The sequence below is a fragment of the Triturus cristatus genome, chromosome 9 (genome assembly GCF_964204655.1).
Source record: "Triturus cristatus chromosome 9, aTriCri1.1, whole genome shotgun sequence".
Lineage (NCBI taxonomy): Eukaryota > Metazoa > Chordata > Amphibia > Caudata > Salamandridae > Triturus > Triturus cristatus.
Window position 1 is genome coordinate 223,115,581 of NC_140592.1, and position 72,089 is coordinate 223,187,669.

The window sequence follows — 72,089 nt, forward strand, 5'->3', positions numbered from 1 at the left end:
CCTTTCTTGCATTCACATTCTTCTCTCCCTCCGGCACAGTGAAGAAGGCCCAAACCACACTTTCTTTTCTTGACTGGCTCCACCACATCATCTTCCTCTTCCAGTGGGTCTTGATCTGGATGACTGGATGCCATTATTTGAAAAAAGAAGTCAACAAACACACTACAATAGAAACTTGAAGGAAGATACAGCAAACAAGTCTTGCCTGGAAGACAGACACACAGTAAGAGGAATAAAACAGGTGTTGGATACTCCCTCTAAGAGAATGAAAATGTTTAAAACCAATCAGAAGCTTCCTTTTTAGGTCACACGGAGTCACGTAGGGTGCACGTACCTGTTGCGCACAAGTCACGCACCCGTAAAATTTCGTATACATAATTATAAAGTATAAATAGGTGTTAAATATTTTAACAAGTATATTAGGGAAAGTGTTTATACAAATCTGATATTTTAACTTTGTATAGTGATATTTCACACTTTGAAAATTACGCCGAGTCGTGACCCCTGTGCGACCCCTGAAATATGTACCGGTAAGGGTCGCGCACCCTACACGCATACGTTGCGCAATTGTGAAATTTCATACAGTTAATAGTAAAGTAAAAAATACTGTTTATAAATTATTTTCTAAATTATATTAGTGAAATTCTTTAACCAAAACTGATATTTATAATTTCTACAATGATATTTCATACTTTAGAAATTACACCGGAGTCGCGACTCCAGTGCGACTTCAGGAATGCGCGCCAGCAGGGTTCACACATCCTGAATCCGTGCACCCATGCGACTCCTTTGTAAAAAAATGTAAGAAAAGAAAAAAAGAAGCATAATAATACAATAAAACAACTGTCACAGTATTAAAAGCATTATTTCAAGAAAATATAAATGTAAGTTGTACATATGAAAACAGATTATATTTTTAGTAGTGTATGATATATATATTTTAAAAGAGTGATTTTACTTGTTGAAGAAAATGTTAGAAAAACTAAGTATATTTAAAAAAAAAAATTTCAAAAATATACTTCCAATCATTTTTAAATAAAAGGAATTCTATAAAACACTTACAACTATTGTCAAAAAGGTAAGGTTAAAATATTTTTATTCATAAGATTTGCAATTTAAAAAAACCTGAAAAATTCTCAGAAAAAACGATAGGTACGTTATAGTTAGAGATTAGAATTTAAAAAACCTTTGAAATTCCCTGAATAAACCATAGGTTTCAGGGATGTTATAGTTAGAAATTAGCATTTAAAAAACCTTTGAAATTCATTAAAAAACCATAGGTTTCAGGGACATTATAGTTAGGAATTAGCATTTGAAAAGCCTTAGAAATTCACTGAAAAAAACACAGGTTACAGGGATGTTATAGTTAGTTGGGCATTTCACTTGTACAAAACGAGAGAAGTTCAGCCGTTATAGTTAGTTGAGCTAACTATAACTCGCGTCCCGCAATACACTGCTGATGACATTACATATTACATCACTCATGACATGGTCAGTGACATCACTAATGACATCACTCATGACATCTCAAATGACATCACTCATCACATCATCCACGTGAAAATTTGATGCACCTCCTCACACCCTAATATAACCTTTCATACACCCTTTCTAAAATAGAGACTATAATTTTTGAAACCATAGACACACCAATACCAGTTACTACATACTCTCTCAGTGATTCCTAGATCTACAGATACATCCACTCAATCACTCATACAAGCAGTCACCCATCAATACCACCTTATCATATACATTGATACAGCTATATAGATACTCACACACTGTCACTCACCCATAGAGGTACTCAAATACCTACTCAGTCACCCAAAGTATCAATCACACTGCCATTTACTCACCTATACAGTTATACACACACTACATCACTTATTCATACAGATACTAACACATACTTACTCTCTTATACAATCACTGGCACAAGCACACACTCATTCATACAGCCACTGTCACAATGACTCACTCTCATATATAGTCATTTATGTAGTCAAACACTTGCATATACTGTCTTTCAGATATGTAGTTACTCACACATGTACCACTGAGACATCTAAAAACTCACCAACATGCCTATACACACACTCACCCACCAATACTGCCCTTCAGAGAAGCACTCTTGAACCCATATACTCAGTGAATCAGCCACTCACACATCTATGCATGGAGTCACACCCCCACCCACCCACAAACACTCAGACACCCATACAGATACTCAGACAACAAATCAATGATCCATTTAGACACTCATATGGCTACTCACTAACCCATGGAGTTGCTTATACACCAACTGACACACTGATACAGACATTCAGACAGTTTAGTCACTAACCCATGCATTAAATAGGAAATGTTTAATCATTCACTTATACATTCAGTCACACACCCACTAAATCATCCATTCAGACACTCATACACCCACTCATTCTTCAATAAACCTTGGCATATATATATATATATATATATATATATATATATATATATATATATATATATATATATATATATATATATAAAACATATTTAAACTTTACATAAACACACAGTCACTGGATGAAGTCATCAGTGATGTCATTTGAGATGTCATGAGTGATGTCACTGACCATGTCATGAGTGATGTAATATGTGTTGTCATCAGGAGTGCATTGCGGGGGCTCGAGTTATAGTTAGCTCAACTAACTTTAGAAGCCGAATTTCTCTGGTTTTGTACGAGTGAAATGTCCAACTAACTATAAAGTCCCTGAAACCTGTGTGTTTTTCAGTGAATATATATATATATATATAGATATATAGATTCACTTAAAAAACCAAAGGTTATAGTTAGGTGGATATTTCACTCGTAAAAAACCAATGAAATTCCACCGTTATAGTTAGTTCAGATAACTATAACTCTCGCGCCCCAAGCCTCTGCTCATGACGTCACATATTACATCACTCATGACATGGTCAGTGGCCATTAGTTTTGAAAATTTCACGAAGATTCGTCAACCGGCGCCAAAGTTATTCAAAATAGAATTTTTAGATTTCCTATGGAAACACGGTCCTAACTATAACTATCTACTGGCGACCGCCAGTAGATAATATATATATATATATTCACTGAAAAAACCATGGGTTTCACACACGTTATAGTTAGGAATTAGCATTTAAAAAACCTTAGAAATTCAATGGAAAAACCAAAGGTTTCACACATGTTATAGTTAGGTGGACATTTCACTCGTAAAAAACCAATGAAATTCCCCCGTTATAGTTAGTTCAGCTAACTATAACTCGCGCGCCCGCAATGCACTACTGATGACGTCACATATTACATCACTCATGACATGGTCAGTGACATCTCAAATGACATCACTGATGACATCATCCAGTGAATGTGTGTTTTTCTGAAAATTAAATATGTTTTATATATGTATATCTCAAGGTCGATGGAAGAATAAATGAGTATATAAGTGTCTAAATTGATGATTTGTTTCTGAAAAATTGATTGTATAACTGACTGATTAAGTGTATCTTTTTGAATACATGGCTTAGTGAGTAATGTTTAAATGTGTAAATACCTGTATCAGTCTCTCACTTTGTATATAAGTGGCTGCATGGGTTGGTGAGTAGCTACATGAGTGTCTATATAGGTTAATAGTTGGTTTTTTGAGTATCAGTATGAGTGTCTGAGTGTCTTCATGGTGCGGTGGGGGGTATTACGTAGTGCATAGATGCATGAATGAGTGACTCACTGTTTGTATGTGTTGAAGACAGCATGTGTGCAGGACTGTATGGGTGGATGAGTGTGTGCATGGGTGTGTTAGTGAGTGAATGACTGTCTCAATAGTGTCTTCATAAGTAACTACATATGTTTTAAACTAGTATATGTGACTATTGGTGTTTATAAGTGAGTATATGTGAGAGTGAGAGATTGGAAGAGTTCCTGTATGAATAAGTATGTGTTTCTATAAGTGATTGTTAAAAAGACTAAGTATGTGTAAGTTTCTGTAAAAGTAAGTGTGCTGGTGTGTGTATAACTGTATATGCAAGTAAATGGATGTTTGATTCTTTATTAGCATGAGTGACTATGTGTGTGAGTAACTCTATGGATGAGTGGGATTGTGTTACAGTATGTTTAGGTGTATGAGTACATCTGATGTGTGAGTACATGTATGAGTGACTGTATAGGATTGTTGGTGGATGAGTGGATGTGTATGTGGATCTTAGAATTACTGAATAGGTTGTTGTAACTGTTATTGGTATGTCCATTGTTTTGAAAATTTTAGTCTCTATTTTTGAATGTTTGTATCAAAGGTTATATTAGGGTGAGAGGAGGTCTACCACTCTGTCACAAGGATAATGTCATCAGTGATGTCATTTGAGATGTCATCAGTGATGTCATGAGTGATGTCACTGACCATGTCATGAGTGATGTAATATGTGACGTCATCAGTAGTGCATTGCGGGCGCGCGAGTTATAGTTAGCTGAACTAACTATAACGGGGGAATTTCATTGGTTTTTTACGAGTGAAATGTCCAGCTAACTATAACATGTGTGAAACCTTTGGTTTTTTCATTGAATTTCTAAGGTTTTTTAAATGCTAATTCCTAACTATAACGTGTGTGAAACCCATGGTTTTTTCAGTGAATTTCAAAGGTTTTTTAAATGCTAATTCCTAACTATAACGTGTGTGAAACCCATGGTTTTTTCAGTGAATTTGCAAGGTTTTTTAAATGCTAATTTTTTTTTTTTTCTTCTTTTTTTTTTACATATTTTTATTTTAATTTTCTATCCTTTTTTAAAGACTATGGTTAAATTTTTAAAATTCTACAATATGTTTTTTTTAACATATTTTATAAAATAAACAGGTAAAATTTATTAGCAATACATTTTTTCCTTTTTTTTAAATTTTTTTTTAGTACGCGTACCGTAAGCTTACGGTAAGCGTACGGTTTACGCAATGTCCGTAATTTATCTACGCTGTTTTTGTATAGTTACGCAATTTGCGTAGCCGCGCGTACTCCGCGTGGGGCGCGTACGCGTGTACGCTACACGCGCACGTTACGCGGAAGTGTCGGGGAGTGACTGTTATGCGCATGCGCGCAAGCGCGTGTCTTTTTTACGCGCATGCGTACTTTTGCCGTAAGTGTACCGTAAGCGTACGGTAGGTCATGTGATCATGAAACACAACTTTTGATTGGTTGAAACTACTTTCAGTTCTAGAACTCTCCTACACCACACCCATTCCTCTCATTTCTGCTTGTGATCCCTTAGGAGAAGGAGCTGGGTTGTCTTTGTGATACGATGGCAGAACAGCAGAGCTCTTCTGAGAGTGAGGCTAGCAGCACTACCTTGAGGCAGAGAGCGAGGAAACAAAAGACCTCTTACGTATGGGAGTATTTTACTTTTCCAGAAGGCCAGCAAAAGGTAAATGCACCCTTAGTGACTTGCAAGCTGTGTAAGCGTGTACTTTCAAGAGGTAATCCTGACAGGAAGTATTCCTTTGGGAATCACACCATGATGAGACACCTTAAGGATGTACACAGAAGGACACATGCTCGACTTACTGAAGGTAACCCTTCAGTAAGTCAACCAAGCACATCCACAGCAGCTCAGCCTGGACCATCATCTGCAGAGCCGAGTCCTTCTTCTGCAGGTCAGGTGAGCCCTTCATCTGTGGGGGGAGCATCTCCTTTTTCTGGTCCCCTGGAAATTAACCCTCGGTTTGCGAGGGTTGAAGTACGGTGCGCCAATTGTCACGATCTAATTACTTATAGGCAGACCAGTATGTCCCTAGTGAACAATAAAATAGATCAGCACACTTGTCGTACCGTCTAATATTCCCATTCTTTCTTTCCTCTGTCCCTGCATGAACACAACGGCTCTTTTAAGAGCCAACCTTACCTTTCATCTATTTTTTATATATTTTTTTAAAAACTTTTTTTTAAAAACACTAAAAATCAATTATCACATTACACGGTCCTTGAGAGACTACAATTAAAAACTGCAAATGTGATTGTAGAGAAGTGGAAAAAAGGGACCATGACATTATTGACTTACCATACCCACTCAAAAAAAGATTTATTCATTTAATTTATTTTTAATTGCTTTTAAAATGGTTCTAGTTTTCGAAAATTTTCTATCTCAATCTGAAAAAAAAGAAAAAAGTATTAATATTTAATAAAACATTTAATAATACAGTACACATATTTACATATTTTTCAAAAAATATTTTTGCCTTTTTTTTGCTGTTTTCAGAAAATATTGCATTTCACTATAAATTGTGAAAGCAATTGCATTCATCATTTAACAGCAGGCAAAAAAAAATTAACAATCTCAAAGATTGTTTTTAAAAAAGCCCACAATCTCTTTTTGCATAAACATAACTTTATAGAAATGCATAATATTCTTAAAAAATATCATCTAATATCAATACTTATTTCTTTAAAATACCGTCTGATATTTTTGTTTCAGAAGTATAATCACAATAATATATGTCAAATAACTCCACAATACATCTGGTTCCATTTCCTTTAGGCCAAATAGTAATTTTAAAATTCTTTTTTGTTTAATTTCCAATGGTAATCCAATAAAAAACAAAAGTTTAAATTGTACAGATGTCACCGATTCTCTGTAACATTTTGGTTTCCGAAAGATTAATTAATAATTAAATAAGTCCACAATAGAATTGTTTACTTTTCCGCATGGCCAAATAGTAATTTTAAAAATCTTTTTTGAAAAAATTTCCAATGGCAATCCAATAACATTCCAAAATTTAAATTGTGCAGATGTTACCGATTTTTTCTAAATTTTTGGTTTTCCAAAGTTTCCTTAAAAAATGGAAAAATTCCACATTACAATTGGTTACCTTTCCATTAGGCCAAATGATAATTTGTTAAATCTTTTTATTTGTAAATTCCAAATGGTAATCCAATAAAATGGTAAAATTGTTTTGTCCAGATGTTGTCAAATCTCTCTAAAATTTAGGTTTCAGGAAGATTAGATAGGAATTTGCTAAATCAAAAGGCAAACGTTGCTTAAAAATCAATTGGGAATCATTACACAGTGTCCAGCCTTTTTCACATTTAAGATAAACCGTGTAATGACCAGAAGTTACAGTAGGTCCATCATGGAAAATTATTGCAACTGTTACAAAAGTTTTTCCTGAAATTGATAATCGCTGTCCTGTATACTTCTTTATTAAAGTATCCAATTTTGAACCATCAGCTCTACATCGTTGCATCATTAAAATTACATACTGTCTGTATTCCTTTAAAATTAATGTTGAGGGGGGCGTGGCCAAGATGGCGGGGTGAGCGGACGCTTCCTCCCGTAGCTCCTCCGGCCCGGCCAAGCTAGAGCCCTTTTCTTATGCTTTTCTCCCCCCGCTGAGGCTCAGCGCGGGAGAGGAGCGTGGCGGAGCATCAGGGGTGCACATTGGTGCTGTTTCGGTTCGGATCGCCTCGGGGGAACCCCCCCAAAAGTTCGATCGAGACCAAGGAACGACGACGGCGAGCCCGAGGGGCGGAGCGCATTGGAGAGCTGTCCGGGCGCCTCGGCTGGGCCTGGTGCTGAAAGTTGCGATCTGGAGGGGATCTGGCCCGCCGTTCGACGTTGACTGAAGGAGCCTTGCGGGAAGGGACCCGACGGTGTGGAAGGCTTGGGACGGGTGCCCCAGCACTCAGACTGGTGACGGCGACGCCCCGCACTGCGGAGGCCCTAACCCCTAGCCGAGGTACAGCGGACTCCCTGATGAGGTTGGACCATCTAGGCCCCTGTGCGTGACAGACGGGGGCCGGTGGTGGAACTTATTTTACTGTGGGGTGCCTCGGGGGGCCCGGTGGTGTCGTCGGGCCTGGTTGTTTTGGCCTGCTCCGCCCGGCCGCCATTTTGTCCCCGAAGGAGCAGTGGTGGCAGCCTTCGCCGGTGTCCTGGCTGCTGGATGCAAGCGACCCCCGCTGCTGCTGGGCTGAGTACCGGAGGGATGTGCTGATGAGACCCCTCTGCTGCGGCCCCCTTGGTTGTCTCACACAAGCTCTTGCGGCTGACGGTGACCGGACTGGGCCGCCATTTTGTCACCTGTGACGCAGCGACCTCACTCGTGGGGGATACCCAGGTCGAGTGCTAGCCGGCGGCTGAGCATCCCTGGAGTGCCTGGCTCGGTGCCCGACTGCGGAGCTAGCGATGTCTGGACGAGGAGGCCCGAAGAAAGGGGACCGTACCCTGCCGGACATGCTTGGCAGGGCCCAGCACTTGCGGGACAGGACGCAGCCCTCACCGGGGCCCTCCCGGGCTCCGGCGGATGTGACTGGAGGGGAGCCACCCGTCACGAGGGCCTTTATGGAGGAACTGTTCAGCTCCCTCAGGGAGGACTTCCAGACACTGAAGCAGGAGGTGGCCAGCGAGGTCCGAGAAGTGCGCAGGGAGGTGGAGGGCCTTGGCGAGCGTGTGGAAGCGGCGGAGACGGAGGGCCAACAGCGAGCGGAGGAGATAGTCCACCTCCAGCAGGACGTTCTTCGCCTCCGGGAACAGTGTGTGGAGCTCCAGGCCCACTCCGAGGACCTTGAGACCAATCTCGGAGGAACAACATCCGAGTGCGTGGCGTGCCGACTGCGGACGAGGGGTCCGATCTGGGGAGCTACTTGCGGGCCCTGTTCCGAGAGATCCTGGGGGAAGCTGCGGACTTTCCCATCAGCATTGACAGGGCGCACAGGGTTGGCCGGCAGCGCCAGTCATCGGCACCTCCACCGGACATTCTGGCCTTCCTGCCCGACTTTCCACTAAAGGAACGCATCATGGCTGAAGCCCGCAGGAAACAGCCCCTGACTTTCCGGGATCGGCCGGTGGCGCTTTACCAGGACCTCTCCGCCATCACTCTGCAGAAACGCAGGTCCTTTAGGATTGCCACTGACTTTTTGCGCGAGCATGAGACGCCGTACTCTTGGGGTCACCCCTTCCGCCTGATTTTTCGGTGGAACGGAGTGCTACACCAGCTACGCTCCTTGCAAGACATTTGTGGTGTCCTGGGGCTCACGGCGGCGGAGGAGGAGGGAGCTACGCCGTCGTGGAGGTCCTCGGAGAGACGGAACCGGCGGAGGTCAACGAGGCGGCGCTCAGCGACCAGTGTGGGGCGCCCGGACTCCCCTACCATCAGAGCGGACATGGCCGACGCCCTGAGGGTGGCGGCCGGGGACTCGACCGGCTCCTCTAGCGTGGCCTTGACGGCCTAACACACACTCCGGGGGGAGATGTCTTTAGCTTCTTCATATGCTTGGTACGGGGCGGGGGGGTTGGGGGGGAACGGTTGGAGGTGAGTGGCTGGACGTCCACTTTGCTCTTTTCTACGGACTTGCCCGTTTTGGGGCTTGACTGAGACTATGGGGTGTTTGAGTTTGTGGGTGGCTAGTTGCCAGGGTTGGGTTTTGGGTGGGGGAGGGGGTTGTTCTGGGGTTGGGAAGGTCCCGTCCGATGTTGTCTATGCCCGCTTTGTTTTGGCTTGTCCTGCGCTGCGGCCCCGCGCGCCCCACCCGCTGATTCCCTGCCCATTGCATGGCGCTCCCGACCCCCGCGAGGAATGCCGGGCCTAAAGGTAGTGACCCTTAATGTTCAGGGTCTGAACAACCCGGTGAAGCGTAGAGCGATCCTGTCGTTGCTGGAGGGGACGCAGGCGGACATTTGCCTTTTGCAGGAGACACATTTATTGCCCCGAGATTGCCATAGGATGCGCTCTGCTAAGTTCCCTACCCGGTTCTTTTCCTCGGCAGCGAACAAGACGGCGGGGGTAGCCATTCTCCTAGCGAGCTCCTTTCGGGGGGAGGTGTTGCATAAGTGTGCTGAACAGAAGGGGAGGCTCCTTGCGTATCGCATGCGCCTGGGAGGCATAGCATTTACGGTCGGTTCCGTTTATAGCCCAAACGATCACCAAGAGCGCTTCCTAGATTCCGCGCTGGTGGATGTCACTGCTTCCCCCGACCGCCACATTATCTTGGGGGGAGACCTCAACATTGTCTTTGACTCTGCGATGGACAGATCGGCGCAGCGCTTCCCGCAGACGGGGGAACTGTCCCAGGCTGGGAGGGCCCGGATTGCGGAAATGGATCTGCACGACCTCTGGCGCTCCATGCACCCCACGGATAGGGACTACTCTTACTTCTCGCACGCACACCGAACCTACTCACGGCTGGACTACCTCCTGGTGAGTGGACCGATGCGTGCCGCTGCCACGGCGGCGGACATCGGGGTCCTGACCCTGTCTGACCACTCCCCAGTCACCGGCGTTTTCCAGTGGCCGGCGGCCTCCCCCTCTCGGGGGGTGTGGCGCCTCCGGGATATACTTCTACACAAAAAGTCGGTGGTGCAACGCATCGGGGAGGTCATACAGGACTATCTCACCCACAATAGCAACACTGACACCTCGCTGGCGACACAGTGGGCGGCATTGAAGGCCGTCCTCCGGGGGGAATTCATCTCTATCTCTGCAGCTGAGAATAGGGAGCGGCAACTGAAGAGGGATGAGCTGACAGCTCAAGTCCGGGAGCTTGAGCAGGTCCACCGCCGTACGGGGGCGCCGAGGGTGTGGAGGCAGTTGAAGGCAGCGAGGAAGCTCCTGTCGGCTCTGGATCTTGACAGGGCGGAGTATGCCGCCCTACGCTTGAAACATGCCTACTACACTGGGGGGGACAGATGTGGCAAGCTCCTAGCACACCGGCTCCGGGTCGCGCAACAGCGCAGCGTTGTGAAAGAATTGGTGGGCGCGGACGGGGGGGTTGTCTCCTGGGACGCGGAGGTAGCGGAGTCTTTCCGCGGCTTCTACGAGGCGCTGTATGCTGAGGAGCCCTCCTCGCCACGGGATGCCGACGGCTATTTGGAGTCGGTGACCCTCCCGGTACTGGATCCGGCTCAGGCTGACCACCTGGAGCGGGACATCCAGGTTGAGGAAGTGATTTCAGCTATCGCGCGGCTGAAACATGGCAAGGCCCCGGGCCCGGACGGGTACACGTCGCTATTTTACAAGACTTTTTGCACGGCCGTGGCCCCTGTCCTTACTCGGCTATTTAACTCTTTCTCCGAACCCGGAGCCATCCCTCCGGATCTCCTGAGGGCGACGGTCGCGGTAATCCCGAAACCTGGGAAGGACCGGGCCCTCTGCGGCTCGTACCGACCCATCTCGCTTTTAAATGTCGACCTCAAGCTGTACACGGGGATTCTCGCGTCCAGGCTGAGTCCACACCTCCCCGACCTGGTGGAGGCGGACCAGGCTGGTTTTGTGCCCTGCAGACAGACGGTTGACAACACCAAGAGGGTGACGCATGTTCTGGAGAAGGCCTCAAGGATCTCGGGGGAGCGGATGTTGCTGTCCGTTGATGCGGAGAAGGCCTTCGACAGAGTTCACTGGCCGTATCTTGAGCTGGTCCTCAAGAAACTGGGAATCGGCGATAAGTTCCGCACCATGGTCTTTAACTGCTACAAGCATCCTTCAGCGTCGGTGCGGGTCAACGGGTGTAGCTCCGGTGGCTTTGCCATCGAGCGCGGCACGCGGCAGGGCTGCCCTCTTTCGCCGCTCTTGTTTGCCCTCTACATGGAGCCGTTTGCTCAGAGGATTCGTAATAATCCGGATGCTGTCGGGGTCCGGATGGGCCAGTACGTCCACACCGTCAGTCTCTACGCGGATGATGTCCTGCTGACTTTGGACGACCCTAGGAGGTCTCTGCCTGCTTGCCTCCGAGAGCTGGACGCCTTTGCGGGGGTGGCCGGCTTCAAAATGAATATGAGCAAGTCGATGGCATTAGACGTGTCCCTGGCTGCGGAAACCAGGAGGGATCTTCAGCGGCTCTTCCCCATGCAGTGGTCCTCGTCCACGGTGCCGTATCTGGGGATTCTGCTGGCGCCTACATTATCGGGGATGGTTACGGCCAATTATGCCTCCCTCAGCAGGAAGATCAAGGACGAGCTTGGCCGCTGGAACAAAGGCCTGCTGTCCTGGCTGGGGCGAATCACGGCGGTCAAGATGACGGTGTTGCCCCAGATACTATATCTTTTCCGGGCCCTTCCGCTCCAACCCCCGGCGGGCTGGATACGACAAATGCAGGCTGACATCTCCCGCTTTGTCTGGCAGGGCCGCAGGCCACGCATGAAGAGGGTCCTCTCCACGCTTGCCCCGGAAGCGGGGGGGCTCGGCATTCCGGACCTCCGTAAGTACTTTCAGGCGGCACAGCTCCGCTATCTGGTGGAGTGGAGCAGGTGGGAGTCCGACAAACATTGGCTCTTCCAAGACCAGGCAGTGGCGGGCCGCACCTTACAAGAGGTTCCATTCCTGCGCCGCGCGCATCGCCCCCCTAATCTTTACGCTTCCTTTGTTAGGCGGGTCCCCCTGCGGGTGTGGGACGCGGTCTGTGAGGCCCGGGGCCTTACCACCTTCCCTTCGCCGCTCACGCCCATTGCGGGCAACCCGGACTTCTCCCCAGGGATGGAGCCGGGGGTTTTCTCCCACTGGGTGCGGGCGGGCTGCAGGGCTCTCTTCCAGATCTATGGCCCGGAAGGAGTGGTTCCTTTTCAGCAACTCCGCCAGGAGTTCGGCCTGACGGAGCTGGACAGATTGCGCTACATGCAAGTTCGGCATTGGGCCCTCCAGCCCCAGGTGCGTGCCACCGCCGCCCGTCCAATTACACCGTATGAGAGGTGGTTGGCTACTCGGACCTCCGACGCTAAACTGATCACCGATCTGTACAAATACCTACAACCCCCGCCGTTTCACTATTACAACCCGGGGAGGGAGCGTTGGCACAGGGAATTGGGTAGGACACTCAGCCACAAGGAATGGGACAAAATTGCGTATCGGGCGCGGCACTCTGCATATCACACGGGCCTTACGGAGACCTTTACTAAGGTATCCACATACTGGTACTACACCCCGGAGAGACTGTATGAAATGCATAAACACACTGACAGGGGGTGCTGGCGGAGCTGCGGGCAGGAAGGTACCCTTACACACATTCTTTGGGATTGCCCAGTGCTGACCGCCTACTGGACGGAAGTCTTGGACGAGGTGGATAAGCACTTTGGGATAGAGCTACCGCGACTCCCGGCCTATGTCCTGTTGGGCCTCCCCAATGACCTAATGTACCCACTGAAGTCCCGTAGGGGTAGGCAGATCGCAATCGCGCTGGGGTCTGCGGTTCAGAACATTCTAATCCACTGGCGCACAACCACCGTCCCCTCCATCACCGGTTGGTTGCATAGGCTCTGGCATGTGCTGGGGATGGAGAAGCTGTCGCTTACGGTTGCGGGGGAGATAGACCAATTTGAAGAGCTGTGGCAACCCTTTCTAGCGCTGCTGTCCACTGAATTCCGGGAGCTCACCTGCCCGAGGTATCTTAGGCTGCTCAGGCTGACGCCGCCGGTGACCCCGGCGGACTAGCTTACATGTGAAACGGGGACCCCCGGGGAGGGGGAGGGGTGCGGGGCTTCCTGGTTAGGATTACTCTGATGCGGGACCATAGGACGGGGGGGGGGGAAGTGTTGTTGTTTCGTTACTGGGAGGATGGGGGATGGGAGGGGGGGGATTGTGTTCTATTGAGGGGTTGATGGGGGGGGTTTTATTGTTTAGATTTGGGGTGTCGGATACGCGTGCGGGGATTCCACAGCTTGTATTTCTAGCCTTCATTTACTGTGTTTTTCCCCCTGACCCGCCGCGCTACCTATTGCCAACCCTCTGGAGTTGCACCCTTTTTCTTTGACTGTATTCCATGTATCCTGCCCTCCTATCCCCCTCCCCCATGGTTTGTTTTGTCTCAATAAAAACGTTTTAAACGTAAAATTAATGTTGAAAACATGTCAGATTTACACTCACCGCATTGCATGCTATGATTAGCATCTTTAACTAATTTAGCAAAAGTGACTGTTTTACTCTCTGGCAATGTTAAATAAATAAACCTTTCAGAATCAACATTAGAGCCACATATATTATAACAGTTTTCACAACTATGTTCCCATTTATAAGAGAGACCAAATACATTTTCAATGTTAACCCCTTCTTCTTCCAGTACCTGAAGAAAATAAATCAAGAATTCCTGTGCGTCTTGCTGTACATTTTGAGAAAACTGTGTTCGTCCTGAACATACATCTAAAACTTTTCTAATTTCAGTAGCACTTTCTATTTGAGTTTTATCATTACTCAGCTTTTCAAAAAGGAGACTCAGCACAGTACAGAATATTTTTCCCTGATTTACTATTATCTGCTCTTGCAAACTTTCCAGATAAAATGCAACATTCAGCACTACATTAGCGTAGCAGTTGACACCAGAGCTATTTTCAAAATAACATCCTACAACCTGTTCTTCATTTTCCTTATTCTTTTTGCTTGCAATTACATCACTCCTCTTTTTTTTCCTCCTCTCTACATCTTCATTACAGATATTCTCATTTCTCCTTTTACGAGAAACTACACGTTTCTCCAACACAGGATACTGACCTAAATGAGGAGCATAGCTTCTTCTTAATCTATTATACTCCTTTACACAATTTGTATCAGCACTAACTTTTGAATCATCAAAGTCTATCATGAATAAACCTGATAATGTTTTCACTCGTGACAAAGCAACATATGCCATACCTTCTTTGAACACAGTTGAACCAATGTTCACAAATGCACAATCTACAGTCAATCCTTGAGACTTGTGAATAGTTACAGCATATGCTAGCGAAAACGGAAACTGCTTCCTACGTACATATAAGTCTTTCAGAAGCATGAAACGAACTGTACAACGACAAATGTCTTTAACTTCTTCTATCTGATCAAATTTTATTTTTAAACATTCAATTCCATCTTTTTTCTGATAATTAATAAAACCCACAACTCTTCCCATAGCTCCATTAACTAAACCTTTTTCAACATCCAAATTTCTCCTTAAAAATACTCTACAGTTCATGCAAACATATAGATTTTTTTCTAATCCAGCTGTTTTGGAAATCTTCTTCTCTAGTGAATCCAATTTATTTTTCAGTGTGCCTGTTAATGTGACAGTAATTCTTCCATCCTCAATTTTGTCCACTGCTTCCAATTTCCTGATATCTTCCTTTTCCAATTTCAAAAGCTCCTCATTGAATATTGAGCATTCACGTAGAGTTGGCATTAAGCAGATGACACTTTTGTTTTCTGCAATGACTTTTATTAGGAAACTTTTTCCAGTTCCAGCTTGTCCGCTTACATACATCCTGATTGGATGAAATGATGTGCATGAGCACTCTTTTTTTTCATGTAGAAATCCGTGATCAATTTTGTTTCTGATCTCTTCATAAATTTGTTGCTGCTCTTCGTTCAGTTGTCTTTCCAAATTTTGTAAGTCTATAAATTCTCCTTGAGCTTGATTCATAGCCGTTTCCACTTCATTCATGGCTATTGATGCTTCATTTTCAACGATTGGTTGCCCTAGGGGATCTTGACTGAGTGTTCCTGAACTTTGGCTGTCCTGAGAACTGTCTCTAGCTATTTCTGCTGCAATTGTAGTTTCCTGTTCAATTTCTTCATTTAACATTTGCAGATAAGTTGTGAATGTATTGCATTGTATGCTGTCTTTGCAAGCATTAAAAGAATCTTCATAGCTTTGAAATTCTCCCAGTAGTTCATCCTCTGTACGCCATGGTTTAAACAGCTGTAAAAGAGCCAAGTAGTAAAATTCCTTTTTGTCAGTAGTGTCGCAACTCAGCTTCCGGTGATTTATCAAACTTCCTTTTGTTTGCTTCACCAAACATCCTTCCTCACCAATGACTTTATATTTTCCATTGTTGATGTCTTCTGCGGCTTTCCGTGAATAAATGTAGTTCTGCAGCACTTCATAGAGACACATGTTCTCCAGATGATGACTTCTCTTTGGGTAATATGTATCCAACATGTTTGATTTCAAAATATCTGTACTTTCTGGGTCATTCTCGGCCAAATATTCAATTTCTCCAACAGATTTCAGTACCCGATTTCTCATTGCTGCAAGGCCTAAACTTGCCCAAATTATTCTTCTTGATTTCGAGTAGAGACTTGCAGAAGATAACCTATCTGAAAATTCGTAGGATCCAATTTCTCGATGCGATAACATCTTCAAACTGAAACTGTACAGCTTCTTACTGACAGTTTTCTCGTGAGAAATCTCTTCCCACATTTCCTTCAATTCTGTTTTTTCTGATTTCGTAATGTAAGACGTTACATATCGAGCAACAGCAATGGAATTGTCAGCTACATACTGTATATCCATGTTAGCGTTCCACATGGATAAAATCACTGGGTTGTAGTCATTTATATTTTTTGATTCTTCTTTTCTTTTAAGGTTGTAGGTATTCTTAGGTGATTTTCTTGTGATAGTATGTCTCACAGATGACATAAAACTGTTAACTCTTCCATTTGAAAGAACAGGTCTAGGAAATCCAAATCGACATTTAGTGTAGTATTTATCTTTGCTCTTGTATTTCCGTCGACAGTATTTTCCACACCGATGACTTTGGAAACGTAAAACTTGCTCCTTTAACTTTTTCTCTTCTGTGCTTTTTGGTATAGCACATGTTGCATATTCTTCAATGTAAGATAACACTGCTTCATCAGTATCTGTTCCAAACTTTGGGGCATCCTTGATCCACAACAGCATATGAATATGAGGAGCACCTCTTGCCTGGTACTCTTTTCTCCAAAAGAAATCCACTACTTCTCCTAGAGGTGGATTTTTTTTATTGCAGATGAAGGACATCATAGCCTCAAATCTATGATTGAAATATCTGCAAACATTAACCGGATCCAATGAGCACAGTTCTCCTGCTGTCTTGTATTCAATGTTTTTAATGTTTGAATTTGCCTCTCGTAGAAAATCCAGTAAATCATCCCAAGCGTACTCGGCACAGCTTAGGGTAAGGAACCATGTTGGAGTTCCTAAATTCCGTAACATGCATTTTAATTCACCATGGCGTCGGTACCAATATTCATTTGTCCCACGCTGACAAGCCATCAGATTGATCAGTTGTGTTTCCAAATGATCATCTCGGTGCTGCACTTTCTCCATAAAATCCTTAGCAGACACATTTTGTAAATGTACTCCACTTTTTAAAATGTGATTTACTGCATAAGACAGTGCAGACAAGTCGCTTTCAAATAAAAGATGGAACAAATAAGGAATACTTTGTCGAAATCTGGGATCTTCAGCATATAGTCTTGTAGTCCGATACTCAGAAGCTGGAATCTGTTCCGGACGTTCATCGTATCGTCCTCCTTTTCCTTTAGGAAACAGCTGGGGAAAACATCGAGCTTCCAAGCTCTCCTCCCATACACTCACGGGAGTTCCTTTTGCTTTCTTCATCTGAAATAGATCAATATTGTCTCCCATAACTTCTTTTGAATGAAGAGGATGTATGCTAAAATGTTCATAAATTTCTTCTTCCTTTGACTTGTCCACTTTTTCAATTTGTCCAGTTGGTGTTTCTGTGTCTTCTTGTAAATCTTCTTCTTCTTCTTCTTCTATATAAATTGATTCATACCATTTGTTATTCCTTTTCAAATACAAATTTGCTCTTTGTACTTTCCGTACATCTACCAGCTCCTGCCAAATCTTCTTATTCTTTGTAGGTACACCATTAACCAGAATAATTATTGGTTCAGTTTCCAAAGTATCCGCATCAATAGTTTCCATATTTTTTTTCAAATCCAAGGGCAAATACACCACTCTACCTTTTAAACCTCTCAGTAAATCTGAAGGAGGTAATTTACCAGTTTTGGGCTCCATACGTACTATGGTCTGGAACGGATGAACACATTGAATGAGTATAGACTCATATGTATTTAATTCAGAAAGTTCAGCAGGAATAGCATCCAATTCTAAATTATTATGTACAGCTCTGGTCGGCATTCTATTTTCCTCTAACTTGTTGTAACAGTATTTACAAATACGCTGAACTTCACCCAATTCAAAACAATTTTCAAGAAATATATAGGTGGCAAAATCCTTCCACTTATAATTATCTTCATTTTCACTCTTTCTGTAGAGATCAACATACCTGGTTTGTTTTCTATAATGAGTTCTGCGGCAACAAATACAAGTAATATTTGGTCTTTCATTAGAGATTATTGCAAATTTTGTTATGTGATCATTAAATGTCTTACTTACAGAGGGTTCTACATTTTCTTCCACTTCTTCCTCATTTACTGTGTCCTTCTCTGCACTGTTTTGTTCAGGACCAAAGTAACAAAATTGAATTTCATCAACAACCTTCTCTACATCTGATACCGTTCCACGGAACAGAGCCCTATTCAATTCATCTAACTTTATTGCTGGACTTTTAGCAAAATACAACCGTCTCACAAACTTTCTCATTTCAGTATGATGAACAGCCAGCATCCTAAAATGATGGAAAACACTATTACACACTTTTCTAGATAGACAAGCCAGAGAATGACCCTGCAAACCAGTATTCTCTCTCACTCTGCATGGATCTAGACTTTGAAGCACCTTAATCTTCTGTTTCACACTTTTTTTGCAATATTCTCTTAGAAACTCACAAAATTTATCAATAGATTCCTGACGCACAGTGCAAATACTACTACAATTCCAAGTGTACACTGGGGCTTTAGGACGTCTCCCCATAGCCTCATCCGCCATCACTTGTACCTCATCTCTTGGAACCATTATCTCCTTCTCCATTATGCAACCATTTTTCACTTCATAAGCACGACCTCTGGTGTCAACTGCATGCAGCAAACTATTACTTTGAAAATAACTCTCTTCATTAAAAAAAGGTTCACTACTTGAACTATGCATCCATTTTCCTAAAAACACTTTACAAAAGTTTGTTCTGTTCACTACTCTTTTCCTTTTGCTATGTGATTTCAGTACATTAACCATTTTGTCTAATGTACGCATCCTATTCAAAATTAAAATGAATAGTTTCCTTTTTAATTCTAATGCCTTTGCTGCAATGGCTTCAATTTCTTTTTTTCTCTTATAAAACTTTGCCTTTTGCTTATATTTCTTCACATCCTTTATCAAATTGGACATAACTCTCCTCTGAAACATTTTTCTACGTATCTCTTTAAACGCTGTTTTTCTGTTTAAGTTTATCTTTTTAGTTGCAGAAGGTATATTTGCATTAACTAAATTCTCAATTTTTTCCTGTCCTTTTCGATTGAAATCATTCTTTCCAGTACAGACATTTTGTACATTTTTCCTTTTTTTGAATATGTTCCTTAGAAAATCTTTTGTTTGCTTACCAGAAGATTTTTTCTTCTTCCCAACATGAGCATCTTCAACTAACTTAGGTCCTCCAGTTGTCTTCAAATATAGGTTTTTTTTGTGGTCTTTTTTTACTCTGGATTTTGTAGGCATCTTAAATTTTGTTCACTGCTCTTCAGCAATACCTGAAAAAAACTAAAAAAAAATTCCTTTATTTTATTTAAATATATTACTACATTTGTTTTCACATTAGTCACAAAACGAAATTTCTTTGCCAATTTGAAAGCACACTTACTGCTCTTTTTTTTGGCAACTGATAAACACTTTTACAGACTGACACATTATGAATCCACTTTTCAGATTTTTTAAAAAGCACATGTCCAAACTGCTTTTTCAGACCATCACCATTTGTAACCTGGGTGACTGCCTACACTCCAGCAAGGGCAACCAGCCTTAGTGATGCTGAATGTATTTGCATTACTGACTGAAACCTCAAACCCCACTCGCTTGTGAATACTGTGCATGATTCCACATGGTAAGTAGCTGGCTGTGTGCTAAGAGTCTGCTTCTGCACCAAAAAAAGGCTCCCCCTTTCCTTCTAATCCAACTGTGAAATCACCAGAGCAATACGCAATAAATCTATGCCTGTAATTCCTATTTACACACAGAGTCATGTTTTCACATTAGTCACAAAACGAAATTTCTTTGCCAATTTGAAAGCACACTTACTACTCTTTTTTTTGGCAAGTGATAAATACTTTTACAGACTGACACATTATGAATCCACTTTTCAGATTCTGAAAACAGCACATGTCCAAACAGCTTTTTGAGACCAGCAACATGTGTAACCTGGGTGTCTGCCTACACTCCAGCAAGGGCAACCAGCCTTAGTGATGCTGAATGTGTTTGCATTACTGACTGAAACCTCAAACCCCACTCGCTTGTGAATACTGTGTATGATTCCACAGGATAAGCAGCTGGGTGTGTGCTAAGAGTCTGCTTCTGCACCAAAAAAAGGCTCCCCCTTTCCTTCTAATGCAACTGTAAAATCACCAGAGCAGTACGCAATAAATCTCTGCCTGTAATTCCTATTTGCACACAGAGTTATGTTTTCACATTAGTCACAAAACGAAATTTCTTTGCCAATTTGAAAGCACACTTACTGCTCTTTTTTTTGGCAAGTGATAAACACTTTTACAGACTGACACATTATGAATCCACTTTTCAGATTTTTTAAAAAGCACATGTCCAAACTGCTTTTTCAGACCAGCACCATTTGTAACCTGGGTGTCTGCCTACACTCCAGCAAGGGCAACCAGCCTTAGTGATGCTGAATGTGTTTGCATTACTGACTGAAACCTCAAACCCCACTCGCTTGTGAATACTGTGCATGATTCCACATGGTAAGCAGCTACCTGTGTGCTAAGAGTCAGGTTCTGCACCAAAAAATGGCTCCCCCTTTCCATCTAATGCAACTGTGAAATCACCAGAGCAATACGCAATAAATCTCTGCCTGTAATTCCTATTTGCACACAGAGTCATGTTTTCACATTAGTCACAAAACGAAATTTCTTTGCCAATTTGAAAGCACACTTACTGCTCTTTTTTTTGGCAAGTGATAAACACTTTTACAGACTGACACATTATGAATCCACTTTTCAGATTTTTTAAAAAGCACATGTCCAAACTGCTTTTTCAGACCAGCACCATTTGTAACCTGGGTGTCTGCCTACACTCCAGCAAGGGCAACCAGCCTTAGTGATGCTGAATGTGTTTGCATTACTGACTGAAACCTCAAACCCCACTCGCTTGTGAATACTGTGCATGATTCCACATGGTAAGTAGCTGGCTGTGTGCTAAGAGTCTGCTTCTGCACCAAAAAATGGCTCCCCCTTTCCATCTAATGCAACTGTGAAATCACCAGAGCAATACGCAATAAATCTCTGCCTGTAATTCCTATTTGCACACAGAGTCATGTTTTCACATTAGTCACAAAACGAAATTTCTTTGCCAATTTGAAAGCACACTTACTGCTCTTTTTTTTGGCAAGTGATAAACACTTTTACAGACTGACACATTATGAATCCACTTTTCAGATTTTTTAAAAAGCACATGTCCAAACTGCTTTTACAGACCAGCACCATTTGTAACCTGGGTGTCTGCCTACACTCCAGCAAGGGCAACCAGCCTTAGTGATGCTGAATGTATTTGCATTACTGACTGAAACCTCAAACCCCACTCGCTTGTGAATACTGTGCATGATTCCACATGGTAAGCAGCTACCTGTGTGCTAAGAGTCAGCTTCTGCACCAAAAAATGGCTCCCCCTTTCCATCTAATGCAACTGTGAAATCACCAGAGCAATACGCAATAAATCTCTGCCTGTAATTCCTATTTGCACACAGAGTCATGTTTTCACATTAGTCACAAAACGAAATTTCTTTGCCAATTTGAAAGCACACTTACTGCTCTTTTTTTGGCAAGTGATAAACACTTTTACAGACTGACACATTATGAATCCACTTTTCAGATTTTTTAAAAAGCACATGTCCAAACTGCTTTTTCAGACCAGCACCATTTGTAACCTGGGTGTCTGCCTACACTCCAGCAAGGGCAACCAGCCTTAGTGATGCTGAATGTATTTGCATTACTGACTGAAACCTCAAACCCCACTCGCTTGTGAATACTGTGCATGATTCCACATGGTAAGTAGCTGGCTGAGTGCTAAGAGTCTGCTTCTGCACCAAAAAATGGCTCCCCCTTTCCATCTAATGCAACTGTGAAATCACCAGAGCAATACGCAATAAATCTCTGCCTGTAATTCCTATTTGCACACAGAGTCATGTTTTCACATTAGTCACAAAACGAAATTTCTTTGCCAATTTGAAAGCACACTTACTGCTCTTTTTTTTGGCAAGTGATAAACACTTTTACAGACTGACACATTATGAATCCACTTTTCAGATTTTCTAAAAAGCACATGTCCAAACTGCTTTTACAGACCAGCACCATTTGTAACCTGGGTGTCTGCCTACACTCCAGCAAGGGCAACCAGCCTTAGTGATGCTGAATGTATTTGCATTACTGACTGAAACCTCAAACCCCACTCGCTTGTGAATACTGTGCATGATTCCACATGGTAAGTAGCTAGCTGTGTGCTAAGAGTCAGCTTCTGCACCAAAAAAAGGCTCCCCCTTTCCATCTAATGCAACTGTGAAATCACCAGAGCAATACGCAATAAATCTCTGCCTGTAATTCCTATTTGCACACAGAGTCATGTTTTCACATTAGTCACAAAACGAAATTTCTTTGCCAATTTGAAAGCACACTTACTGCTCTTTTTTTTGGCAAGTGATAAACACTTTTACAGACTGACACATTATGAATCCACTTTTCAGATTTTTTAAAAAGCACATGTCCAAACTGCTTTTACAGACCAGCACCATTTGTAACCTGGGTGTCTGCCTACACTCCAGCAAGGGCAACCAGCCTTAGTGATGCTGAATGTATTTGCATTACTGACTGAAACCTCAAACCCCACTCGCTTGTGAATACTGTGCATGATTCCACATGGTAAGCAGCTACCTGTGTGCTAAGAGTCAGCTTCTGCACCAAAAAATGGCTCCCCCTTTCCATCTAATGCAACTGTGAAATCACCAGAGCAATACGCAATAAATCTCTGCCTGTAATTCCTATTTGCACACAGAGTCATGTTTTCACATTAGTCACAAAACGAAATTTCTTTGCCAATTTGAAAGCACACTTACTGCTCTTTTTTTGGCAAGTGATAAACACTTTTACAGACTGACACATTATGAATCCACTTTTCAGATTTTTTAAAAAGCACATGTCCAAACTGCTTTTTCAGACCAGCACCATTTGTAACCTGGGTGTCTGCCTACACTCCAGCAAGGGCAACCAGCCTTAGTGATGCTGAATGTATTTGCATTACTGACTGAAACCTCAAACCCCACTCGCTTGTGAATACTGTGCATGATTCCACATGGTAAGTAGCTGGCTGAGTGCTAAGAGTCTGCTTCTGCACCAAAAAATGGCTCCCCCTTTCCATCTAATGCAACTGTGAAATCACCAGAGCAATACGCAATAAATCTCTGCCTGTAATTCCTATTTGCACACAGAGTCATGTTTTCACATTAGTCACAAAACGAAATTTCTTTGCCAATTTGAAAGCACACTTACTGCTCTTTTTTTTGGCAAGTGATAAACACTTTTACAGACTGACACATTATGAATCCACTTTTCAGATTTTCTAAAAAGCACATGTCCAAACTGCTTTTACAGACCAGCACCATTTGTAACCTGGGTGTCTGCCTACACTCCAGCAAGGGCAACCAGCCTTAGTGATGCTGAATGTATTTGCATTACTGACTGAAACCTCAAACCCCACTCGCTTGTGAATACTGTGCATGATTCCACATGGTAAGTAGCTAGCTGTGTGCTAAGAGTCAGCTTCTGCACCAAAAAAAGGCTCCCCCTTTCCATCTAATGCAACTGTGAAATCACCAGAGCAATACGCAATAAATCTCTGCCTGTAATTCCTATTTGCACACAGAGTCATGTTTTCACATTAGTCACAAAACGAAATTTCTTTGCCAATTTGAAAGCACACTTACTGCTCTGTTTTTTTGGCAAGTAATAAACACTTTTACAGACTGACACATTATGAATCCACTTTTCAGATTTTTTAAAAAGCACATGTCCAAACTGCTTTTTCAGACCAGCACCATTTGTAACCTGGGTGTCTGCCTACACTCCAGCAAGGGCAACCAGCCTTAGTGATGCTGAATGTATTTGCATTACTGACTGAAACCTCAAACCCCACTCGCTTGTGAATACTGTGCATGATTCCACATGGTAAGCAGCTACCTGTGTGCTAAGAGTCAGCTTCTGCACCAAAAAATGGCTCCCCCTTTCCATCTATTGCAACTGTGAAATCACCAGAGCAATACGCAATAAATCTCTGCCTGTAATTCCTATTTGCACACAGAGTCATGTTTTCACATTAGTCACAAAACGAAATTTCTTTGCCAATTTGAAAGCATACTTACTGCTCTTTTTTTTGGCAAGTGATAAACACTTTTACAGACTGACACATTATGAATCCACTTTTCAGATTTTTTAAAAAGCACATGTCCAAACTGCTTTTTCAGACCAGCACCATTTGTAACCTGGGTGTCTGCCTACACTCCAGCAAGGGCAACCAGCCTTAGTGATGCTGAATGTATTTGCATTACTGAGTCCAACCTCAAACCCTTAAACCATTCTTTTATTATACCAGTACACCTTAATTTATTGTGAAAACATAGTCCATATTATTTTACTTGTTCCTCACATTTAAATTTCTCCCAAAACAGAAAATAATAAACACAACTTCAACAAAAAGAATTGCATTTCTATTATTCATTTCTTAATTTACCATATACATCCCCTCTCAAACTCTAAACTCACCTTTAAAATTAGTTAGTTGTGAAAGAAATGTGGCACTCAAACAGCAGATTATCAGAGCCAGGATCTCTGTTCTTTACACCTCTCTCCTCTCAGCAGAACCAGATAATGGCAAACTTTCCCTCTCTTTGTCCACACATATACATGTTAGTTTCAAATCTCAGTGCTTGCCCCTTTTTTTCAAATGTAATCACACATTTCTATTGGTAGAAACCCAACCCTTTTCCAAAAGTACCCTTCCCCCAACTTGACTTCTGCCTAGTACCCTTCCCCCAACTTGACTTCTGCCTGCTACCATAGCAACAGCTCATGGAACACTGCTCTGTGGAGTCAGGTCAGAAGTTCGCCAAACAATGTTTCAATTCCACAGAGCAAGAGTGCTTGACTTTTCAAACCTAACAGCAAATCCATAGTACTGTTCTTTGGTAACACATTTTTCTGTACCAATACAAAACATGCTTCTATTAATTTACACATACAGCCTAGTTTTTATTCTAGAATGGTATGAAACAGCCAATCAGTTCTTTTTTTTATGAAAAAAATATGTATGCCTCCATTTCCAAACTGTCTTTCTTTTCATATTGCCATTCTACTGAATTACACCTCTTGAGTGCATCCAGTTCTCCTTTGAAGATGTTCACAGTGTGGATTGTAGGGCACAGCTATGTCTTCTGGAGTGAAAAGTTTGCAGAGAAAACAGGTATGGTGAGAGACCTTGCTTTGCCAAATGTAGACATTAAATGGATTGGTCAGAGAGGGTTAAAGTGGCACCAATTGATGCCATTGGTGAAATCCTTCATGCACATCCAACACCCTGACCTCATAATAGTGCACTGTGGTGGCAATGACCTAGGCACTTTGACTGGGGTAGGTCTGGAAATGCTTATGAAGGACACCTTTGCACAACTGTTTTCACTTTTCCCTAAAAGAAAGCACGTCAACAAATCTGTTTCTGCTTTCCTCCGTGACTATGGTATGGGTTCCATTTACCACAACAACTTGCGTTATGACATGCAAGACTTTTATAGAGGAGATGGTGTGCACTTCAATGATGAAGGGAACAGAGTCTTCCTCTTGAACCTTAGACTCTGCATCGGTACTTACTTGTAGGTACCACAAAAAAATCACTTCATAAACACAACGGCTCTTTTTAGAGCCCCCTAATATCTAAACACTTAAATCTGATTTTCATTTCTTTTTTTTTTTTTTTTTTTACCGTACGCTTACCGTACGCGTACCCCGTGATTTTTTTTAAAATCAATAAATGTTTTCTTTGTACTTTTCTGTCCTTCTTTGACCCCCTTACAAATGTTAGGGGGTCTGTAACTCTCCTCCTTGCCCCCTTTTCTTGTTATCACTCTTTTTTTTCTGAGTGAAACACACGAAATGGCGGCCGACGCTTCCTGGTTTCGACCGATTCGAATGTTTACTAAGATCTAAGAGCCAATCAGAATCGCGCTCGCGCACGCCACCGTACGCGTACGGTAAGCGTACCGTAAGCGCACCGTAAGCTGGCTCAGATATATATATTGATTTAAAGGCTATTTTCTCAGAATCTACTGAACAGATTTACACCAAACCTACAAAAGGCACTTCCTTGACCTGAGGACTACCTCTCTGCCAAATTTCTAGTAATTCTGTTCAGCCGTTCGGGCTGTAGCCCTGTCTAAAGGTCCTATGGAAAAATGCATGGGAAAAACGCGTTTTGGGACCCCCCTTTTATCTCAGCCCCCGCTTGACGAATCCCCCCGAGACTTTCAGGGAAGGAGCGGAGCGTAGCGCCCCACCTATTTTGAAAAATTCGCGAGGATTCGTCTACCGGCGCCAAAGTTATTCAAAATAGAATGTTGCGGATTTCCTATGGAAACGTGGTCCTAACTATAACTACCTACTGGTGACCGCCAGTAGGTAATTAATATATATATATATATATATATATATTCACTGAAAAAACCATAGGTTTCACACACGTTATAGTTAGGAATTAGCATTTAAAAAACCTTGCAAATTCACTGAAAAAACCATAGGTTTCACACATGTTATAGTTAGCGGAAATTTTACTGATAAAAAACCAATGAAATTCCCCCGTTATAGTTAGTGCAGGCAACTATAACTCACGCGACCGCAATCCTCTGCTGATGCTAATACTGTATTTAGACACTTATTTGCCCATGTCTTCTTCCATACATTTTTACCTATACATATATTACAAATATTTTTTTTTTCATAAAGACACATATGTCATCAGCAGAAGATTGCGGTCGCGTGAGTTATAGTTGCCTGCACTAACTATAACGGGGGAATTTCATTGGTTTTTTATCAGTAAAATTTCCGCTAACTATAACATGTGTGAAACCTATGGTTTTTTCAGTGAATTTGCAAGGTTTTTTAAATGCTAATTCCTAACTATAACGTGTGTGAAACCTATGGTTTTTTCAGTGAATTTGTACGGTTTTTTAAATGCTAAGTTACTTTACGCCATTCGTGGCGTGCGCGCCCACTTAACGCAGTTCGTTCCGTGCGCGCACGGTGCGCTTCGCGCACCGTGCGCGCACAGTGAGCACGTGGTGTGCTTCGCGCACCGCGCGCCCACTTTACGCAGTTAGTGCCGTGCACGCACGGTGGGCACGCGGTGCGATGACAAAGCAAGAAAGCACGTCAACAAATCTGTTTCTGCTTTCCTCCGTGACTATGGTATGGGTGCCATTTACCACAACAACTTGCGTTATGACATGCAAGACATTTATAGAGGAGATGGTGTGCACTTCAATGATGAAGGGAACAGAGTCTTCCTCTTGAACCTTAGACTCTGCATCGGTACTTACTTGTAGGTACCACTAAAAAATCATTTCATAAACACAACGGCTCTTTTTAGAGCCCCCTAATATCTAAACACTTAAATCTGATTTTCATTTTTTTTTTTTTTTTTTTTTTCTACCGTACGCTTACCGTAAGCTTACCGTACGCGTACCCCGTGATTTTTTTTAAAATCAATAAATGTTTTCTTTGTACTTTACAGTCCTTCTTTGACCCCCTCACAAATGTAAGGGGGTCTGTAACTCTCCTCATTGCCCCCTTTCCTTGTTTTCACTCTTTTTTTTCAGAGTGAAATACACAAAATGGCGGCCGCCGCTTCCTGGTTTCGGCCGATTCGAATGTTTACTAAGATCTAAGAGCCAATCAGAATCGCGCTCGCGCACGCCACCGTACGCTTACCGTAAGCGTACGGTAAGCGTACCGTAAGCGGGCTCAGATATATATATTGATTTAAAGGCTATTTTCTCAGAATCTACTGAACAGATTTACACCAAACCTACAAAAGGCACTTCCTTGACCTAGGGACTACCTCTCTGCCAAATTTTGAGTAATTCTGTTCAGCCGTTCGGGCTGTAGCTCGTTCTAAAGGTCCTATGGAAAAATGCATGGGAAAAACGCGTTTTGGGACCCCCCTTTTATCTCAGCCCCCGCTTGACGGATCCCCCCGAGACTTTCAGGGTAGGAGCGGAGCGTAGCGCCCCACCTATTTTGAGAAATTCGCGAGGATTCGTCGACCGGCGCCAAAGTTATTCAAAATAGAATGTTGAGGTTTTCCTATGGAAACGTGGTCCTAACTATAACTACCTACTGGCGACCGCCAGTAGGTAATATATATATATATATATATATATATATATATATATATATATATATTTATATATATATATATATATATAGGGAAAGAGAGAGAGAGGCGGATATAGATAGATATGGATTTTACATTTATTATCTACTGGCAGTCGCCAGTAGATAGTTATAGTTAGGACCGTGTTTCCATAGGAAATCTCAAAATTCTATTTTGAATAACTTTGGCGCCGGTTGATGAATCTTCGCGAAATTTTCAAAACTAATGGGGCGCTCCGCTTAGCTCCTACCCTGAAAGTCTTGGAGTGATTCGTCAAGCGGGGGCCGAGAAAAAAGTGGGGTCCCAAAACACGTTTTCCCCATGCATTTTTCCATAGGACCTTTAGTCGAAGGTACAGCCCGAACGGCTGAACAGAATTACTTGAAATTTGGCAGAGAGGTAGTCCTCAGGTCAGGGAAGTGCCTTTTGCAGGTCTGGTGTCTATCTGTTCAATATTTACAGAGAAAATAGCATTGAAAAGCATATAAATATCTATACGCGAGCACCGTGTGCGCACGGTGCGCGCACGTGCGCGCACGGTGCCGTGTGCGAGCGAAATTCTGATTGGTTGTTAGATGTCAGTCAACATTCAAATCGGTCGAAATCAGGAAGTGTCGGCCGCCATTTTGTCTCTCGCACTGAAAAGGAAAGGAGTTAAAAAGGTGGAAAACGTGAAAAGGGGGCAGGGAAGAGAGTTCCTGACCCCCTAGCCTTTGTCAGGGGGGTCACAGAAGGACCCCCATGGGTGAAATAAACATTTTTTTTTTTTATAAAAATCGCGGGGTGCGCGCACAGTGCACGGTGCGCACAACGCAACGTTGCGCCAAATGCGTGCGCACGGTGTGCAACGGGCACCGTGCGCCCAAAGCGCACGCACGGTAAAAAAACTTTAAAAAAATATATATATTAATAAATAAATAACTTAGCATTTAAAAAAACGTACAAATTCACTTAAAAAACCATAGGTTTCACACACGTTATAGTTAGGAATTAGCATTTAAAAAACCTTGCAAATTCACTTAAAAAACCATAGGTTTCACACAGGTTATAGTTAGGTGGACATTTCACTCGTAAAAAACCAATGAAATTCCCCCGTTATAGTTAGTTCAGATAACTATAACTCGCGCGACCGCCACTCTATCACAAGGATGATGTCATCAGTGATATCATGAGTGATGCCACTGACCATGTCATGAGTGATGTAATATGTGACGTCATGAGCAGTGGATTGCGGGCGCGCGAGTTATAGTTATCTGAACTAAGTATAACGGGGGAATTTCATTGTTTTTTTCCGAGTGAAATGTCCACCTAACTATAACCTTTGTGAAACCTATGCCTTTTTAAGTGAATATATATATCTATATATATATTACTCAGTGGTGACCAGCTAGTTATAGTTAGGATTGTGTTTCATAGGAAATGCCTTTTTTGTGTTGCTAATAATTTTGGCGCAGTTTAACTAATCTCTAGGAAACTTTCCTAAAAAGTGCTACTGTTTGACTAGATGCACATGGCAAGTTTTGAGGTGATCCAAAAGAGAAAAAGGAGGGGCCCAAAATACACTTTCTCTATTAATTTTCCAGTAGGAACTTTAGACACATTGACAGCCCAAAACACTGAACGGAGTCGAAACCAACTTTGGCAGGAAGCTAGATCTTGTGTCAGAAAGAGAGCTTTTTGTGATTTGGTGCAATACGTTCAGCAGTTTTTGAGTAATTAATGGTCTAAACCTTTGTCTATCCAGGAACTCGAAGCCTCTGCGGATTTCACAGATCTCCTGCTGAGATCAGGTTGGCGCAAACCACATAAACCAGGAAGTGGGGACAGCCCCATCTTAGGACTCAGGACTAATTCCTGAGTCCTAAAAAAACACACAAAAAAGACATAGGAGGCAGAGTAGAGAGACCTTGAGCCCTAGGCTTGCTGGGACCTGGCACCTAAAATATATTTTTATTCATTTTGATGCTAATTCACAGACTCTTTGTGAATTTGCATCATAATAAAAAAAAAACAGGCCCACATGCCATTACAAAAAATACCCACCCGGCATGGGTCAGTGCCGAGGGGCAGCACAGATAGTACCTAAGAGGAGGGGGGCACATAACCTAATAAGCCCGCAGGGACCCATCCCCTGGAGCCGCCATTTTAATGAAGGGGTGGGGGGCGTGTGGCCCGACTCACTAAGCCTGATAAGGCCACGAGGACCCTATCACTAGGCTGACATGCTTTAAAAAGGAAAGGTGGCCATTCACACCCCATTTCCAAGCCTAAAAGGTCCCGGGAACCCCACCCCCCCAGGGCCGTCACACTTTTTAAAAGAGGGGGAAACACACCCTCCAGGAGCCTAAGGCCCCATGGACCCCATGCCTCCTGGGCAAGCCCAGTGGCTGTGTCTCCGTGAGCCTAAACCCAAGGCACAGTAGTTTCCCAGCCCCCACTACTGTGGGTAGGGAAACATATGTTTGCTACCCTCCGGTAGGAGCATTTTAAAATGTTCCCCCTTAATTGGAGCAGACATACAAGCTTCTAAGCCAATGGATGTTTGAAACGTGCTACTGCCGGCTGGTAGCAAACTTGTGTTCTGTTTCCCTTCCTGCACTCCTGCGGGCATGGAAACAAAATAGATATTGCTCCCACCCGGAGGAAGCATGCAAAAAGCAGTTTCTCCCTCCAGACGGATACACTGCTGGCTCCCTCACCATGCAGGGATCCGGCTGGGGCTGCGGGGGCCCTGGGGCTCCTGCCGCGGTCCCATATGTGTTGGTTGTTGGGTGACGTGGGAGGGCAAAGGCTCACCCACCTATAATTGATGCATGCCATCTGGAATTGGGTCCCTGGGGCCAAAATAGACTCAGGAGGGGTTTAACCCTTGTAACCCATTCACTGCTTGGCCTCCCCTCAGTGCTAAGCATTTCTTTGGCTATTTGAGGGAGTTCTTCAGTTAGGGCTCTATAAGTTTTTGTCCACATAAGCTATCTACACCAGATTTGGGTCCTTATTTCCAACAACCTGGGGATTCTAAAGATTCCTAGGGTTTGTGGAATCCCCTGGAGGGAACTGGTATAATAGCCAAAATATATCAACATGTTGAGTTTTTTAGGAAAAAGGGGGAAAAGTGTGCTAGATAAAAGAGTCTGTTTTTTTCATAAAAATTGCATCAAGGAATAGTTTCAGGAACATGCTGAGCTGAATCAAAAACCTAATGTTTTACCACAGTTTTGGTATTTCTCAAAGAGGTAGCCAAATTTTCCTATTTTCTGTCCTTTCAACCTACTTTCAGTTTGTGGTGCATACCAGTGTGAAACCTTTGGTTGATCCAAGAAGGTGATATATGCACCTGCCAAGGAGAGTTTCACAACCTTGTAAAGAAACACCCTCAACATTGGTGATATTTGTTGTTTCTTCAAATATGATGTCTAAGCCGACTCTTCTTTTGTCTATGTGATTTTGTGTAACAGTTTTATATCCTAGTGGAACAGCTTCATGCAATACTGGTGCCAGGTCTTCTCCGAGCCAATATTCTATAATGGAAAGTATTTTTGCCTGTGTGTCTATCAATAGGTTTAATATGTGGTATTTGTTTTTTGACACAGAACAAGCATTTATCAGTAAAGTATCTATTTTGGAGGTGGGGAGAATTTGTGCTGCAGGATGGTGAGTATTGGTCGGCGTCCAGAAACATGCAGAGCTGAATAAAAAAAACGAATGTTTTACCTTAGTTTGGCATTTTTCAAAGAGGTAGCCCATTTTTCCTAATTTCTGTGCTTTCAATCTACTTCAAGTTTGTGGTGTATACTGTGTAAAACCCATAGGTGATCCAAAAAGGCGCTGTAGTAGACAAAATTATGAATCCAGTAAGGGGTCATGTAGATACCTCAAGGTTTTCCCAAAGAAACTAACTGTTGAAATAAAGAAATATTGAAAATGAATAGGAAAAAAATGTCATTTCTGATGATGTTTTTATCTGTAACTTTTTGTCAGGATGGTAGATTTACAAGAGCGATGTGCTATTACGTTTGCTAGACCATTTTGGTTGTCAGGATATATAGGGTTTTTTAGGTTATCTAAGAACCCAAGGTACCAAGAGTCAACAACTGAGCTGCACCGTTCAGTGGTTTTCATTGTGTACTTAGTATATATCAATTTATATGATGAAATATGTAGTGAAAATAAGTATCAAGGTAACCTATGTATTACTGAAATGGGCACATAATTAACCCTGGGCACTCCGCGGAGTAAAAAAATAACTCCACTCTGCCCCAGCCCCACAATTTGTTTTTAAAAAAGGGTAAAAAAAATCACTTGTCTTCTCTGTCATCTGCGGGCCCCCTTCCTCCTCACCGTGGTGCAGCAGCAGACCAGTCAGCTTCATTGTAGTGCCTGCAGATGCAGGAAAGTGACTCCTTCACTCCAAGGGAGATTACTTCATGTATCTTTGACGCTCACCGGCCTGGAGAAGAACCTGGATGAAGCACAGGCACAGACAATGCAGAAGAGTGGCAGGACGATGAGACCAGGAGCAGCAGAAGTATTCCTGGATGCAGCCTCGGTTCCAGACGAAGTCCAATGAAGTCCAATGTTCCCAGACGGGTGAAGTGGAAGTTGTTTCGGATCTGAATCTAGTCCCATGATAAATCTGAAGAGCCACCCACAGGTAAGCCCTGAGGTACCCAGCGAAAGGTTTGGGAAGATTCAGGGATCTCTCCCAGAGGAGGGGCTGGACAGAGGGGAGGATACTCCCATGGCCTTTGTCCAGTTTTGTGACAGAGCAGGAGCCAATGGCTTCCTGAACTGGTGCTAACTGGAGGATGCAAGGAGGGCACCAACTGTGCCCTTCAAGGCAGTCTGGTGGCACTGGCAAGCACACTCACCCAAGCCCAATACACTAAGTCTGGGTGGTGAACTCCGCTCTGCTCGCGGAGTTTGTGGAGATTTCCCCACTCCGGATTACGCGGAGCTCGTGGAGTTCTGAAAAACTCCGCTCCGCTTAGTGGAGTTTTTCCCCTCGCTCAAGTTGGTCAATGTCAAGTTGGCGAGCGCAAGCAAGGAGAATCAACCTCCCGCCGAGATTTCTCAACGAAGGCGGTCAGATTTCTCATTGCGAGTGGTCACGTATGCTCACATTGAGAAACTGTCCGCTCACGTTGAGAATGCTGCCTCTCGAGTAAAAATCTACTCAAGCAGCAGAAAGGAAGCAGCGCCCACTTGCACTGTGCATGGTGCCATTCACAATGATTGCAGGCAAGCACCTGGCACTGAAAATCACTGCAAACAGCATTTATCCAATGCACTCCGCCTGCCTGGGAGGTGGTCACACTTCCCTGTGACAAGAAAACTATTGCTCTATCTTCCCCTGCTCGAACTCAGCTCCGCAGCATGAGTGCAGAATCGGGTCTGTGGTCGACAGCAGCACTAGCTTGCTGTTAGACCCTGAAAGGCTGGTAATGGGAATACAGAGGAGTCCTTTGGGGAGCCCCCAGTACATGGGATCCGACTTCCAACACTGGAATCAGTGTTGGGGTAGAATTCCAACATGTTTGATACAAAACATGACCGGTTTCGGTGCAGCCAATGTAATGTTAGACATCTTGTAATTGACTTGATGTCCACTATATGTAAAAAAATTAGGGAGGAAGCACAGGGACTGGGGTCCTGATTAGCAGGATCCCTGTCAGACTTATCATAAAACAGAGTAACACTAGGCAAAAAGTGGGGGTAACCATGCTTGAAGGAACCTACCTTCCTACAGCAATGGTCTGACAAACTGCATGGGAGATATTTAATGTCAGTGGTGCAGAGGTCCAGAGTGCAGCGTTTGCTGAGACAAATCAATAATCGAGTCGGGTCCACACACCACGGGGAGAAGTAAAAGGTGAAGTCAGCGACAGTAGGGTGGTGAACTCGCTAGACATCGTTGAGGGCATAAGTGTCAATGATGCAATGCAGGATAGTGTTGGACCTGGGTTTTCCATTTGGCTGAGAGCTGGTGGAGTCTATTGTGGGATCTAGAACCAGATTAAAATTGCCTCTCATGATCACCTGGTCTACCTCAAATTGACCAATGTAAGTGTACGCTGCCTAAACAAATTTGGGGGAGTCTTTATTGGGAGTGTATATATTTATTAAAAGTATACGTTTGCCGGCTAGTAATCCAAGAAGTAAGATATAGCACCCTTCCGGATCCAGAATTTCATAGTGGTATGTGAAAGGGACACTTTTATGTATAAGTATACAGTCCCCTTGGAGTAGGTACTATAATTGGCAAAGTATTGGTGTGCACTCCATGTGGAGGCAAACAAGTGGGTGTCCCGAGGTAAAAGATGGTTTTCTTTCAGAAAGGTTATTTTGACACTGAGGCGAGACAGATAAGTGAGTACTTGTTTACCCTTACGGGGTTGTTTATTCCCCAGATGTTCCAGGAAATTATGAAACTAGTCATCCCTACCTGTGGGCATCAGGAATGGGTATCTAAGGTATTTTGGTTGGACGGAGTGGGTCATGGAGTTGTGTATCATCGTTGGTGCTCACAATGCATCATAAAACAGTTACAACCCAAAAATTCCCAAACAAACTGTTCCCACACCACATAAGAAACTATCCAGTGAATCCCCATCGGAGAAACCACAAAATTAATTAAACCCAGAAAAAAACAGATCGGTGTTCACCATTGGGGGATGGCAACACCACAGGGGTCACAGTCGAAATACCGGATACATGGAGTGAAGATAAGTACTGAGTGATGAGGGCATTTGCCCTAGTAACCAGGGAGAGTGCATGACAGTACGGGGCAGATTTACAAGCCCCCTGCACCCCCAGTACATCACTTTTTGTGGCGTACTGGTGGCGTATTTTCCTGCTCCATATTTACAAGGACAGGAAAAAACACCCTGCGTGACTTTTCCTGTCCTTGTAAATATGGCCCCTTTACACGCAGCACCTTGCGTGAAAGGGGCGTTCCATGGGTGTTGCTGTGGGTGTTTCCACGCCACACCCATGACACCAGACACATTTCTGGAGTGGGAACATGCTCCCACCGGAGCCCCCGTAGCAGGAAGGAAAGGGAAAAGAGTCGAGCCAGCAACACCGACGAGACTTGGCAGTCTCGGCCTCAGGCTCGCCCGCTGCCTCTTTTGCCACAGGGCCTCCAAGGTGGTGTTGGGATGCGTGGGCCTAGTGCCTGTGTCAGAAGTATAACAGCAAATTTCAGCTTGGTCCAATAACCTCATGCCTTAACGCTCATCTGGCTGGAATTCTTGAATTAAGGATGGCTCGCTGTATGATCCGCGCAGTTCAGGAGACTGCGAGCCCTGAAGCTTCACTAGCGAGCAGCCATTTTAGTCGCTGCCATGGCCATGCCTCTAATTCATTATTTCATAACTAGAAAAGAAACATACAAGTTCAATGGACATTGGTGGTGTTATAAGACGGTTACTACCTGGAGCAGATGGAGTTCAGAGAACCTACTCCAGAGGTCTGCTTCAAGCACACTCCGCTTCTGGAAAAGCTGTCAAAAAGAGTCTAGAAGGCAAAAGACTCTTCACAGTGAATAATGCCATAGTAAGGGTTCATAGAAAGAGACGGGCAAAATAATGTATCACATTTTCTGTGCAACAGAGAAATCCTCTGAAGCAATCTTGCCCATCCTGGACTCAAAGGGAGTTAATCAATATCCCACTTCAAAGATTTTCAGTATGATATCTATAAAAGTAATAATCCCATTGATAGCCCAATGAGATTTTATGACCACTTTGGGCATTAGCTGGCACATGCATCAAGCCAAAAGCAGCTCGCAAAAATAGTGATTAGCTAATTGCAAGCGCATGCAAGCAAATCCCCATGCATCAAGGAAAAACATGAAAATCGCAAAATTACCGACTCGCAAATACCGGGATCCCAGATATAGCGAATTGGAATCAGCGCCACCCAGAATAGCGGGAGCAAATAAGGAATCGCAGAATCTACCCGCAAATGGATGCATCAAAAATCGCTAATAGCGATTTTCTCAAAAATCGCTATTTAGCAAGAGCAGAATGAGGAGATTCATAAGCAGGTGGTAAATAATTTTTTCTAAAAATAAGTGGAATACAATTCATGGAGCTGGTGAGGGTCATTGCAACTAAACAATTAGTCCATAGAGGACGCTCACAAAGGCGTCACTCTACTCGTGTGATAGGAGGATGAGGACCAATGCAACAGGCCAGGGCAGGAGGAGAGTCCAGGAGATGGCCTTCTGCCTGCGCATCAGTCAGATGTGACACACCCAAGAGGACATATATGAGTAGTACTTGAGCAACGCTGCGATACAACTCAACCACATAGCCTAATTGGAAACAACAATGCTGCGGCAAACACAGAGGACCCATGAACACCGTCCCCGTGTCCAGGTGTAATGTTGCTTGCACCTACTTGCATCCAAAGGTGTCCAGGGGGTAGTGGCAGTAGTGGGAGGGGTATCACTAGGCTCCCACTCACGTGTTCAGATGACCTCCTTGGCTGCCATGATGACTCACGACCACAGCAGCCTCCCCAAAACCCAAATGGATTGTAATCCACCCAGACTCCATTCATATAGGATTGCACAGTTCCCTATTGTGATATGAATGGCTAGATAGCACACACGACCCATATGTCCACCATCAGGCAATGAGTAGAGCTTCCGTAATCAGAATTGTTATCACTCCATCCACGTCCAACCAATGTGCAATGTGGATGACATCATGTCGGACATCGCAGCGCAATCTCCTTGGAGCATCAATGATCCACACATCTTCCGATACATTGGCATTCACACACGCCTGCTCAGGGGGGGACATGGCGAGGGACACCTGCTAGGTCAGACAATATACTCATGCACACTAAAGCATACTGTAAAGGCAATGCTAACCTGACACATACACATTCCACACTACCCTGTAGGTGACAGTGCATGCGCAGTGAGGTACTATTTCATGACTCCATTGTTGAACCCAGGCGCCCAACTGTAGCTGTGGTACAACACACCACCCACCAGGACAGGTAATGTGATTGAAAGGACATTTGGATGGGTCAAGAGTAGCCTCCACATCCTGCACAAACCTGGTGATGCGATGCTGGACCAGCCGGTGACCTGCTGTCGGATAGTGGCAGCATGTGCACTGTAGCCCATCGTAGCTCCCAGGATACGCATACCCATAGATGACCACGGCACTGCAGACAATCAGCCCCCTGTACACCCACCACACCCGCATCCGGCAAGCTATGCGGAGGGGCAGTTGATACGTGCCCACATCACCCAACATATCCTCAAAGGTACGTAATCATGAGACAGAAACGATCATCAATCACATGGCAAGTTTTATTGACACTTGCACATGGACTCTTGTGAGTCTAAACATACATTTAGCCGAAGGATACATTCACGTCATGTACCGGGGCACCATGCAGATTGAGGTATTGTACTCCATTGGCAGTCCCTCTGTATGTCCTGACCATGGTTACGCCACCATGGGCAATTGTCCGGAGGGATGTGACTGCTCAGCGCTTCCTCCCACGCACACTGAGGCGCCTATCTCCTGCAGCGCCATCCTCACCCATTGGTGGAATCGGAGGTGTTGAACGGTGTGCACTACACATTCTGCCGGTGCTGACTGGCGCAGACATGCTGCTCACGATGGATGCCCCCTCACTGCCCTCTTCTCCAGTGGCATTGCTGAGCCCACCTACACCAGCCTGGATCTGCTCTTCAGCAGTTGTGACTTGGCCAAGGGCACTGGCCACGTCCCCACAACAATGCCCCATGTCGATCTGCATTGCCACCGACCGACGTGACAGCAGTGCAGTGGCGTTGCTCAGCTTGTGGTTGGAGCGTGTCAATCCAGCCAGGCGCCCCATGAACTGGCGATGCCTCCTCCAGTCGGTATTCTGCCCCTCCTGCATCACACGCACAAGCTCGTGCAATGTGGCATTGGTGTCCCTGTTGCCCTCCACAACTGCTTGAGTGAGGTCACTCATGCGCTCTGCCATGGTTGCAAGGTTTTTGTTCAATTTGCCCATTTGCAGACTGATGGATCCCATGTGGCGTGCCTGCAGGCGCTGCACCCTTGTCATCTGCAGCTCCACGGGTCCCCAGACATTTGGAGTGGATGGCTCCTGCGCAGTTGTGTGGCCCCTTGCCCTGCGTCATGGCATCGTCGGGACGGGTGTCTGCAGGGTGGTGGTGGTGGACCTCACTCGAGGCGGCCCTTCTGCAGTTGCCCTTTCAGGTTCAGGTGTGCTCTCCATTGGCTGCATGGGAGGGACTGTAGCCCTGCGTCGTGAGGGTGTATGGGATGTGCTGAGAGGTGTGTCTTGCTACGGCAGGCTCTGCGGTGGACTGGGCGCTCTCCCTGCATTCGCTCCCTTCACTGTCTCCTTCCTCTGCACCTGTGGTGTGAAACAGTGCAGGATTAACATTTCATTCGATAATGTTTATCTACATGGTGCTTATGTCTGCTCTTACGTTTTCACTCTCTGTATTCCCTGTCTGTAATGCATATTGGGCACAATGGTCACACTAACTGATATGTGACTCACTAATTGGTTCATGGGACTACAACTCCCAGGATGCATCAGTAACTGTATATGGACTGTGGACTGGGGTTGGTAACAGCTTCCTGCCTTCTTATTACTGTATGGGCGCTATTATAATGTACATTGATGGGTATATCATAGTGCCTCTTACCTTCAGTACTGCAGGCTGCGCCGGATGTATCCATCTGTGTGACCCCCACAGCAGCTTCCGGAAGGATTGTGCCCTCCACCAGGTCCTCCAGGGCTGTGTTGTCCGGGACTGTCGATGGACCTCCTCCGGTGCTCCTAGCCTCCCTCAGCCTCTGGGCAATTCGCTCCTTGGCACGGCTGCTTAAATCGTACCAGCGTTTCTTTAAATCGTCTATACTGCGGTGTGTCACTCCCACAGCATTGACCCTTGACTTTCTCGTGTTCCAGAGGCGTCTTTTCTCTGCCTCTGGGACTTTAAGGGAGAGCTTCCCGAAGAGCTTGTCATGGCTCTTCACCACATCTTCAATAAGGTACTCCAGTTCCCTCTCACTGAACTTCAGTTTTCTTTTTCTGGCACCTGCACCCTCCTCAGCTGCTGTATTTGCCATTTCCCTGGTTTGCAGTGGTCTGGATGCTCAATAGTCCTCCTCACAGCTCTTTACAGGCACTCAGCTTCCTGCTCTGGCTTCCTCTGGAAACAGAATGCACCATGGGAAGAGTTACTTCCTGGTTCTGATGTCATCAGGCTGTTCCCAATGCGACTCTCGCTAATAGCGATCTCGCAATTTGCGATCTCGCTAATAGCAATCTCGCTAATAGCGATCTCGTTAATAGCGAGATCGCTACTTGAGTGTTTTCAGCTAATAGCGAGTTTTGGGTGCTTTTTCGCTAACGCGGTTAGCGATATTTACCGATTCGGTAATTTTCCGCTATCTGCATCATGTATAGGGAATAGCGAATCTTTATTTGCGATTCCTTATTTTTCGCAAATACCGACTCGCTATTTCTTTGCTTGATGCATGTGTACCATAGGGTGCCAAGTTCCATATCCTGATTACTATTTTTTTCTTTTTAAAGTATCTGCGCTTTGCAGGAGGAGAGAAAACGCTATCAATTCAAGGTACTTGCATTCGACCTCACAGCTTCACCAAGACTACTCAGAAAGGTGTTACTACCTTTAGAGGCGTCTATTTCAATGCAAAGACTACATTTTTTTCCTTATCTGGAAGATTAACTAAATTGTGCTGCTTCTTTTTGAAGGCTCAGTAACAGATAGAGCTGGTTTGTAGCATTCTTCAGGAGTATGGATTTATGCTGAAGTCACAAAAAGAACCTGCTCAAAAACTGACTCATTATTGTAGCTCTATTTTGTGAAGACAAAAAAGAACCATACTTCAGACTCATCTGATGTCACATCTCAGCAAGGATTGTGCTACAGTAGAGGGATTCCTCAGAATACAGGGATTTATGTCAGCAATAACAGCAGTCGTCCAATAGGCTCATTTACATCTGAAACGTTGGTTTGTCACATTTTGATTTACTGGTATTCTTCCAGTTACAACACGAAAATATAAATTCGAGGGTCAGAGGATCTCATTCGTCAACCAAGCCTTATATATACATTCTCCCACTCCTCTACTCCTGAGGCTGCCGAAGAAAATACAGAGGGAAAGGGAAATTCTGGTGGCACCTTGATTTTCACTAATCAATCTTCTTGCTGTAGATCTACCAATGTGGAGTGATTTACAGTCCCTTAAGTCGCCAAATACTATCCTATCAAACATTGATCTAACTTCGACTAACTAAATGTAGACTGAGGTGTTTGGAAAAAATATTGAATATCAAATATCAAAAAACATAAATATCGGAACTAAATCATTGTGATTCAAAGATATTTTGGTGGCGGGGACCAGGCCAGCAGCCCACAGGAATGGCCGCACACTAGGGATGCTCTGGAGTCCTCGCCGTATATCCTGCAGATATCCTGTCAACTAAGCTGCAAATTACCCAAAATGAGGTGGACCCCCGGCCCCTGACCTCAGGGGTAACGAGTGTCGCAGAGAAGCGTCCCACACTGCGGTGGGAGAAGTGGAGCTGGGCTGCCGCGACCGAGGTGCCGAAGAACATGGTGGCAGTCTAGGTGACGAGGAAAGGGCACCGCAATCCCTGCAGAAACTCCCTGGCTTTCCCAGCTCTCCTATGGGGCAGAGACACAGTGCTGGAGCGGATACGCTGGCTGCGAGTGGACCAGTAGACCGCTGGCACTGAAGACAAGGGTTCAGAGAGACATGCAGGAGTGAGGTGAGCCGCAACATGGAAAAATTGAGGCCCCGGCTTCGGAGGCCTGCAGGACCCAACCCACCAGCGCTCCGGGAGCGGATGCCCCAGACGCTTGCTGGAGGTGGGCATTGCTGCGCATTTATCCCCGGCCCAGGCAAGAGTGGGAGACAATATCGGGCCAGGACGCCTGGGGCAGACGAGGCCACAGAAGGTGGTATCGGCAGGAGAGCCGACAGAGAACTCCGAATATCCCAGCGGGGCAGTATAATGCACTAGCATCGCAAGGCGTAATCGAGCACCTAGGGACCGGAGTCCCGACACAAAAAGCCTGCTGGTGCTTGCATGATGACCCAGCTCTTGGGGACTTGATGGGCTCTCATTGTTGACTCCAGGAGAGGGGTGCCCTTAGTGGGAAGCGAAGATCAGCGCAAGAGACCTCTTTACCCTGGAGGGAGCTCTGGCAGGCCTCCAGGGCACAGCAATGTGGCACAAAAGTGTCTGAGAAGGAAGACATGAGCCTGGGCATTAAGAGGCGAGAATCCATACCCCAAGTGGCCTACAGCCACAGGACGGGCTGGGAGTGGAGAGGGGGCTGCGATACCGGGGACTGGCACCGAGGAAACCCAACAGGCCACTGGCGGGACGGAAATTCCCACTGGGCAGGTGGCAGGGACTACTGGCACTGGGCTAGGAGGGCCTGAACACCGACAGCACTCACTGGAAATGGCGAGCGGAAGGGGGCCCAAACCAACGGCCCAAAACAAACTGGCCAAATTTGCCTGGACTAAAGCGGGGAGGGGCAGGAAACAGTGCATCTAGAAGCCCCAGACCAGCAGAAAACCCCCCAACTGCAACCAGACCTAACTCTCCACGACATTATGGAGTCAATAACGGGAGTGGGTACATCCTTGGAAGCCCGTATAGACACAGTCAACATAGAAGTATCCCTCATCCGAGCAGATCTTCACAAAATGGATGCCGAGGTGAAACACCAGGAAGATACGACTACGGAACTTCCTAAAGACACGTCCCTGCCCCAACAGCAAGTGAGCAAACTGCAGGACCAACACACCACAGTGGAAAGACAACTTGACGAGTACGAAGGCAGGGCCCGCAGAAATAATGTAAGCATCCTTGGTGTCCCAGAACGAGCAGAGGGGCCGGCGACGGATCTCTCTGTAGAAGATCTGATCCTGAAGCACCTGCAGCCCAAGAGACTCTTGAGCTACTTCTCTATTGAGCGGGCCCACCGGGTCCCAGGAGGGCGACCTAAACTGGGGGCACCCCCGCGACCGATTATAGCTTGAGTTTTTAATTATAGAGACCGGGACATAATACTTCAAACCGCGCAGGCCAACCCTCCCCTCAAACTCGAAAATAATGTGATCACATGCTTCCCTGACTTCACTACAAAAGTCCAAAATCAACGTCGTAGCTGCCTTGCAGTGAAAAGAGCATTGAGAGACAGGGAGGTGAAGTACGCCATGATTTTTCCAGCAAAACTCTGAATAGAATCGGAAGGTAAGACGTGGTTCTTTTTCTCACCAGACGACACGTGGGACTGGCTGGAGGGATGGCGCCGAGTTGAAAAACCGCAGAAAGAAATGAATGTTGGCCTCCGACCAAACAGATCTAATCAGGGGACTGAACAAGGCGAAGATCCCCACCATACGGAGAGGAAATCGACAACACGAAGCTGAAAAGATGACTTCCCGAATATTTCATTGCTGGCCTCAAGTTTGTCTCGGTGATTCCATCTTTGGTTTACTCCGACCAATCTGGCTTCATGCCAGGGAGAAATACAGCGCTAAATATCCGTCATCTTCATAATGTCCTAGTGCGACAAAAATACATAGAGGAAGACGCAGTGGTGCTCTCCGTAGATGCATCAATAGCGTTTGACTCTATTTAGTGGCGATATCTGTTTGAAGTCCTGAGACGTCTGGGATTTAGCCTGCACATTTTGGGCTGGGTAAAACTGTTGTACACGGATCTGCGGGGTCAAGTACGGGTTAATAATCATACATCAAGAATATTCCAGCTAAAGAGAGGCACCAGACAGGGCTGCCCCTGTCCCCCCTAATTTTCTCCTTTAATGCTGGAACCACTGGCATCCTGGGTCAGAGGGGATGTAATGCTGAGAGGGTTAAAATGGGCGGATATTGCTCAATGCTGACGATATCCTGCTCTATCTCGCATCCACATACACGTCCCTACACAGTGTTTTAAATATTTTTACGAACTTTAGGAAATACTGTGGGTATGCGATAAACTGGAGTAAGTCGGTACTATTCGTCCTTCGGGCCCGGTTCCCCGGCTCCCCCGGGCTGCAAAGTAGAAGTGGCCTTGGATGGATTTCGATACCTCAGAGTCTTCATAACTCCGGATCCCCAACTCTTTTATGCTCAAAACCTAGCGACACCCTTGGACAGGTTGTGAAATGATGTCAAACACTGGAGATCCCTCCCCTTATCTTTACTGGGTCGAGCTGCCCTGTTCAAGATGTTGTCCTTTCTGCGCTTTTTATATATCCTTCACAATTTTATGAATAAGGTTCCGGATGCCTATTTCTTAAGTGTGGAAAGTGAGGTCAGAACGCTATTGTGGAACGGAGGATCACCTCGTATCACGATGTGAAAGTTGACTAAGGGATGGTACGGTGGGGGGATCGCCCTCCCGGATGTGAGACTCTACTACTGGGCCTCGCAGTTAGTGGTGGTCAACAACTGGGTATATCGTCCCCCGATGGATCCGGCCTACATGCTGGATGGATATCAGATGGGCAGAGAGGGATATATGGGGGCGCTATATACAAAAGCCCGGAAGGGAAGGTACATCGGCCCAATGGCTCATACAGTTGCAATATGGCACCAGGTGACTAACCGCCTTGGATGGTCGAATGTGAAGACCCAGGCCACACCATTATGGTTCACCCAACAATTAGGATTACTATGTAATCAGCCTGGATTTGATAAGTGGGACACCATTGGAATTTCCACTATAGGGGACATGGTGAAAAAGGGCAAAATCTTCAAATTGGGGAACTAAGGGAGAAATATGAACTAGCTCAAGGGTAGATTTTCAGATACTTGCAGATCCGACATGCCCTCACTACGGCAATTCCGGACATGAACAGGATACCTGAGTCATCCCCTTTGGAGGATCGGCTGCTGGATGAACCAATTTTAAATAAAGCCATATCACTAACATACACGGAAACTGTGTAACAACTTACCAGACCCATTCCACATACTCCGAGAAAAATGGCAGATAGACTTAGGGTCCATAGATGACGAGGAATGGGCTGATGTCCCCGAGGGAGGCGGCTATTACTCTTCAATTCCGCTTGATCCAACTAAAAATCTTGCACAGATCCTACCTCACTGGAGTTACGCTAGCGAAAATAGGCTCAAGATCAGACATGCTATGCCTTCATGGCTGCCACCAAAAAGCAACCTTTTTTCATACTAATTGGGACTGCCCGATTATACGACTCTTATGGGAAGGGGCCACAAAACACATCCAAGACGCACTTGGGAAGGCACTCACCCTTACACCACAACTTGGCCTGCTTAATATATGGGAAGATACTGACCTCACTGAAGTGGAGCAGCAACTGACCACATTGGGTTATACTCCAGTGAAACGTGAAATTGCTAAAAAGTGGGGAGTGGCGGACAGACCATCTCATAGAATATGGGCAAAGAATTAGACAAGTGTATGACTGCCAAGAAGGAGGTTTTTAAATCTAGAATGTTCCCCAAGAAATGGGATAACAAATGGGGCAAGTGGAATGTGTATCGGGGGTACCTGTGTATTTCCCCAACTGTAGAAATAGAACTGCAACAGAGTAGGGCGCAATCTACTGTCATTGAATTTTGTATATTCTTCTGGTGATCTGAACATGATTTTCAGATGTTTTTACTGTAGACTAACCGAAATGGGTGACTTTCAATGTTTGAAAATAATAAAAATATATTTAAAAAAAAAAGATATTTTGGTATAGAATATCATTGTCAAGAATATCATTTTTTATTTGTTTAATAATATTGTTTACAAGAAAATCATAGTTTTATTACATTGTTTTCAGTTAAATAATTGTAAAAAATATTGTTTTTAAAATTATTTTAATGAGTTTAGATAATATATTAAATTTAGGTTTTAAGATATTTGTTATAATTGTTATTACGTTTATAAAATATAGTTTGTAATACTAAGTGATTTACCATTTTGTTAAATAATATTAGTAATGTATGGGGCATAGTGGGTTATTGAGTTTGTAGGTGTAATGGGTGAAATGTTGTTCATATTCCAAATATTTTTAATTCAATGTAAATTTGTTTTTTAGTGTTAATTAATTTGATAATTGATGAATAATTATGGACATTTTTCAGTGTTTTATTATATTTTGAAATTACAATTATTAAAGATTTGATTATTGGTTTAGTTTTAATATTAGTAGTAGTAAATTATATTTGAGTGATTGGTGTTGGGTTTGTAGGGGTATAGGGTAAGAGGTTCATTAGGATGAAAATATAAAAATATATTGAGAATCAGTTTTTAATTGTTTAATTGATTGTTAAAAATTTAAATATTTTAATACTGATTTATGTAAGTTATATTTTACTTGTAGATTTCTTTGTTTGATGGGGAATAGCATAGGAAGCTAAATAAAATAAAATACATTTTAACTTAATGCTATTTGTTTATTCAATATTAATTGATTATTAATTATGTACACTACCTAATTTATTAATTATTGTGGAATTGTTATTCTGTTTTATTTCTTATAATTATAGTTATATGTTTATTATCAATGCCTCTCTGCACAGGAGTAGTCCCCCCACTTTGGAAGGAAGCAATGGTTAAGACCCTTCTTAAAAAGCCACACCTCGATCCTGCAGATTTGCCTCTACCTGGGATCTCAAAAATCACTGAGAAATATATAAATTACATCCTCTCCGAGTTCCTGGAAACCTCCAACCTGCTACATCCTTCCCAAACAGGCTTCGGCCTAGGCAGAGCACGGAGACTGCCTTGCTGGCGGTTGTGGAGGAAAGCAGGAAACTTTTAGATGCGGCGGCCATCATCCTATTAGACTTGAGCGCAGCCTTCGATACGGTGAATCACCAGGTCCTGATTCACCGTCTTGGCAAGCTGGGAGTAGCCGGAACTGCCCTGAGATGGCTGCGCTCCTTCCTGGAAGGACGTACATTTCAGGTCTTTGAAGAGGGCATGAGCTCCAAACCCCGGGCCTCTCCAGTGTGGCGTACCACAGGGTTAGTCGCTGAGCCCAACGCTTTTCAACGCGTATATGGTCCTTTTGGCATCAATTGTGGCCCCTTTTGGGATCCATATGGTTACCTATGCCGACCACACCCAACTGGTCGTAGCCTTAAACCAATCCATAACATACTCAACGACCCAGAAAGCTTGTCTCACGGAAGTGGTAAATTGGATGTGGTCCTCCCACCTGAAACTAAATGGAGAAACGACCGAGGTCATGACCCTGGGCAACTTTGACAACACGGCACTCAGAACAATCTGGCCATCATGGGTCCCGTTCCAACCCCTAAGCTTGAAATAAAGAGCCTGGGCGTCTGGCTACACCATAACCTGACTTTCCTAGTGCAAGCCAGCAAGACATTGGCAACTTGCTTTGGCCTGATCAGAATGGCAAGGAAAGTGCTCCCTTTGCTCCCTCCCCAAGCTAAGAAAACCATGGTCCAGTCTATTCTGCTCTCCAGACTGGACCATGGCAATGCGCTCTATCTGGGAGCCCCTACCTCAGTAATCAATAGACTACAGTTCATCCAGAACTATGCAGCCAGATTGTTGATGGGAACTTCCAAATTGCTTTCCGCAAAACCCACCCTCCATCTCCTTCATTGGCTGCCAGTAAAAGAGCGAATCAGTTTTAAATCACTCTGCATTGTTCATAAATCCCTTCCGGGGACAGGCCATCCCCTGATTTCAGCCATAATTCAGCCATAGAAAGCTAGGAGAAAGCTTCGTTCAGATGACCTCCATCTCATCGCGACCCCCAGAATCAAACGATCTAGAAGTGGCGGCAGCCTTTTTTAATTGAATGCAGGCAGACTTTGGAACGCTTTGCCGCTCCATCTCCGAAATGAACCCAGTCACTGCACCTTCAGAAAACAGCTTAAAACCTTTCTATTCCCTTAAATCAATCATTCTGTCTGTCCACTCTCTCAGTAGTCCTGCCTAGCGCTGGGAGGCCTCCGGGTAGCCATGTGCTTTACAAATGCCCTTTTCATTTCATTTTCATTTCATTTCATTTCATTATTACACATGCATTTTTTAATGCTGTGTTATTAGTTTTTCAGATGAGTAGAATGGAAAGACAATAAATATTTAATGTTTTATATTATTTGATATTTATATGTCAATGATTAATTGGTAATTAGTTATGTTTTATATTTATGATATATATGTAATTTGATTTATGTAATGGTAGGTGTTTGTGAAATTTATTTGTGCAATGATTTTTGTTATTTGACTTTTATTTGTGTTTTTATGTAATAATTGAAATTAAATAAATAAGTAATGATTTATTTAATTTTGCTTTTTGTAGGTAGTTAAGGAAGTTGATATTATTATATGTAATTTTATTTTTTTCCTGTCATCTTTAACTTAGATAGTATTTTTTTATTTCTGTGAGAACATATTTATATTTATTTCTGTATACTGTAATTTAATAATGTTTTATATTAAGTGTTCAATAGTTTTTACAAGGTAACAAAATGAATACGACTGATATTCAAATTTCTATTACTTTTTTAGTCAGACACTTTCTCTACTATTGATTAGAGTGGAGTGGGAATAGTTAATGTAACCCTTATGAAGTTCAACACTTTCTCCAAGATTGCTTAGAGTAGAGTGGGAATAGTAAAACGAATCCCTCCAAAGTTGAACACTTTCCCTACTATTATTTTGACTTGACTGTGTGTGCATGCCATACCTCTCCAACCCCTCTCCTGAGCGTCATCAACAGGCACCGGGGCCACGATAGAAGCCATTTGCTTCCAGTGCGTCTAGGGAGTTAGACATTTTTTGGTAAGTCCTTGTTGAGAGATTGGGAGTGCGGAGAGACACTGGAGAAAAGGAAAGAGTTTTTCCTTTTACTTAGTATCTCTCTAAAGTGAATTCCTTCTGTGAGACCGCGGGGTCAGTCCCCAATTCAGGGAAATATGTTTTGCCCAATTCCCCCCCTCCCCCTCGGGTGCAGACTGTTTTTTTTTAGGCCGATCTGTACCTAGGGATGCGGAAAACCAAGATCCCTTGGGGAAGGGTCGCTTCCCAAAAATATTGTGACAGGTTTTGGCCGTCCCCCCAGAGTAATGTTGGCCATTTTGTAGGCTGATCTGACCCCATGCAGGGGCCAGAAAACCACTAGACAAGAAGGATTTTGTATTTATGCATGTCAGAGAGTGGTCCCTTGGACAAGGGTCGCTCCCCCTTTTGTAGGAAATATGTTTTGGCTGGTTTCCACCTTCATGGGGACAGATCTGCTGTTTTTAGGTCAATTTGTCACAGGGATGCAAAACACCACTAGACACCAGGGATTTTTTTTTATACATGTCAGGAAGTGGGCAAGGGTTGCTCCCCATTTTGAAATGTGCATCTTCTACCAATAGGTTGGTTCTTTCTATCAAACTGCTGTTTGTCTGGTGGTGGGTGGACTTGCAGCTGGCTGGCAGTATGCGTGTCTGGTGTCTGGCTGAAGCCTCTGGAGCCGCTGCTGGAAAGAGAAATGTAAAATCCACAAAGGAAAGAGGGTTAAAGAGTGATTTGAAATGTGATTACTTGGGGACTCAGCACCTTACTACAGATTTGCTGGATACTCATGAAAGGCCAGGTCAGTATCCCCAAGAAGGGAGTGGACCCCCTACTCTAGACATCATATATCAGGGCTTAATGACCCACCCAGAAGGGACTAAGGCTGATAATGTGGGGCCTATCGTAATTTGTAGAGATCCTAATCGCCACATGGGCTTGGTGTACCCAAGATTTATTGCGTGATAAAACAACTCATGGAACTGCATGAGCTGACATATGTTTGGGTGGCTCTAAAGAGCCCAGAGCCCAGGAACCTGTATGATTCTTTTCCCCATAAAAAGCATTTACATTTGGATTATTTCTTGGTTTCATCCACTCTCCTGTGTGTGATTGGTGTATCAAAATATCTAAGAGTATTTTCTGATCGCAACCCCTGATTCTGAATTTAGGTTATTGTGGAGGGGCCTTACTAAGACACTCATGGTCATTTGATAGAATGTTAATATTGAATCCTGACTATGTCAGGGTAATGGAGAAGTGTCTGCCTGACTTTGCAAACATAAACAGAGACCGCACTTCACCAGGGGTGGTATGGGATGCATTGAAGGTCAGGATTCGGGGTGATATACTCAGCTTTAGCCTCAAGAATCAGATGTTTAGAAATAATAGAATTAAGGAGCTTCAGAAGGAACTAGCCAGCTCGGAGAGGTCTCATGCAAGGATGAATATGACTGGGCAGGTTCAGGGGCCGACAGAAGATTAGATCCTTCTAAGAATAGCTGCTGTCAAAGCAGGGATCAATAGATCACTTGCTAGGCAGGCTGTGAAGAGGTACTAACCTCATAAGGCTAGGAACTATGAATACAGCAATAGTTTAGGGAAGCAACTTTCCTTGAACGTAAGTCATAAAGAAATACAGGGTGGAATTAATGTTATTAAGGACGGACAAGGTCAGATTAATAGCCGAGAAGGTATCATTTGGTTTTTGCTGACTTCTATATCACCTTGCATCAGGAAGAGTTGTCCCCCTCAGCAGATAATGTTAAGCAGACGTCGAGGCTCTAGGAGAAGAGGATGAACTGATCTCGACTCCCCACTTATGATAGATGAACTAAAAGAAGCACTTATATCTCTGGCACTCAGGAAGGCAGTTGGGCTGGATAAAATATGATTAGAATTCTATTGTACTTTCTTTGGCCGTGTTAGCTGATATGCTTAGCACTTTATTGGATGCACAGATGGGAAAGTCTGGTCCAGAATCGTGGTCAAGCACTAACATAGTTGTGTATTTAAAAAGGAGAAACCCCCCTTGAATGCTGGATCATTTAGGCCAATTTCGCTAATTAACAGTGATGTTAAAATCTATTCAAAGGTGTTAGGGACGCAGTTAAGCAGGGTCATTGCTAGATTGGTCATTCCTTGTCAACATGATCTTATTCCAGGTTGTGGCATGTAGAAATTGCAAACTAGGAGGTACCCTATGGCAATGATCCTGCTTGACGCAGAAAAGGCTTTAGATCAGGTTGCATGGATTTATTTATGGGATGTACTTGAGAAGGTAGGTGTGGGGCCTGGCCATCAGGCAGCTATATGGATTATGTAAAAAAACGACAGCTAAAATCCAAATGAAAAGTATGGAATCCGACAGAAGCAAGATTACAAGGAGAACAAGACAGGTCCATGTTCTCTTCTCCTGTTTGCCATGCAAATTAATCCTTTATTGGTTAAACTTATAAACAACTGAGCCATAAGTCTTGTTGTGACAAATGGATTTGTGACCAAACTGTGGCCATTGTAACTACAGATCCCAAAGGAGCTATTCATCAGGTCGGGGCTGAAGCAGCTAGGTTTGAGTGGTTGTCAGGGTGCTTCATTAGCAAGGGAAAGACCCACATAATTTTGAATGATGATACTTAAATCAGCGATAGAAGAGGAACTGATAGTGCAACTTATTTGGGAGTGAATATAACCTTCACATTGCATCACATTATTCTTTCTAATTATGACCTTTTTTTACCCAAAATTAACAAGGATTTAGTGCATAAAAAATCTTCATCCGACGATGAAAGGTCGATGCAACGCTATCAAAATGCTAGTGCTTTCCAAGTGTGGCCATTGTAACTACAGATCCCAAAGGAGCTATTCATCAGGTCGGGGTTGAAGCAGCTAGGTTTGAGTGGTTGTCAGGGTGCTTCCTTAGCAAGGGAAAGACCCACATAATTTTGAATGATGATACCTAAATCAGCGATAGATGAGGAACGGATAGTGAAACTTATTTGGGAGTGAATATAACCTTCATGTTGCACCACATTATTCTTTCTAATTATGACCTTTTTTTGCCCAAAATTAACAAGGATTTAGTGCATAAAAAATCTTCATCTGACGATGATAGGTCGATGCAACGTTATCAAAAAGCTAATGCTTCATAAGTGTGGCCATTGTAACTACAGATCCCGTTGGAGCAATTCATCAGGTCGGAGCCGAAGTAGCTAGGTTTGAGCGGTTGTCAGGGTGCTTCCTTAGCAAGGGAACGACCTACCTAATTTTGAATGATGATACTTTAATCAGCGATAGAAGAGGAACTGATAGTGCAGCTTATTTGGGAGAGAATATAACACTCACGCTGCATCACATTATTCTTACTAATTATGACCTTTTTTCCCCCAAAATTAACAAGGATTTAGTGCATAAAATATCTTCATCTGACGATGTAAGGTCGATGCAACATTATCAAAATGCTAGTGCTTCCTAAAATTCTATATTTTTTTAGAGCTATCACACCGGGAGCAGAGAATGACTGTCTAAAGAAGCTGTATATGTCATAATTTCATATTGGAGTACAAAAGGGTGAGAAGGGCCCTGAAGTTTCTAGTCCTCCCATTGGACTTGGGTGGCTAGGCCATACCATGCTTTCGTTTTATCATTGGGCTGCCATGCTGCAATTTATGGAGCTGTTGATAATAAGCTCTAGGGGGATGTATTATGTGCCAGGAAGTCCCCTGAATATCTATGTATTAACCCTGGGAAAGGATGCAAGAGGATGCTTCCTAAGAATTTTGAAATCAAGATATTTGAAAAAAAAATCAGGTTTAAAACTGTTGAGCTCCTCATTAAATCTGGACAGTCTTGAAGGGCAAATTGGTACAGCTTCTACACTCCACTCTGGGATTCAGCTCTGTGTCCATTAGTCTTTATTGATAGCTAGTATTGGCTAGTATATTGACTAATTTGAAAGAAGCTGGGTATATGGAAACTAGGAGATGGTTTTTCTGAGGGTCAAATCTGTTCCTTTACAGATTTGCACTTGAAATATGAATTATCGCAGAAAGTTTAAAAAAAATATTTACAAATAGGAGATTTTCTTCAAAACCTAAAAAAGGATATAATATTATTGGGTATGCAAATAGTCATCGAGTCTTTTAAGCTGAAGGCGTCTCAAAAATTAAAACTATATATAAGCTGCTCATTGAACTCAACCCAGACGATCTAGATGTTCATCAAAGGAAATGAGACAGAAGACTTGGGGCCTGATTTAGATCTTGATGGTAGTTCCGCAGCAGCGGCGGTCTTGAGTGCTCCGTCAATCTGATGGTGGACTGTCTGCGGGATTTTGGTATATACAGGCTGACTTGCAGCCGCCGTCGACGGGGTGGTTCCCTATGGCGGGCGCGGCCCAACCAACGCGGCTGACTCTAGTGTTGGTGATCAGTACTCCGTCACCGCCAGGGCGGCGGGTTTGCACCGAGCATATTTATATAATACAGTTGGCCTGGCGGTCTGATAGTGGCTGTCTACCGATGGCATGAGTCCATGGAGGGACATGGTGAGAATTGCACTGCTTCTGTGGCTGATTGGTGATGCTAGCATCACAAACCTGCTGTCAATTGCACAATTGTGAACACCTGCCTACTAGACTATAAATCACACCCAATTTCAGACCATGATCCTTTGCCATTCCACAGCACCACAACACTGAAGCTGATTCCCAGAATTAAAGCAGGTTATTTTGTTGTTCTTCCTGTTTCTTCTCTATTTGTGCTTCCATTCAATGTGTTCCCTTGTGTTCAGTTAATATAATTTAAGTATACCATTTTCTCCATAATGCTTGGCACCAAAAATCCCCAGTTTACAGAGGGAGCATTGTCAGTCATGGTGGATGAAATCATAAAAGTAGAGCCACAATTGTTTGGAGCACAAGCCCAAAATACACCCCTGTCTCAGAAAAGGATAATGTGGACCAGAATAGTTGACAGAGTGAATGCTGTTGCTAACAATCTGCACACACAGGATGAAATTAGGAAGTGGTGGAACGACCTGTGGGGGAGAGTGTGTTCCTTGGCCCCCAAGCTGCGCATACTGGGCCAGAGGACTGGTGGTGGTTCTCCCACCCCCCATTACATATCATGCACTGGGAGGAGAAGGTCTTGTCCATCCTCCATCCTGAAAGCTTGACGGGAATCCCTTGTGGAGTGGAGACTGGTAAGTAATACCTTACAATGTGTCACCAAACACAAACCTCCTATTTGCTTTGATATTAACTGTTGCTAATGTGTCATGCCAAAATGTTTGTGACATATACGTTTAACTATATCAGTAACATCTTCGTTTATTTGAATGTAATCAGTTGTATTTAAGATAATAGCTTTCAATCACTCTGCAAGTGGTCTCAGTACAGGATATGTACACCCAAAGTCTGTGTGTGTCTTCCACAGGATAAACCTGTGTTCCGGTTGTACTTCACAAAAGCAGCATATCACAGAAAATGTCCCAACATTGAAATGTCCAAATGAAGATGACATGGTGAAGATCCTAAAAAAAAAATCCAAATAGAGTTTGTCATTTTAACTACATAATAGATTAGACACATTACAAATTTGTACTTTTTAGGTCACATTTTCTAAGAACAATGAAAGTGAACCATTTGAAATAAACCCAGTAGTCAATCTGCCAACGCTTTGAGCAACACATATCTAGGGCTGAACTTCCTAAATGTGCCCTCACTGATAAATGTCCAGCACAGACTGTACTCTAATGAGAAGAAAAGTTGATGTGAGCTTAATGTCATGAAATGAAGATGTATACTTACACTCAGGTAAAAAAGCTTGCAATCACATCTTGACATGCGTCAACTTCTTCCTCGTCACCAGTATCATCTTCATTTGTCATTTCAACATCCTCACCGAAGGCCTCTACATGCTCTCCATCCTCTGGGATGCATGGGATGTTGCATTGCAAGGCGATATTGTGCAACATACAGCAGGCCATGGGGATCTGGCACACCTTATCAGGTGAGTTGAGGAGGGCTCCACCAGCCTTGTCCACACAGCGGAATCTGGCCTTCAAGAGCCCAAAAGCCGCTGAACTGGTCTCCGTGTTCTTTCATGGGCCTCATTGAATCGGACTTCCCCTGGCATTGTCGTATTCCTCAGTGGTAACAACAACCATGGTTGGTTAGGGTAAGATGAGTCACCTAAATGGAAATTTACAAATTAGGTTAAATAAGTAACACAATAACTGATGATTCACCTTGTGATTACCCAAACAATGTCATGTCTGATTGTACTTACCAACAAGCCAGGCCCTCTCAGGTCCAAGGTGGGGCATTTTCTGGGGTATGCTGCTCTTCCATAGTACAGAGAAATCGTGGACAGATCCGAGGAAAGGGGCACAGACACTTAACCTCTTCAGTGCCCCGCCCTTTCCACGCCCTGTGCCGGGCGTTGAATTAGCGGGCGGGCTTCATGACGAGATAGTCTCGTCATGGGCACAGCGCAACCGCGCTCCATGACAAGACTATCTCGTCATGGGCACTGAAGGGGTTAAGATGTCTCAATCAGGTAGGCAGACAGCTTGCACATTGATTGAATAGTAGTGCTTCCGATTGCTGTATACTTGTTCTCTGGCGCTTGGTGGCACTATGGCAATATGTGTGCTATCAATAGCTCCAACCACATGTGGCAGCCGACCCAAAGCGTAGTACTCCCCCCTTCACTTTAGCCAAATCCTCACATCATGGGAACTGGATGAAGCCGTTGATGCTTCTCATCAGTGACACAAGAACTTCATGTAGCACACTACTGAAAGTTGGTTGTGACATCCCACCACAAACTGCCACCATGGATTGGAATGATCCTGTGGCCACAAAATATAGTACTACCTTGACTTTGAAAACTGTATTTCTGTTGTGTGGCAGAAGATGAAGCTCCAGTTGATGACATAAATCCAGTATAGTTTGCGTTTTTAATCTGTATTTTTTAATAATATTCCTTTCCTCCATGGTGGTCAGGTCTAGAAATGGCCGGTACACTTGAGGCTGTCGTCCCCTAACTCTCCCAGGGTTCAAATGTCTGCAACTGAAAAAAGTTATTACATTTTCAGAAAATGTTCCACATATCCATTCATGCTAACTCACACAAATGTTAAGGTGTGCACAACATATATATGCTTACACAACAGATATGTTTTTAATGTAAAAACATTGTTGTTGTCACCTAAAGTCTGAATGTCTTTTTTATTATTTCAAAATGTAATCAATATATAAATTGATAAATTATACATTTGTCATGTATAATTTAGACATCCTATTTTTTGCAAATAAATGCTTTTTTGTTGTTTCTGACCTATGGGGGCTATGATTGCTCGAGTTACTGGGGAAAGGGCCCGTGCCCACATGGCCAATCAAAGGAACAGGTACATGATTGGAATGTGTATGTGAATCTGTCTCACTGTCTCAATATATCCTGAAACACAGACTGGAATGTCCCTTTGAATTCCTGACTGAAGTGTACTGAATTATGTGAAGTGACAAATATTTAGTTCCTCACATAGGAGAATGATCTTGGGGATTTGTAAGAACTTTCCCTTTAAAAACTCAAAAGGCCCCACTAAGTATTATATGTTGTGTGTTCAATGCCCAAGTAAAATATTTTATGTGTACATGTAGAGATATTTTCATGTGTACTTTGCAGTACATGTGAAATGCATTAATGTGCACCTGAATATGCATTCTAATGTCATTACAATTGTACATGTAAATGTTTTCTGTATCTACCAAATTAAATTGATGTTTGCTATGTGTATAGTGCCACAGGACCCTCCACCTAGATCTGGAGCCTCAAAACAGCAGTTTGGGAGCTATCTGTAGCTCTCAGACCCCTCAAAAGTGGCATACAGCCTTGACGTAAGTCATTAGATGGGCACATAGTCAATTTTCCACATGAAAGTTAAGTGAAGGCTGGGTTCATGTGACATGATCAGCATGCTGCAGAAATCAGGGCCTGACAATGAGCAGTGCTCAGTCAGAATCATGATCCAGGCTGGGGTTGAGTCACAAACGGAAAGCACTGAGGTATTCGTATCATTAAAATTGGTTCCTTGACAATAGACATTTGGAGGTGTGTGCCAAAAAAACCTTGTATGCTAAAAAATGGAGGGCCTTTGAAATGGACAGTTACCTCACTTCTTGAGAAAGACTTCATTTCAGTTTGACTCCCATTCTGAACTGTTTCCTTTCCAAACTGCTGGCCCAGTACTCCCAGTGGTTAATATTCACTGTGCCATACGTACTAATGCAAGACACTGCACTTTGCTAGATATGATATTTACCACAAGTGCAAAGAAATGTTCAACCAAACACTTCTCATCAGAGTACATTTTTTGCCCTTTCAAACCTGTCCTATCTGAATAAGAGCTGTCTTGCATTAGTACTGATGGCCCTTTGAATACTGGTCAGTGGGAGGAAGTGGGCTGCTGTCAGACAGTGCAGATAGTGAGTCTGTATAGTAAAAGCTTGTGGCACAGGACACACCTTTTCCCATATGTGGTACTGTTATATGATTGACACAAACTGACCATTGTATGTCCATTTGCTATGGGGACATTTAAGGTGCAGAGGATATTATTCCAAACACTTGTTAACCATTTTCTGCACATTTACATTCCCCCAAAACAAAGAGACATATGGGAAAAAGTGTGTCTTGTGCCACAGGATATTACCACACAGACTGTTTCATCTGTACTGTTTTAACCCATCCATAGGTACACATGTTAATTCATCCCCAAAGAGCACATTCTTACTGGCACTCATGGCAGACCTTTCATAGTGCAAGTTGCTTGCCTGTGAGTAGCTCACAATGTTTTGCAGTGATCTGACATATCTCACATCACTGAAAATGTAAGTAACTCTGGCCTACATGATGTCACTGTGCTGAATTTGTAAGTGTAGAATGTGACAAGGATAGTCACTTCAAAAGTGTGCCTTTAAATGTTTGTTTTGGTCAGCATGTGAAGATGCACGTTTGGTATGTAAACTTATGAATCATGCTTGGGATAGTGTCGAGAAATTGTGTGACATCACTTTAGAGAAAGCAAAAGTCAATAACCCATTCTTTGTACTTTCTTTTCTTGTATTCATACAAGTCAACGCCCATCAGAAGCAGGAGATCTGGAAGGCCATTGACAGGAAGGAACATACCCTGGGGGAATAGAAGTGCCACAGCATTCACTGCAGAAAGAGGTGGGAGGACCTTCGATGCTGGACTCGAAAGTCAGCTGAAGTCCAACTCGACCAGTCCTCCCAACGTGGGAAATGCGTGCACTGCACACTGATCCCACTAACGGCCGCATTCTTGTGGTGGCCTATCCGGCGCTTGATGGGCAGTTGAGAGCCCAACAACAGCAGCAATTTGGTAAATTGTAGTGTGAGTTAAGCATGTGAACTAACATTTTTTTTGTTACAGCAACTCTTTTTGACATCTACATGAAGGTTGACACAATTGTTTTGTAAAGGATACCACCTGCTTTGTGTTCACTACCAATGAACTGGTTTCATCACATGCCTAAACAACAGTTACTCATTAGTGTTTCTTTGGATGTTAGAGGGACAGTTGTACTTTACAGGTCACAATTTCTTCATGTATCAGTTGTGATGATATTGTGAATGATCTAGGATTAGCCCTGATATAGGTGCAATAGAATACAAGGCAATGACAATGCAGTAGATATTCCAGATGTCACCTTTGTAAGTTGGTTTCATACCCACACAAGAGTGAGCTAGTGCTTGCTAAGTAAGCTTGTCTCAATCCCAAGGAAAGCTAATCTCCTTTTTGCATTGTTTACCATAGAATTTTCAAAGCCATTCTACACTGTTTAGCAAATATTTGCACCATCCCTTCAACCCACAAGCCCCCATACATACTCATATCTGGCCTCATTTAACAAGCTCCAGATAATAACGTTAATGGTGGAAGAGGTGAGCTGTACGACTGTACCAAGAAAGACTTGGACTAGGAGTAATGAAGAGTGCTGGTAAGTTTCCAGGCCTTTACATCCCAGTCCCGTCTTCCTCATCACAGTTCTTCCCAATTGAGGATATATCATCTTCAGTTATATGCTTTAATCCACAAGCAGGAATCACCAAAAGAACTCCTTCTTCTAAAGACTTCGAATGATTCAGGGATAAATCCAGCATGTAATGTTTAATAAATGTATGCTCTGAAAGCCATTTAGCTGATCTACTTTTCTCTAACAGGATGACTTTCCTAGCTTGTGCCCATAATACTGCTAGACCTCTTGAAGGCTGATCGTAAAAAGCTGATTGGGCTTCTTGACATGTAGCCTTTAATTCTGAAGCAAAAGCACATTTTTTTAATCTACTTATTGAAGCTGTCAATGGTTTATTTCCTTTTCCAATTGAACCAAATTTAAGCAACAAAGAGTGGGACTTGTGAAATGAACCAATCACTGGAATGAAAATTCCTAATGCTGTGTGATTATATAGAATATATAATGGCTGTTTGTTGGATTTGGCCCTCTCTGCCTAACCTTTTACAATCACCACTCCTGCTTCCTGAACCCATTTTTGTTGGCTTTTATGACTTTACCACTGCTAACCAGTGCTACAGTACTTGTGCTAAGACATGGTAAAATTGGCTTGCACTCAATTGACCCATTTAATTTACTTATAAGTCCCTAGTTCAGTGGTAATATATATGTACACAGGGCCTGTATATTAAATGCTACTAGTGTACCTGTAGCACTCATTGTGACACCCACTTAAGTAACGCTTTGAAACATGTCTCAGGTCTGCCATTGCAGCGTGTAGTGCAGTTCTAAAACTGGCAATTCGTACTGGCAAAGACCAGGCAAGAGGCAAGAGAGGTAACCTTTTGAGTTACTCTGGTAGTCCTAAGTTCAAGCAGCAAGGCTGACCTCTAGCAGCATGGCAGTACTCTGGGGAGCAAGTCAGGCCTCAAGCATCATGGCAACCTTCTGTTAGCAGCAAGGAAATCCTCTGGAGAATAAGATAGACCTCAAGCAGCAGAGCAGTCCCCTGGGCACCAAGCCATTACTGCTGAAGACTTCAACTGGTCCTGGAGTGCACTGAGGTTTCTGGCCTTTGAAGTAGGGAGGGACATTCTGACTACCCCCACATCTGGTTCTGAATAGTTTTTCCCTTCCCCGGTCAAGGTTCCACGAAGTCTAGTGTGACAAAAGCCTAGTATCAGGTTCCTTTTTTGTGTGTGCTGGAGACAGCCCTTTGAAATGTAAACAGGGCAGGCAACAGCTCTGCTCCAACCATCTTGGCAGGATAGTCCATCCTGTCAGCATCTAGTCCCCACTTTTCTGTTTTTTTATTGAGTAAAAGAAAAGAAGAAGCCAGTACAAATACAAGAACATCAGATCAACATATTGTTGACTAGATCATTTTCAATATATACTTCATCCACATAAATCTAAAAAAAACAATTCCCCTTAATTCATAACTCAGCGATATCTCAGTAACAAGGCATACGTTATAATTCTAACTGGCACATGCATCAACAAAGACTTTTGCGATTCCTTAATTGCGATTTTTAAGGAATCGCAATTAAGGAATTGCAAAAGCCTATGCATTTAGGAATCGCTATAAAAATAGCGATTCCTACAAATTCCTTAATTGCGACTCGCAAATTGCGAGTCGCAATTAAGGAATGCCGTCCCATTCATTCCTATGGGCCTCCAGTCCCATAGGAATGAATTGGAGATTGCATGAGCAATTTGCGAGTACCAGTAGGTACTCGCAAATTGCTCATGCAATTTCAAGGTTGCAAGGGTGTCAAAATGACACCCTATTGCACCCCTGAAATTGATCTGTGCACATATGTTGCACACACACATGCTCTAAGGGCATGTGTGTGCGCAACATGAAACTTTGAAAAATGCACAAAAGTGCATTTTTCAAAGTTTTTGCAAATTACCATGAAGTTCAATTGCATTTGGGATGATGCATCCCAAATGCAAAAATACCGGTCGCAAAGGGGCAGATTCTGAGAATCTGCCCGTTTGCGACCGGTTTTACCTTTGATGCATGTGCCTATAAATTCATTAAATCATTTCTTGCCCCAAACCCATTGCAATTACCCTAGAATTTTATGATTAACCTGAGAGATACTAAGCGAGATGAAACATCCATGTAACACTGTCAACCCTTCCTAATCAAATCTCCTTCAGTGCCAAAAGACATTATATAGTGCCTAGACATCTAGCCAATGCCAACCAAACAACAGCTCCTCTACCCCCTGCTCTCCTACCCTTACAATGATACAACCCCTCTTCTGGATAAAACATTGCCAACAATCTAGATTTCCACTGCTGAAACAAAGGAGGTTCCTGGCTCAACCACGCTGCCGCAATACAGATTCACAAGACGGCAGAGGCAACAAATATAGAATGTACTTTATGTCTGTCCTTTATATACTGAAGGTCTATCCCTAATAACATCTGCTGGCACGTGATATTGACCTGAGTGTTTAAACTCTTGCTCAAGAATTCACACATATTACCACTACACTCTCCTAATTTCACACAGGAAAAAATGCATAATTTCTGCATAGATATTTTTCCACATCATGAACAGTTTGAATTTGTACTTTTACCCCAGCTACACAATTTCCAGGTGGTATAATATAAATGATACAGTGACTTATAATATTGGATTTCAACCTGGCGCATAACAATATCTCCTGCCCTGATTTAAAGCTTGCAGAAAAAAATATATCACCAAAAGCTAGACCAAGGGCCTGATTGTTGTCGGGACCGTGACGGAGTGGGCTTTTTGGGTGGTCTACCGGCCCGCCTACCTGGCTGTCTGCCCGCTCTATGACTATGCTGGCGGTTTGACAGACTAAAGACCATTGTGGTCCCACCAACTCTGCCAGGGATGTTTGCCTGTGTTGACAGCACAATAGGCCAAAGCAGCTGTCAGAGGGAGGATTGCCACGTTCACCACCTGGCCAATAACTATGTGCCTTCCTGCTAACGTAACTGTCGTGGTCAAGCTGCCACACCTGAGTTGACAACCATGAACCCTATCTACCAGTTGGTGCCCCTTATCCTCCTGATCTAGGATGAAGAAAATCAACACTGTCGCAGACGGAATCGACATTAAGCAACACCTTCTCCTGTTAACTTTTCGAATGCCACAGAACTCTAGTGCTGTAATGTTGTTTCAGAAAATTCTATCAATATGTTGCAAGTTGCCTTCAAACAACTTTATACTTGCACAAAAAAGGATAACAAACAAAAATAAATAAAAAATACATACAGGTATGTGTTTTTCAAAGTAACTAAACTTTTTTTTTTGTTTAAGAAGTTTTTATGGACTTTTCAGAGAGAGAAAAAACATATGATACAATAAACGAATATTCCAATATAATGCCATACAGAAATAGTATATAAACGAAAATGGTTTACAATAACTGGGCAGACAATAAAGGATCAATAATAAGGAAATTAAGGAAAGGGCACTGGTAAACAGGATAGGAGGAAAAAGGGAGAGGAAAAGAGGAAAGACAGAAGAAAAGAGAGAGAAAGAGAAAAGGGAAAACCAGAGAGAAAAGAAAATGAATTATCACATGGGAGGGTGCGAGGAAAGATAAGTAGTGAAAGGGAGCCAGAGAAGATCAAATTTGATTTTTTGGGAAACAGAAGAGGAGGAAACGGATGCAATCCTATGTTCGTCACAAATAAAATTCCACCAAGTAATTGACGACAATTTAGAATTGTCTTTCCAGGAAGACAGGATCACTTTAAATGCTAATGCAATAAAAAGATCAAATAACCTAGAACTAGGTAAAGTAGTTTCCATATCAGGAGCTAAAGAACCTAAAAAGATATTAACAAAAGTTAAGGTTGAAAACTAACATGCATACATTCCAAATTGAATTCCAAAAAGATAGAACAGATGCACATTCATATAGTTGATGAACTAATGTACCAGTTTCGCTAGAGCAGGACCAGCAAAGAGGAGAGGATGTAGGGGAAAACTTACAAATAGCAACAGGAGTAACAATAGCTCTATGATACAAAAAAAACAAAGATTGGGTTATCCTGGCTGCAGCCGAAACTTTAAATAATTTCGACCATAGTGTGTCCCAACTATCAACAGAAAGGGAGATGGATAGGTCCATTTCCCATGCACTTTCAATGTTGGATTTAGAACGAACATTACCATTAGATAACAATAACTTATAAACAGTGGCAGCTTTAAGTTTATGAGCTGGGAATAGAGAGTATAATGGTGAAGAGGGTATTAAAGGAGGTGGTTCTAATGGGAGAGAGTAAGTAGCTAACTGGGTTTGTATAGCATTAGTAATGATAATATATTCCTTATAAAAGGAGTCAGGTAGCTGATAACGTGTTTGTAGTTCTTGAAAGGAGATAATAGAAAACCCATTCAAAAACTGATGCACAAAAAAAATCTCCTTTTCCTTCCAGTATTTGTAGTAAAATGATCTACCTTTATATTTAAGAAATGTATTATACCATAGGGTAGAGGTTAAAAAACATTGGATAGGAGATAGGTCTTTAAGAAATGTATTGCACAGCAATTCACGGGAGTATTTTAATACAGGGCTTTTAGAGAAAAAGGTGCAGTTGGACATAAATGTAACATGTTGAAACTGAAACTCTTTTAAAAGCGAACGCTCAAAAATAATCCATCGAGGTATAGGCGTATCCCCAAAATCGAAGGCCAATGAGAAAGATTGTTTAATCAAGAAAGCAGAGTGGTACAATTTAAAATTAGGAAAGCGCACTCCCCCCTCTTCCTTGGGACGAATAAGTTTATTCAAAGCAATGCGGGAGTGTTTATTGTTCCATAAAAATTTGATACATAGAGAGTTTAATTGGGAAAAAAATGTATTAGGGATTTTGACAGGGAGCATAGATACCGTATATAGGATATGAGGAGTAACCATCATTTTAATAGTATCTAGTCTACCCCACCATGATAAAAATAAGGGGGACCACACGAGGAGAAGAGATTTCAATTTATTCATTAGTGCGTTAAAAGTGAATTTAATAGTATCCGCTATATTGGAGGCAAACCAAATGCCAAGGTATTTAATTTTAGAAGGACACCATGCAAAGGAAGTATCAGCAAACATAAATTGATAACATATCGAATTTAAAGGGAGAACCTCCGTTTTAGATAGGTTAAGTTTGTACCCAGAAATGGAAGAATAAAGGCGGACTGCCTCTAAAAAAGGGGGAAGGGATTCACTCGGATTGGACATGTATACCAATATATCATCCGCATAAGCAGATAATTTAGTTTCGACAGACGCAGAGGCAAAACCTTTAATTTTGGGGTTGGTTCTAATACGCTCCAGGAAGGGTTCCAAGCATAAGATAAAGAGTAATGGGGAAAGTGGACAACCTTGTCTGGTGCCTCTAGATAGGGGGAAAAATTGAGAAAATTGGTTATTAACAAAAATACTAGCCCTCGGACATGAATATAAAAGTTTAATAAAAGAAATAAAATTAGGGCCAAATCCAAACCATTGTAGTGTGTGAAACATAAACTGCCAATTTATACGATCGAATGCTTTTTCAGCATCCAGGGACAAAGCAGCCAGAGGATCTTTATAATTTTTACCATGGGAAAGGATGTTCATGAACATTCTAGCATTATCGGAAGCCAATCTACCTTTGACAAAACCCACCTGATCCGTCTTGATCAGTAGGGGTATGATAGTGTCAAGCTGTGACGCAATAATCTTAGAGAAGATCTTGCAGTCATAATTGATTAGTGAGATTGGGCGATAATTTTTACAAAAAGAATGATCCTTATCAGGTTTAGGAATAATGACGATCAAGGCATCCATAAAGGAGCCAGATGCTTTCGCGTCAGTAATGAAGGAATTAAAAAGCTGCAATAATTTTGGGGCAAACAAAGATTGGAAAGTACAATAAAACTCCACCGGTAATCCATCCGGACCAGGGGCTTTTGACTTTTTCAAAGCTTGTAGGGCAGTAAGTATCTCTTGTAAAGTAATATCCGCCTCTAAAGCGGAGAACTCAGCATTTAGAGACGGAGGTGCAGGGAGCCCAGAAAAGAAAGTATCAAGATTATGAGAGGAGGGCAATGTATCATCAGAATAAAGAGATTGATAGTAGTCATGAAAGACCGCTGCAATTTTTTCATCAGAGGACACCAGATTATTAGTGGACTCATCCATGATCGGACCAATGGTCTTACGTTCAGAGCGAATTTTTAAGTAATTCGCTAGCATTCTACCTGCTTTATTTTGACCTCCGTGAAATTTAGATTTTATTCTAAGTAAAACATTGCAGGCATCGACAGTCGCAATCTTATTAAGGTTGGTTTTAGCTGCAATTAAATTCTTTAGTGCGTCTGCATTTTTGGAGGAAAAATAATCATGCTCTAATTTTTTAAGCTGTTGTAATTGGTCCTCATACTTTTTCACATTGGCCTTCTTTTTCCGGGACACAAAAGAAATAGTAAAAGCACGGAGAGCCGCCTTAAAAGTATCCCAGTTATTGGGAATGGAAGTGTCTGATGGGTTGTTAAAGGTAAAAAATTCATTAATAAAGGAGGTGGCTTCTTTAAGATAAACTGTATCCAATAGCAGGTGAGTGTTAAACTTCCAGCGATTAAATTTAGTGGAGGTGAGTGAAAGGTCAAAAACAGCATAAACAGGGGCATGATCCGAAATAAAAATAGAGCCAATCTCAGATTTTTGGATAGACGGGAGTAGGGGTTTGCTAACCAAGATATAATCAATTCTAGATCGGGTTTGGTGCACATTAGAAAAAAACGTATATTCCAATACATCAGGATTACAAGATCTCCAGACATCATACATTGGGCGAGAGGCAATGGCCGATTGAAAGGATTTATGGGTCTTATCCGGTTGAAATTTGTACTTAGATAAGCGATCCGAAAAGGGATCCAACCATTGATTAAAGTCGCCTGCAACAATAATATTAGGACACTCAACAGTGGAGAGAAGAATTTTGATATCATTCCAGAATTTTGGATCCGGTTTCACAGGACCATAAATATTTAACAAGACTAACGTTTTGTTGTGTAATACAATCTTGGCCATTACCCATCGACCTGCATCATCATTTTGAGAAGATAGTATTTGCACAGACAAAGTTTTATGAAACAATATGGCAACCCCCCCTTTTTTGTTAACTGCAGGAGAAAAAACAACTTGGCCTACCCACTGCCTTTTTAATTTCAGCGACTCAGCATCATTACAATGAGTTTCTTGAAGAAAGGAAATTTGAGAGTTGAGTTTAGATAAATGAGAAATTACCTTTTGTCTTTTAACGGGATTTCCAAGACCACGGACGTTCCACGTAACAAAATTACACATACGCGAGGGTCAGGGGAATGAGATACACATGGTGTAGAAATACTTCAAAGACAAGACGAAACTGAAAAACAAAATGCGCATGGAAATTACAGGAAGAAACAGCAAAACATAAAACCACACTTCCAAGAAAAATCAACAAGCCCTTGGCATTGAAATATGTAGAGAGAAGTCTAAAAGCGCCACAACCGAGGAAAAATGAAGGGGAAAAAACAAACAGGAAACATGGGAAATCTCGAAAGAGGAAAAGAGTGACGCACCAACCATAGAGAGACTGAATTAAGAAAATGAGAGAAAGAGCAGGGGAGGGAAAGGAGATGAGCAGACGTAGAAAGTGTAGAAAAGTAGAGAAGAAAAACAGGTCAAGGAGGAAAATCCAGACCTGAAAGACACCAATAAACAAGTGAGGATGGAGCGTGATGAGACCCGATAGAAGACAGCGGTACATACCACATGGATAAGATTGGAAGCAGGAATAAACCTGGTATTAAAAGGAAGGAGCAAAGGATAGGCGATATGAAGGAAAGAAGAAAGAATTGAGCAAGTAAGAGCCGTTAACGAAGAAGAAGAGACGTGATTAACAAACATGCGATGAGCAATAGAGAGTACGAAGAACTATATATAAGAAATATCTATGGTAACCACATAAAAGCTTTTGAGAACAACACACTAAAACAGTAATGAGAAAAAGCACTCAATGATTTGTGTCCATATTCCGAGAGGAGATGCTATTGAGGAACAGTTTCAGTTTTCCCGGATCATCAAAGGACCTTGTCTGGCCATCGTGCGTGATCTTGCAGATGGAGGGATGAAGTATGCCATATTGGACGTTCAAGTGTCTCATTTGTGGACGTAATGCAAGGAATTCTTTGCGTCGAGCGTTGGTCGCATTTGAGACATCTTGCGAGATAAAGATATTATGGCCTGACCACGATAGGTGACGTTTAAGTTTAGCTGCTTTGAGTACAGTCATAAGTTCTGTGAACTCCAGAAAAAGCATGATGATACCACGTGGTTTGGCAGAATTCGGTTGAAGACGACCTAAGCGGTGAGCTCTCTGTATATTCAAGGGTGAGGGTGACTGAAGGCCCAAGAGATCATGAAGGAATTTTCGGAGGAAAAGCAACATATCGGGACCCTCAATATTCTCTGGCAAACCAAAAAGACGGAGGTTATTCCTTCGATTACGGTTTTCCAAGTCCTCTGTATGGAGCTTTAGCTTATGAATCTCTTGTTCCAATAACGGTATTTTTGTGGCAACATCTTGAGTGTCACTGACGCGCTGTTCTAACTCAGTCACCCTACCTTCCATGACAATCCATCGGTCCTCTATTTGCTGCAACTTTTCATTTGTGGCGACCATAAAGGGTTGAAGACCACGCACTTCCTCTAATATATTATCTAGTACTGGGCTTTGTGACGAAAGAATGGGTAAAGGCGGGTCATTTTTCTGCCTTTTAGGCTTTGCACCAGAAAAAGACGGCTTACTTGGGGGATGGGAGTCACTAGACATCTTGGCACTTTGACTTGTCACCTTCTTGGCGGGAAAGAGTATGCGGAGATCTCTCATACGTTGTATAATTTGACGAAGAGTCTCATATAACCATTACAGCACCACCTTAGAACAAATAGAGCCGTTCCACATCCAGCCTGCAGCTCTGTAAGTACAGGGGCATAGGTGTTAATCACGGCTTCTGAAGAAGAAAAAGATTATGAAACCTTCCCCTGAGAGAAAAACGGCACAAAACAAGCATGGCCAGGGGTTAGTGGCAAATGCAGGACTTAAAACAGACTCCCTCTCGGAGAATAATGAAGCATTATAGCATGACTGAATCCTAGAGGTGCGTGCACGGTACTGCAGGGATGAGATACGGGCGCCGCGTCACAAAATGGCGGCCGCCCAATATTACCTCAGGAAATCGAACCGCCACGTCTCCGGGTGATAGGAGCGATACAAATCGCCGTTGAAGGGCAATTCCGAGTCACGGCATGCTCCGCTGACGAATTCTTATGAAGACAGCGTCCGCAGCTCGCTGGGAAGCCTTCCACGTAGCTACATAGCACCACGTCCAAGCGGAGCTATCGGAGGTCCGCCATCTTCCCTCGGCGTCCAAGCCACGCCCCCCCAAAAGTAACTAAACTTTAACATCAATAACATATGCAACACACATTGGGATGCAATTTAACATAATGTACAAATTGCACTTCACAAGCTGGAACCTTTCCCTTATACATCAGCATTAAAATCAATTGGGAAGAATGCAACATATACATCCATGGAACTTTACCCTTTGTCTACTGCAAGTCCTGTACAATTTCCCAATTCAATAGTCACAATACTTGATAAGGTGCAATGCGTATGTGCTGTAAGGAATCAAGGTCAAACAAACACATCTACAATAACACATTTAGGAACACAAATGTTCAACATCAAGTAGTTGGTGCAAGTGGCCCTTACTAGGATGGAATCCTGCACCTACATCAAATTGCTGTCACATACTATGTCAATCATTGCATGCACTTAACCAACTAGCCATTAACTAATCAAGCAAGAGTACATGCCACCATGGTAAAGAAAAAAAAGTACTTCACAGTTTAGTTAGAAACATTGATAGGAATCAAACAATACTGGATTAACAATATTGACAGGGCAAACAGATTTTCGGGGGCAAACTGCACTGATTTAAAAGAGGAACGCTCACCACGTGCTGTCCTTCAGGAATTTCAAATGGCTGGACTCAGAGTCCCACAGCCAGGAGATAAGTATTTTCTGATCCTGAGACTCTGATGAACAGGGGAGCAAGCCAGTATGCCATTGGAGAACACGGGGGCACAAGTCAAGCAGCAGACAGGCCAGCACATAAAGTTACTATTAGCAGCATACCAGTCCCTCAAGCAGGCCAGCAGGCAGCAGGTCAGCACAACAAAGCAAGTAGTCCTAATGGTGGTTACTCCTGGAAGCACAGCAGTCTTCTGTCAATGTGCAGCATGTAGAGCCAGCATTGTATGGTTACAAGTCAATGTCCACAAGCAATAGGGGTTTGCCCTACTCCTCCCAGCACATCTGTGCAAATTCATATGAAAACCAACAAGATCGATGTGTGAGAATAAATCAAGGCAAGTCTCAGTAGGAAAAACAATAAATTAATATGTAGGGATTCATTTATTGTTTTTCCTACAGAAATTCACTTTGATTTATTCCCACACATCAGTATTGTTGATTTTCATTTGGTTACAAGTCAAAGCAGTGTCTACAAACATGGGGTCAGAGCCCACTTACACTCAATAGTGTCTTTGATAAAGGGGTGACTTCAAAGGAGGAACTCTCAGAAGTGTGCAACAATCCCTTTCAACCCAGCCCTGGCTCCAGACGATCAGTTGGGGGTAAATCAGCCCTTTGTGTGAAGGTAGGACACAACCTCAAAAAATATAAAGTGTGAACGACCTCTCCCTCTTCCAGCCCAGATAGACTATCAGTATACAGATGAATGCAGATGTATCCCATTTGACATCCAGTCCTTCCTGTGTTGTGGTTATTTAGAAAGTATACACAAAGTATAGCTGTCACCCTAGCTCAGACATATATTAGAGCCAGGCTGCAAAGCACAAAGAGTCATAAGCATAAATACATGCATTTCTAAAATAGTACTGTAAATTCCACCTACACCAGTAAGCAGGATTTATCACCACCATTCTAAACATACCAAACATGGCAACACCACTCCTCTCTGATCAGGAATTACCACTTAAAAGTATATAAGGAAATTCCCAATGCTAGCCTATGAGAGGAGTAGGCTGTTTTTCAGTACCAAGACATGCCAGGACATGCCACACATAAAGGCACATGTCCTACCTTTTACTTCCACAGCACCCAGCCCTTAGGGCTACCTAACCACCTTAGGGGTGACCTATGTGTAATAAAAGGGGAGGTTTTAGGTTTCGCAAATACTTTTAAATGCCAAGCCAACGTGTGTGTAAACTGTGAACACAGGCCCTGCAGTGGCAGGCCTGAGACAGGCTTGAAAAGCTACTTCTGTGGGTGGCACAAGCAGTGCTGCAGGCCCAGTAGTAGTATTTAATTTATAGGCCCTGGATATATAGGATACCACTTTACAAGGTAACTTACAAGTAAATGAAATATTCGAAATAGGTGTAAACCAATCATAACATGTTTAGAGGAGGGAGAACATGCACTTTAGCACTGGTTATCAGTGGTAAAGTGCCCAGAGTCCAACAGCCAGCAAAAAGTATGTCAAAAAAAGGTGGGGGAAGGCAAAACCCTGGAGAAAGGGCCAGTTCCAACACTGAATATCTCTACTGTTCACCATAATCCTTGATATCCATTTTTTTGAGTCCTTCAGATACCATGGTCAGACCACAACCTGGTTAATTTCTTCAATAATGAGCTCATTAAGTAAATAGCTTGATCTCATATCCCTGAACAAATTACCTTGTGCAGAAGCTTGAATAACCTGCACCTTGATTTTTGCCCAACTGCTTCTTGAGATACACCATCCCACTTGCAGTCAATAGATGACCTTCTTGCCCACCTTGCAAAATGTGACCACACTGGAAATCCCCCCCCGCACTTCACATGCACTAAGAATCAAGCAAGTAGTAAAAATAAGTGGTTCATGGTAGTCTCTGCTATCTGACAGACAAAGGTAAAGCATTGGAAATCTTCTGAGACACAATCAAGTTACTTTCTGATCAGACTGCATGTGGTGTGTACTTACTCTAGGGGATATAATTCAGCAAGCACAAGTGACAAAAAGTAGCACTTTCAAACCAGGACACAAAACTAGACCAACGAATTGCTTCATATTTACAAAAACATAGTGACCGAGGAACAATAGTGACCCTTGCTCACCGTTTGGCACCTCTCGCCTGCTGAGTTTGCCCCAACCCAATAGAAATTGGGGTGATTTCTCTTGCAATGACATGCAGCTTGCTTTAACAGCTAATTACTCTCATCTGGGCATTTTCTCTGGCTTCCCTGATGAGAACTGCGACAACTGGGTCTCGGCGTCCATAGAGACTATTGCCCCACTGCAAGTAAAGAAGTTCTCTTGAAGTAAGCCCTCTGCTTCTGGTACTCTGAGCACCTTAAAGAACTCAGGGGACAGGAGTGCAAATGGACCTTAAATCTGGACCCTGAAGAGAAGAGTAAGCATTAAGCATTATCATTGATCTATAAGCGCTCGATCTTTGAGACCAAATCCGTTCAGGGGCCGTGCGTCCATTAGGGCGCTTGGGCGTTGCTCCCCCACTGAGCGTTGCCGTCAGTCACTCTCTCACTCTGACTCTCGTCTCACACAATTCAGTCATTCTAATCTATCCCAGCAGCAGGCCGCCGGAGCCGGAGGCAGTCGGCTCAGAAGAGGGCGGGGCAGCACTACAGAGTTCAGCTGCTGCAAGTGTCAGTCGAATGATTGACATCATCCACATGTATCAGGTGCCGGTGGTCGGCGGAGCGCACAACACCAAGAGTGCGCATGCTCTGTTTAGGGCTTAAAAGATTTGCGACCAGCCCGAACATGCGCACTAGGCAGTGCTCATTAGAAGAGCGAGGGTTGCTCCATGCCGCTCTTCTAATGAGCAGCCTAGCCCGCATGTCCAGGCTGGTAACAAAAAATGTTAAGCCCTAAACAGAACATGCGCACTACTGCTCAAGCCAATCCTGGCGCTGCTGCTGGTGCAGCATCTGGATTGTCTGAGACCGACGGATGCAGGCGGTACTTGCCAAGGCGCCAACGCGGGAGTCGAACCCTGGCCCAGGACTCAGAGGACTTAGGACTCGCAGAGGCGGCGCGGACCCGGTAAGTTTAGTTTGTTTAATAATTAAGATAATGCTGCATGCTGCTTTATTTTAATCTCCCGCGCCCGCACGCGACCCCCAACAAACCCCCCCACGAGTATTGGAGCGCGACGCCAGCCGCGACTAGTTAAACAATAAATATATGCGAATGTGGTGGTGTGGCCAGAGCTGCCAAGTGAGAAGCTCAGAATGCTGGTTAGAGCCACGACAGTGGCGCAGCATCCTGTGTTTCTTTAGACGTTAGGTAATGGTTGTGCTCTTCCCAATAAGCATGTTGCTGTTGTGCAATTACTGGTTTTGCTGTAAATGTGTGTATGCAGCGGAAATACTGCATAGCAAAATGATATTGAAGGGCACTAGGGCAGGAGTTAAGGTGCCGTAGTGTGCGAGCATATGGGGAATACGCTACTTTGTGGGCTAATGGGCTGTTTGTAAAAAGAAACTTGTAGCACTGCGTAACATTGGTGAAGTGTTGTGGTGGAATCTTTTAAGTTGTATAGCGGCGTACGTTTATAGGTATGTGGGGCTTTAACTTCCAGCAATATATAACGGAAGGAGGAAGGGCGCGATGGGAAAAGGGAAGGAGAGAGAGGCAAATGGGAGTCCGTGTATGAGCGTGACAAATTAACGTGCAAGGTATGCTAAGTATTAGGGCATGTGTGTGGGCTGTGGAAAGTATGCAGGGCAAA